The following is a 59,555-nucleotide window of genomic DNA, read 5'->3' as shown; positions in this document are numbered from 1 at the left end:
AGCCTTAAATGGGGCAAAATTCACACAACTTTAGTGAAGAAAAGGAACATTTCGACACTTTTAGACTGTAACTTCTGGCTGGTTCAGTTTTAAAAATCAATTTTTAAATTTTTAATTTGTTCATATGGCTACTATCCTGCCATTTAGATCTAGAAACATCTTGTTTTTTGGTCCGTGGATTTTGGAACCCTGGAACATTTTGGGGTGGCACAGTGATTAGCGCTGCTGTCTCACAGCACCAGGGACCCAGGTTCGAATCCTGACTTGTGTCACCGTGCGCAGTCTACACCTTCTCTCCGTCTGGGTTTCCCTCTGGGTGCTCTGGTTTCCTTCAACAGTCCGAAAGAAATGCTGGTTGGGTGCATTGGCCATGATAAATTCTCCCCCCGTGTACCCGGACAGGAGCCGGAGTGTAGCGACTGGGGGATTTTCACAGTAACTTCGTTGCAGTGTTAATGTAAGCCTACTTCTGACACTAATAAGTAAACTTGGAACTTTCTGTTAAGCTTGACATTTATGTCTTGCACCTAAATGAGGGTTTTTGCATGTAGCAGACGGCAGCAATTTGCGGTTAAATTGTTTTAAACGAGAAGGAGGGCGGCTTGAACGGGCGGCGTCAATTCAAATATTCAAACGGTAACGGTCGGCCCAATTTTGTTTGTTGCAAGCCGAGAGAAACGGTCTTCCACAACAGCTAAAAATGACTGAAAGAAGAACTGCAGCACGAAAGGAAAACAATTCGGCCGCCAAAATTAAAGCGTTTCGGCTCCGTTTTAAACTGGAGGGCCAAACAACATGAAGGGAACGGAGACGCGGTCCACCGGAAACTCGGCTCGCCCCGCAGCGGCGAGCAAAGCGGAAGTCATGTCTGCCCCGCAACCGGTCCGTTCCGAGTCGGGTCCCTGAGCGGGGCAGCTTGTGCGTCGCAGGATGTCCGGAAGGAAACGGGCACCGCTGGGAGAGGCGTGGTTCTTTCAGGGGAAAGAGCGGCAGTGAAGAAGAGGGCAAGATGAACCGGAGATCCACGAGAAGTATCAATACTCGGTCCAGGGAAGCGAACGGTGAGTTACAGTGCAGGAGAGATTGAGAGGGAGAAAAAGCGCATCTGTATTTTTGGGAGGGAGATTGAGTGATGTTAATTGTAAGGGAATCAGATTGAGAATGAAAACCGAACATGATTCCGATTCTAGTGTTATTGCGAATATCAGGTTATGAACTCCAGAGGTGCTGTCCTCTGGTCCAGTTTATCTGGTTTGGGATTTTATTTTGGGTGGAGAGTAAATGGTCTGCTGCGTGCGACCTGAGGTTGTTGTAACATTGAAGACATGCGTTTGAAACATGGTACTTCCTGTCAGTGGGCTGACCGTGATCATCATCCGGCAGTTGTCTTGGGGACTCGGGGTGAAGCAGATTATCAGCAGTAACAGAGGGAGATTACTGTGACAAGGGCATTAGTGACATCTTTCCTAAAGATTTCCTGCGTAAACCTTCGATAAAAGCACTGTCTTGCGTTGAGAATTTGTTTGTTTTCATGGTGGCTGATTTTGGCCTGTTTATATAAATTGTGTTGCTTGCTCGCAATCCTGGACAGATAACAATTCTCGTCTCGCTTTTATCCTCCAGCTCCCTTTCCCCATCGTAACTTTTCTTACTGCCGTTGATTTTTTTTTTACACCTCCTAAACTCCAATTGAGTAATTCCCTGATTTTTCATAAAAGCATAATACTGCGAAACTGAAAGTCTGAAATGAAAACCGAAATTGCAGGATTAGCTCAGCAGTTCTGGCAGCATCTGTGGAGAGAGAAACACAATTAATGTTTCAAATCCATTGACCCTTTTACAGAACTGTAGACTGGTCAATGAACTTGAAACAGCTGTGTTTCTTTCTCCACAGATGCTGCCAGACTTGCTAAGTTAATCCAATTTTTTTTTGTTTTTATCTCTGATTTTTTAAAATGTTAGAATCAACACATTGCAGATCCAGATCTTTTCTCCTCATGTACACAAAATTAATTGTCTTATTGCTCAGATGCTGCCTGACTGCCTGTGTTTATGCAGTTTCATTTTTGTTTGATTTCCAGTATCTCTTATTATGCTTTTTTTCATATTGAACTGTCACCTGCTGTGATTGATCATTTCACAGGACTGTAAAGTTATGGAAATTCTTTCTAATGGTTCCTACAATCCAGAGGTTCTTAACATTTAAACTTAAAACCTAACCTAATGATTAATTCTTTTTCTAAGTTGGTGATGTTTTCCATTACAAATCTTGATCCTTCATCTAGGTTGGGGCAGTAAAAAATTCATTTGTAGTCATTCATATGATCAGTCTGAGTCCCTTAGATATCCAGGTGTGTCATTTTAAGGAAGTATTATTATCCACAAGTGAATCATCTGAACACTTTGTATGAGTTTTTCATAAATTAGGCTAGGAGATGAATGTCAACAGGTTGTTTGACAGTCAAATCTAATTCTGTACTCAGCTCTCAGTCACATATATAGTCTTTCCAGTGATCCAGTTTTCATTTCGAGACCAACTCTGATCCCATTTCGATCCATATTTTTGTTCCTACGAGAGATGTGCTTGGAGGGCCTGAGATTTGTGAACCATGTGCAACGTATTTGAAGTGCAGGGCTGGAGCGAGCACTGAAGTGGGCTGGTTAGAAGATTCACCTTCTTTCTCAGTGACAGCAGCCCAGCTACCAATATTCTTATGCCCAATAAACATCACTCCTCACCCCTTCACCAACCCGTATAACCTCTGTGCCTCCTCATATTTTCCCCCACCATGCCTCTTATATTGCTGTGCTCTGTGCCCCCCCATACTCCCCATTTATCTCCGATAGCCATTTACTCAGTATCTGCTATGGGACTATCTCAGGATGTCTTTGAAATGGATAGTGAAAAATACATTTTTAATAATCAAACAGAAAACACACATCATCCTGAAAAAGATCATTCATATCAGCCATGATCTTATTGAGTGGTGGAGCAGGCTCAAATGGCCTTTTTGTGCTCCTATTGCATACGTTCATATACTCCTAAGTCTTTGAAAGATGTAAATCCACTCAAGTGGTTAATCTGTTGTAAAAAAAAATACTTATTCACCTGGACACGTTAAAGCAGATGATCTTTTGATAACTTCTTAAAACTGTCGATCAAAATGTAACACAGCCCCCTGCTGAATTAAGCAGTTGTGTAGTTTTTGAAACTCAAATGAAGCATTCAGAATCGATACAGCTATCGAAACAACCCATTGCAACTCAAAGACAATGGAACTGAAAGACCAAAATGTGTTCCATTTCTATTTCAAGTGGAGCTGGTGCGTAGATTTACTTTCAATGACAAGGCGATTTTTTTTTCAAGTTAAAAAATGTCCTGATATTTGAATCACAATCCAAAACAGGACAGGATTTGCCTCAGGACATTGTATTTACAGTTTTGAAGGCATTTTGCCCCCCCTCCCCTCTTTTCAATGGGGACACTCTAATGCATCTCAACACTTAAACAATACCATTTCAATGCTATGGTTAACTACCTTTGCAGGACAGAATCCTGTGACAAATCACTATGGAAAATAGATCTACATTTCAATATAGCATCTGAAAATGAAATCTGAAGTCGCTAAAAGAATTCAACATTTGCCTGTCAGAATGTTCCCAACTGTTCAGTAGTGGTCACAACTCTCCAACAATACAGGGTGTATTTTGTTTTTAGGACTTCAAATCCTGCACCACTACACAAAAATAACCAGGTAAGATGGGAGAGAGGACCTCAAATTTGCTGTATGGTTCTATAGAGTTTATTATGGTGACTGTAACCTCAGATGGTCTGTGTTTGAGATTACTGATCAAAGCCTTCCCAACGTATGAAAAGGTCACACCAAAATAGCGCAGGTTTGCTGATGCAAAATAAAATCCAGAGTAATCCAAAATATGGAAATGTTGTGCAAGCTATGGAATATCACAGATGTTTTGTACCTGTCCTTTCAGAGGTGTTGGAAGACACCACAAGGTTTGTCCCCCAGCCCCTTTCTTCCTCCCCATCCATTTTCCTCGACCTTGCCTCACAACTTCTTTGCTTCTTCCCCCTCCCCCTCCTCGAGCCATCATTCCTGCCATAGTAGATGTAATGTTTTTACAGTAATGGAATACCAAAATTGTGGAAATCCATACATCTTTCTTCCTGCCTTTAATCTTCAAGTCCAAGTTTTATATACTTTAACCATGGCTTCCATGTTGACCATAGTGATGACCTGCACTATGGGCCTTGGGTCTCAGCTTGGGTTTCCCATTTTAAAAATTTAATTTGCGCTGCTTCTTAGAAATCAAAGGTAAACATGGTGCTGCATCTGGGAAAAGTATAGGAAGTTACTGTGATTATCCTGACCATATAGAATCACAGAATCCTCACAGTGCAGAAGGAGGCCACCAGGCCCATCAAATCTGCACCGACAACAGTTCCCACCCAGCCTCTATCTCCATAACCCCACATATTTACTCCATTAACCCCCCTTGGGGTACTAAGAGTCAACTTAGCATGGCCAATCTACCTAACTTGCACATCTTTGGACTATGGGAGGAAACCAGAGCACCTGGTTTATATGCAGACACGGGGAGAACATGCACATTCCACACAGACAGTCATGCAAGGCTGGAATTGAACCCAGGTCCCTGGCACTGTGAGGCAGCAGTGCTAACCACTATACCACTGGGCCGTCCCACTCAGATTCAGCTACTGTTAATATACAATAGGCGCTGTTAGCTATAGTACAAACTAGAGTATGGATTGATCCTTACAGCCTGTACCGATCCTGGACAGATCTAAGTGGAGAAAGTTCTGTCATCAAGCAATCCCAACATTGTAGACAACAGAGTCAGGTTCCTACAGGACAAGTGAGCAAAGCTATTTCTTTCACTCACCCCTTCTACAGTGACTTCATATGTCATATTTGCACTTGGATCTGCACATATTTACCATTATGTTAGATGGGCTTTAGATTGGTTTCATGGGTCAGCGTCACATTGAGGGCCAAAGGGCTTGTACTGCGCTGTAATGTTCTATGTTCTAAATGGATGAGACTTAGATGCAGTTGATCTCTTAGTTAAACACTATCTGTCTGAACAACATTAATCTATCAACACCAGTCTGCAAACAGCAACAAAAATCTACAAAGTAGTGAATAGTAGCTGGTTCTGTAAAGGAACAGGGCCATTTGCAAATGCATTGCCATTTATGGACTCTCCTGTTACACACAGAATCCTCCACAGTAAAGGTTGGAATCGAAGTGACACCTCGAGCTCCAATAAAGAACCAGAGAAAAAGAAAAATTGGTGAGAAACTTGAATTATGTGTGATCCATTCACTTGTTGACACAGTTTATTGACCTGGCGACTTAGAATAAACTTTTGTTTTACGAAGTCAACAGTTTTGATATACTTTCTGCTCTTGATTATTTCATGTTAAATGCAGACTTCCTCTGTAGAGTGGCCAGCTGAGAATGTTACTCCTGTTGTGTAAGTCAAAGAAAGTGGAAAATGAATGGGAGCCTTTTTTTTATAGATTCCAATCACTATCCTGGAATAAATGAAGAAAATTACAAGTTTATTACTGATGGACCACAATATACTTGCCACACTTCAAAGGCCAGTAAAATGAGAAAGCTGCCTTTATAATTGAAGCTATTAAGATTAACATTTCAATTATTTGTGAGCTTTGAATATTTGTGGTCAGTAAATGCTTTTCTTTACACGTATAAAATAATTAAAGTCTTACATGATCAGAGATAGCCCTGTGTGTAATAGATTAATTTTGTTCCAATACTTGTGTCTCGTGCTAGATTATAGTTTCTGTAGGGAGATACTTGAAGTAATTTTAACCAAAATCACCAGTTGGATAAGTATGGTATTTCCACCCCACATAGTATTGCTCTACATTAAGAAGCATTGCACTTGATCTTCTAAGTTTCTCGACTGACAGTTCGCATTAAAATTAACCCCAAAAGTCTCTATGTGTCTTTTTTGCAATTATGTATACATTAGTGATTAATTGTGAATGAGGATTCATTGTGTCAGGAAACTAAATGAGAAGTCTACCATTGTAACATTTTGGGACAAGTAATTTAGAATGTTTATTAGATGAGACCACAGAAAGAACTGTCATTAAATTGACTTTTCCACGTTGTGTAAGATTTGAGAAAATGGTAAGAGGTTCAGGCGTATACCTGAGCAGTTTGCATATTGACAATAGAAATTGTCAACTGATGAATAGAAATTGTGAATTGACGGACTGGGAAACATGACTGAAAGGCAGGACAGTGGACAGGTGCACTTCAAAAGTTGTTTTTCCCTATTTGGCACAAGAGCAGAAAGGGAACTCTGGCTAAACTATGGTTTTAAAAGGGAAATTAGGGATAGTATTAGATCCAGAGAAGCATACAAATTGTAGAGAAAAAGGAGGATTGGACACAGTTTAAGATTCAGCAAAGGTGAACCAAGGGATTACTTAAGAAAGGGGAATAGAGTATGAAAGTAAGCTAGCAGGGAACATAAAAACTGACTAAATGTTTATATAGATATGTAAAAGGGAAAACAATTAACAAAAATAAATAGAGGCCCCTTACAGTCAGAAACAGAGGAATTCATAACAGAGAACAAAGAAAAGGCTGAGAAACTAAATTCATTCTTTGTTTCTGTCTTCATGAAGGAAGATATGAATGATACCAAAAGTTCTGAGGAACACAAGTTTTAGTGAGGAGCTGAAGGAAATCAGTATTAGTCAAAAAATAGTTTTGGAGAAATTAATGGGATTGAAGGCAGATAAATCTCAAGTCCCTGATGATCTTCATCCCAGAATACTTAAGGAAGTGGCCTTAGAAATACTAGAGCCATTGGTGGTCATTTCCCAAAATTCTTTGGACTCTGGAATGGTTCTCACAGATGTGAGATTAATTAATGTAATCCTGTCACTCAAAAAAGGAAGTGGAGAGAAAACATGCAACTATAGACCTGTGAGCCTAATGTTGGTAATAGGGAAGTTGCTAGAGTTCGTTATCAAGGATTTCGTAGCACAGAATTTGGAAAGCAGTAGTATAATCAGATAAAGTCAGCATTGATTTATGAAAAGAAAATCATGTTTGACAAATATGCTGGAGTTCTTTGAAGATATAACTAGTAGAATTGACCAGAGAGAACCAGTGGATGTGGGTTATTTAGACTTTCAGAAGGCTTTCAACAAGGTCTCACATAGCAGATTATTATGTAAAGTTAAATCGTGTGGGATTGCAGGTATTATCTTGACATGGATGGAAAGCTTGTTCGAGGACAGGAAGCAAAGTGTTGGAATACATATGTCTTTTTCTGATTGACAGACAGTGATTAGTGGGGTACTGCTGGGATTTTGCTAGGACCCCAACTTTCACATTATATGTTAATAACTTGGGTGAGGGAACCGAATGTATTATCTTGAAATTTGCATATGATGCAAAGTTAGGTGGGAGGTTGAAGAGATGCTTCAGTGTGATTTGGACAGGCTGTGTGAGTGGGCATATGCAGTATAATGTAGATAAATGTGAGGTTATCCACGTTGGTAGCAAAAGTAAACCTGCAGGTACCACAGGCAGTAAAGAAGATAAATGGTATATTGGCCTTTATAGTGAGAGGATTTGATTATGGGGATAGGGGGTTTTACTGCAATTGTATGGGATGTTGGTGAGTCCTCACCTGGAGTATTGCGTGCAGTTTTGATGTCCTTATGTACAGCAAAGGTATACCAGGCTGATTCCTGGGATAGCAGGTCTGTCATATGAGGAGAGACTAAGTTGGTTAGGATTACATTGACTAGAGCTTGGAAGTGTGAGAGGGGATCTCATAGAAACCTACAAAATTCTGATAGGATTAGATAGGGTAGATTCAGAAAGAATGTTCCTGACAGTGGAGGAGTCCAGAACTTGAAGGGGTAAGCCTCTTAGGACTGAGGTGAGGAGAAATTTCTTCACCTAGAGTTTGTCACAAGCATAAGCAAGATATGGAGAATAAAATGAAGAAGTTTTGAACAGAGTCAGTTTTATTCTAATTGTAATGCTCCTGATTCAGTTTCAGATTCTGTGTCAGATAGTGGACCGGAATCAGAACCTCCGAAGAAATCTCCTAAAGGTATATTCGTTCTGACTGCTGAAGTAATTCATTTCTAATTTCTCCACATCTGTTATTACCACATTAACAATCAGCTTCCAGGCTAAAAGGTTACATATCCACACGTAACATCATCTGCAATGACCAAACCCATTCTTGTAGAATGAAATGTGCTTCAATTAATCAACCTCACAGCTCAAATTCTGTGGAATTATCCATTGCTGTGGATTTCCAAGTTCAGACAAACGATTCCAATACTTGGCATGAGCTTCACTACCTTTTTTTGTTTCAAAAATATACTTTAACCATAAAATATCTAAAAGAACATTACAAACATTCCAAAATACATCGTGAATTACAAAAAAACTGTAATATTTATGCTTTCTGCATAGATCATGTTGCACTCCTTCATACAATCAAACGAATATTACAGACATTTCAAAATGGTCATTACAAAAGGTGCAGTGGTATTTACGTTGGCTACATAGATCATGTTGCACTCTTGAGATGCTTCATACAATTGTGAAACACGTAGTATTCACTGCATACATTTAATGTAAGTCATATGACCTGAGAGGTTGCAGACAATGCCCAGCCCTTTGGTGCACTATGGTTGAAAGGCCTTAGACAACGATCTTTCCCCATCGCACCTCTGTGGTGGCTGCCCAAGCTTTAGTGCATCCTTCAGCACATAGTCCTGGGTTTTGGAATGTGCCCGTCTGCAACACTCACTCAGGGCCAACTCCTTGCCCTGGACGACCAACAAGTTTCAGGCAGACTGAAGAATATCTTTTACTGAGTTGAGCTTCCACTTTTTTTAAAAAAAATTGTTCCCTTTTTCAAAGCCAACGCACAGAGTGGATATGGAAAGCCCCTACTCCATCTCCTTGGTTGTTCCATAGAAATAATTCAAATTGAATCCAATTCATAGTCCTCATAAAAGGGACATTCTAGATCCAAACTGACAGGAGCAGGCTGTTCTGATCTCAGGCTTGACCCCATGCTTGAGAGGCTGAGAGCTCCCACTATCTGTTTTTTTTTAAAAAAAATTGCATTCTTAAAGTTCCAAAGCCAATGCCCAAAGTGGACCAGGCAAACCCAAATTCATTCTTTGCTTGTTCCAAAATCAAATTCAAATTGAATCCAATTCAAGATCCCCAAAAAGAGACAAACAAGTTTCAAGCTGACAAGATAAGGCATTGCCCCCCATCTTGAGCTTGATCTTAGCCAAAAGGCCAAGAAGCTTCCACTACCTGTTCATCAGGTCACACATTTAAAGGTCCCAGAAATCAGCTGCTGGGTTGACTTGGAGTGGTGGGAGGCCATCAATGTGAAAGCCTTCTTAATACAGCTGACTGGAAAGTTTTGCTTGGACTTTTCTTTATAGACTCGGCTTTGGGCTTTGGCTTACCAGAGTGACCAATCTTCATTGCTACTCCATTTTTCTAACTCAGAAGTAGCTACTTATGCTGCTCCTCTGCCTGGCCGCAGAACTAGCTTAGTGCATCCTCACTGTGTTCTCTTAGAATCTTGGGACAAGACATTTCAATGATTAATACTGACCTCAAGGGGATCATAGCTTAGATTAAAAGCCTTTACAATGGTATTGTTCTGCTTCTAAAGCATGTTGTTCCTTTTCAGGTACTGTGGCAGCGCAGGGATTGGGTTCAAAATCGCCAGAGCCTCTGAAGAAATCTTCTAAAGGTGTACTCTTGTTAACTTCTGCAGGGTTTTTTGTGCCACAGAAGCTATGTGGTTGGCTCCCTTGTCCTGTGCTGGCCCCTAGCAGTTAGAAAGATGTGCATTGGCTATCCTGAGGGACTATTTCCCACTCTATCTTCATTCCCTTTCTCAATCTACAAGAGACGTTCCTAGCCTCTGCTCAGCAGCTCATTACATTCTAGATCAGAAACCCAGCATCAGCTGAGCACAGCATTAAACCCATGTCCTACCACACTGTGGGACCAGAGTATTACATCTGCTTCACATCCCTATTACCTACATGTGCTTTAAAAAGCAATATGTGATATTACAGTCAAAAGCCTCACTGAGTTTTAATATCTTTGTACAAGACATTTCAATGATTCATATCTACCTTAAAGCAAGAAAGGGCTTTTGTTCTCTGGGGATCAAAATAACCCCTTTACAGTGGTATTGCTGTAGAGTAAAGCTGGCTGTTCCCTTTCAGGTACTGTGCCAGCACATGACTTGCGTTCAGAATCACCAGAATCTCTGAAGGAATCTTCTAAAGGTAAGCTCTTGTTAATTTTTTCATTTCTACCTCCAGCTGAAAGCCCTGTAAACAATAAATGCTGCTGAGAACGTGGAAGCTGTTAGATAAGAAATAGTAATTGGATTGTTAAGTCAAAATCTACAAAAAGTCTGACTCCTTCATCGAGACATTTGGCTGTTGGGAACAACAAGAGCTTCATTCAAGCCCTGCAGCCCCTTTTGCCATTTACTTAGACCATGGCTGATCTGCATCTTAATTCCATTGAACCACCATGGTTCTATTGCCTTTAATATCCCTGCCCCACAAAATATCTTATCGGTACTTCTTTGAACACATACTGGCCCTATTATTGGAATGGGTATTGTTAGCAGGAAAGAGCTTTTTGATTGGGAAATCTGAATGTTTTTCCATTCAATGTTAAGTCTTTCTATCATTCTGCCTGCTGTTTGTTCACAATTCTTATTGTTCCTTTTCTTGCTTCTCATTGAGACGTATAAGATAATGAATGGGATGGATAGGATAGAGGTGGAGAGACTCTTCCCACTCAGAAAGGATAGTAGGACTAGGGGGCACAGCCTCAAGATAAAGGGGGGGTGGTTTAGAACGGAGTTGAGGAGGAACTTCTTCACTCAAAGGGTGGTGAATCTCTGGAATTCTCTGCCCGTTGAAGTGGTGGAGGCTGCCTCGCTAAATATTTTTAAGACGCGGGTTGATGGGTTTTTGATAAGAGAGGGGATTAAGGGTTATGGGGAGAGGGCGGGAATGTGGAACTGAGCCAAGACAGATCAGCCATGATCTTATTGAATGGCGGGGCAGGCTCGAAGGGCTAGTTGGCCTACTCCTGCTCCTATTTCTTATGTTCTTATGTTCTTATATATTTTACCCTTTTTAAAGATGGAACCTCAGTTGAGAGTTATCTCCAGAAAAAGCCAGATGGTCCTCGAGTTGCTGCGAAGGGGAATCTGGAGCTACAGACCCACCCAGGTATTGGCCAACTGTATTTAAAACTTTAACTCTGCAAAATTCCTGGTGGCGGGTGAGATAACTAGCTCGAAGATCTTTAAAGTGTTTTGTGTGCTCTGGCTATCTTTAACAGAGATTGTGAAAGTATTCGAAAGAATTGATCTATATCTTGAATGGTGACTGGGAATGTACCAGGGCTGCTTTGTGTCATGACGATGGATGGAGAGAGAGAGAGAGACAGCAGGCGCTTAGGAAAAAATAGTGGGCTGCAAGAGAAGCAGCAAGATTTGGGCAAAGAAGGGATTGAATGAAAAGGATAACGAACAATCTGCTCTTATAGTTAGGACTTGGGGATTGAGTTGGAAAATTCTTCTCCCTTAGATATTTTAGATTTTGTTTTGTTGGAATGTGAAAGGTGCTGTTTGGAAATCCATTTTCATTCCAGTTCTTTGGAACTATTAAACTCGGCTCATGACATTACAAACCATATTGCATACTCGGAAGCAGGATAGAGTTTAAGTGAATGAATACAAATTTTGAGTACATGATCATATTTTCTGAACACTACCTCGGAGATGGGAGAGCTTTTAGAAATGATCATGCATAAAAATTACAGTCGCTTGAATAAATGTGGAATTATTAAGGAAAGTCAGTCCAGGTAAGTTGAGGCAAAATTTCAATGAAGTAATAGAGAGGGAATATTAGGTTAATACATTTGATGTGATGTACATGGACTTATAAAATCATTTCATAAAGTGTTGCATTAACAGGCTTGTCAGCAAAATTGAAACCCACAGAATAAAATGGTCAGTGGCAACAGGAATACAAAGTTGTCTGAGTGACAGGAAACAGAATAATGGTGAAAGGTTGTTTTTTGAATTGGAGGTAGGTTTACAGTTGAGTTCCCTAAGGGCTGGTAAGAAGACCACTGCATTTCTTGATCTAGACTAATGACCTAAGGCATAATTTTACATCCCCTCAAAAGCGGGTTTCTGAGGTGGAGGAGAGTGTAAACATGAATGGATGGGACTTCCGCCGGGAACCCACTTGCCCAGATACAAATGCAATATCATGCTTGGGTGGCCTGGGCCTCGGGCAGGAAACCCACCCATTCACTTAAGGGCTTTATCCCGCCTAGCCGGGTAGGGTAGAAAAGTGACATTTCAGGCGGGGGTTTGAACACTCAGGGTTGAAGCTCCAGAACCCCCTACCCCCTGGCCGCTGCAGGACTGTGCCTGATCAGGTTGAAGAGCTGTTGGCCAATCTGTCTGCCAAACTCCCTCAGATAGGACCTTTTTCTAAGGACAGATGGAAGTCCAGCTCACTGCCAATCAACATTCGAATTGGCATTAAATGGTATTGGGAATTCGAGAATCAGCAGTTACGCGTTAGATACCAACCCCTGGGGTGGCACGCAGTAATCATGCATTATCCTTAAAATTCTTTTTGGATGTGCGTTGTACATTTTCAAAATTTGTAGATGATGCAAAACTTGGAAGTATTGTGAATTGTGAGGAGGATATAATCTTCATCTCATTGTGCCAATAGTGCCTGTTGAGGTGAGGATAAGATTAACTTTATTGGGACATTGCTTATTGTGAGTTACATCCTATCGAGAGTTTATACAAGAGAGCAAGCTCATTTGACATTGCATCACTTCCTGTGAGGCAGTAAGCTTTATCTCATTAATATATCACACAGTTAGAATTAACTCCTTATACTGCAGAGGAAAATGATAGACTTCATAAGGACATAGGCAGGAAGTGAAATAGGCAGGCAAGTGGCAGAAGGAAATGAATGCAGAGAGGTGTGAAGTGGTATGTTTTGGTAGTAAGAACAAGGAGAGGTAATGTGAAATAATGTACACAAGTTCCAAAAATGTACATGAACAGAGGTACTTGGGGGAATGTGTACATAAATTTGAAAATGATAGGGTGTTTTGAGAAAATAGTTCATAAGGTATTTTGGATTTTGGGGCATAAGGGACAAGGAAACTCTGGTGAACTTTTTAATAATCAGTGGTTCAGCCTCAGTGAGGGGCTTCAGTCACATAGATTGGAGAAGCTGAGACTGTTATCCTCAGAGAACAGAAGGTAAGGGGCGATTTGATGAAAGTGTTCAAAATTATGAGGGATTTGGAAAGAGTATACAGGAAGAAACTGTTCTCATTGATGGAATGGACAAGAGCTAGAGGTCACCAATTTATGGTGATTGGCACAAGAATCAATGGTGACGTGGGGAAAAAAATTATGCAGCAAGTGATCTGGAACATACTGCTTGACAATGTAGTGGAGGCAGATTCAATTGTTGTTTTCAAAAGGCTATTGGCTCATTATCTGAAGAGAAACAAATTGCAGGGTTATGGGGAAAAGGCAGGAGAGTGGGACCAGCTGAACTGATTTTGGAAAGAGATGACACAGATCTGATGGACTCTATGACTTGCCCTGTGGTGCAACCATTCTATCATTCTTTGATTCTATGTGATGTTTGAGGTGTGTTTCTTTTATACTCCTAAGGAACGCTGATGTCTGCGTCATGCCACCTAGGATGTATGTCAAATTACAGTATTTTTTCTCTCTGAGATACTTCTGTTCTGTTTGCTTAAACAAATGCCCCACATCAAGGGTTGTGTCTGTTAATATAGCAAATGCATTCACTCCTTGATACAAACTGACTGGAATGAGGCAATTGTCTTTAATGTATGAATAATTGTTAATTGAAAAGTAGTTTGGGTTGCTCTCATCCTTCTATATCTAACTGCAGCCTCTTTGTATATTCCTCGCTTTCCTCTTATTTTCTTTATTTTGTCAGCAAACTTTGAATATGGTACATTCGGTTTCCTTACTGAATTCATTAATATAGATACTAAATCACTGAGGCCCAGGTACTGATCTTTGCTTATAGCCTGCCAACCTGAATATATCCCATTTATTCCTACCTGTCTTCTTTGCATAAACCAATCCTCAATCTGTTTGTACCCTCAATCACATGGATCCTAATTTTATGTAATCTCTCATATGGCATTTTATCAAATGCTTTTTGAAAATCCAAGTTCACAGCAACTGGAGGACCATCTGGCTTTTTCTGGAGATAACTCCCAACTGAGGTTCCATCTTTAAAAAGGGCAAAATATGTAAACTGAGTAAATCATTAGAGAAGCAAGTATAAGACATTGGGACATGTGACCAAATGCTTGATCAAAGACATATACTTCAAATATATACTGCTTAAAGTCTGAGAGAGCTGAAGACATTTGATGAGGGAATCCAGAGATCAGCCCCGGCCCACTGAAAGCACAGCTGCCAATGGTGGAGGGTTGGAGGAGATTAAAAAAATAGGGAAGTCAAGACCACTGATGGAAGTGAACATCAAAATAGGAGTTTTAAATTTGAAGTATCCATTGTTTTCCTTTGTGTTCAAACACCAATGGCTGCTAAGCCAGCCCTTGGGCACTCCATAAGAACAGCTTGTATAAATGTGCTGATTTGCGCTGCATTGGTTCAAGTGGGGCAGCACGGTGCACAGTGGTACCTCACAGCTTCAGGGACCCAGGTTCGATTCCCAGCTTGGGTCACTGTCTGTGCGAAGTCTGCATGTTCTCCCCATGTTTGCATTTGGGTGCTCCAGTTTCCTCCCATAATCCGAAAGACATGCTGTTTATGTGCAGTGAGCACGCTAAATTCTCCCGCAGAGTACCTGGCCAGGTGCTGGCGTGTGAAGACTAGGGGATTTTCACAGTAACTTCATTGCAGTGTAAGCCTACTTGTAAGTACTACTTGTAAGTAAGCTTACTTGTGACACTAATAAATACACTTAAGCAAAGGGGACGTGCCAAAATGCCCATTATGGCACTTAGCAGCAGGAACACTCTCTATAGTTGTGTTTAATTTTTGAGATTTTACTGTTAGTAGGTGTCAAAAGTTTCCATTTTGTCTTTCCATACAGAACCAGAGAAGATGGACTGTTCAGATGATTTCGACAGTGTGTCTCCAGGTGTGTCATTTCTGAATTGCTCATGTTTCTGTGAAATGTCTTGGGAAATTTTTAAAGACACTATATAAATACCAGCTGTTATTATTGTCAATAGTCTGTAGCTTGCTCAGTAACGTCATTGCTGACAAAAGGACTTGAGCAAAATTTTTATGGCGCAGCTTGGATTTGAAGGGAGACCAGACTGATGGTGTCTAGTAATCGGGATCTATTGTACAAACTGCTTATAATTTGGAACGGCTTCCAACCAACTCAGAGGCAACAAGAATGTTTGGGAGGGGGAAATCTTGTAACCTCAGCCTCCTTTGTAGAGTCTCCTTTTGTTCCATTCAAGTGTGGTCAGAAATAATAATTCCTTTGATTATCTTGAACTCCTGTTAAGTGTGGACAGATGTTCTGCCTACTGCCAATCAGCTCAGTTGAATGTGAAATGGTGGCTGGTCTGACAGAGTTGGCAGACATGTGCTCCCCACCGACTCTCACGATAACTGACGTCAAGCGCTTACCATCGTGAAAATCAGGCACGAGGTCGCTCTGCTTCTCTGCCTGATTTAGAATTTCATTATCAAAGAGTATGTTAGTGACCCTGCTTATTTTTCCTGTCAAAATCCAACACTTTACACTTACCATTATTGCGATTTATTTGTCAAACATTAACCCAATCTTCAAGTTTATTAATATTTTCTTGTATTTTGTTGCTGTCTTCCTTAGTTTAATTGTAGATCTCTGTCCCACCAGTTTGGTGTAGTCCCCAATTCTTGAAATTGTATTTTTGTCTCCTCAGCTTAAATTGTTTATGTTAATTGTGAATGATAGTGAAATGCCAACACCAGTGCTTGTTGAACATCATTCTATCTTTTAGCTACCCTTAAGCACTTCTTCTCATTGTTTGAACGCCTTCCTATTTGTTGTTCTGCAGTGAGCTTGTCATCCATTCTACTATTTGTACCCTCACTCCACTTTTTCTGACCTTGTTTATTATGAGTTTATTAAGTGGTATCTTATCAAAGGAATTTGAAAATCTAAATATATTCCATCTTCTCCGTTGCTCTTGTCTACCTTCTCTATTACTCCTTTAAAATGTTCAATAAGGATGATCAAGCAAGTCTTCCCATTTCAGAATCTATGCATACTATTCTTTATTCTGTTTTCAGTTTCCATCTTTCACTCAAGATTCAATTTTTTTAGCATTAATGATGTAAACTGATCAATTGTTCCTTTAGACTGCTGAACACATCCAGAATTTTAAGTCACTCCTCAGTCTTTTATAGATGAATAGAAAGATCTAATAATGAAATATAATATTAGTAAGATGTGTTCAGTTGTTAGTTGACTAATTGATCCACAAAATCTATCACATGGCATGTGCGTATTTCTATTTTATTGGTCTTAATTGTTTGTAGTCAAAATAGCTTGTTGCAGTAGCATGAAATGAACAATTTTGTGGTGTTTGTCAACTACCAGGTATGATGAACAAGCAGTATGACCAGCACTTGGTTGGTATGTGTGTGCCAGAGTTCTCTTTAAAATTTTGTTCTGTGTGAGCAGTTTCTTCAATGCACGGTACCTTTATGTTTTATTGTGCAAGCTTGCATGTGCAGTATTTAACATGGAACCCCTGTCACTATGGTGCACACACATGCAGTTTAGTGGGAATGTTGGTACGAACCTCTTCCCCAAGCCTTCCATCAAACAACCTATGGACACTTCGGCATGGCTCACAATTGGAAGAGTAGACATCTTGGATGAATTGTTGAATGGCAGGTAGCATCTGAGGTGCAATTGATCTTCAGGGGCAAAGGGAGGGCAATAAAATATTTTGACTTGCATTTGTTTCTCCTGTGTACCAAGGTGGAAACATGCCCCTCTTATCATTGATTTTTAGTTGTTTATGCTTGCAATTTTCTTTTAGATGGGAACCAGTCTAACAATGACAATGACCTGACAGCATCACTTCAGAATTCCCCAGATGAAGGTAATGTTTTCACACTCCTCTTAAATAGCACCTTGGGCAGGATTCTCCAATCTCATCCATGCCCACTCCTCTGCGGTGAGAATGGAGAATATGGCGTTCCAGCCAAAACTCCATTCACTTTCAGCAGCGCCAGAAAATCTCAGCTGTGAACGAGGTTGCAGGTTTTTTGGCTTACACCCAGCAAAAGAATTTCTGTATGATTGGGATTCTGTCCATTTCGTTCAATGCAAAATTGCTGAAAACAGTGTAACCAGCTCTGAAAAGAGAACTCCCTCAGAGCTATTTTTAGTTACAAATAATTTATAGAAATAACCAAAAGTTTGTTAAGTGTAAACACCATTCGTGTTTTGTACAACTATTAGCTTGAATTAATGAACTCTTACTAATCCAGTTGCCAGAAGATGCTGAAAGGGGTATTGTGAAGGATGGTAAATTCTAGTACTGAAACGATCACTGAAATCCTTCTTTATTGTTCTGCCTCTGCTGGTGTTAGTTCACTCCCTTAACTGCATAGCCTAGTTTCTCGCAATAAAGTCTGAACACTTTGCATATGTATCATTTCTCTGGTGCAAATCAAATCCTCAAACTTGAGATGTTTGCAATTAACAAAACATGCTCCTCACACATCCTTCAATTCCTTTGTCTGGCTATTTTAACTGTGCCTAGTTAAAGTAGAATTGACCTGCATCAGAACAACTATTTCTTTCTGGTTAAGGAATATCTTTTCATGTGATATAATCTGTAATAAACATTTTTAACTTTTCAGATATGGATTCAGAAAGTGAGATGGAAACTGACAGGTTGCAAGTTCCCACAGAACCATCAACTCATCAAACATCAGGTACTGATTGCCTTGGGTTTAGTGCGTAAAATGCCAATATGCTCTAAGCAGTGATCTGTCATTGAGATAAATCTGAGTAGATTTGGACAACTAGGAATGGACATGAAATTCTGACACTGAGAATTAATTTTTAAAAATGGATTAGATATTGACATGTTGCCACACTGATGATCCACATGTACTAGAGGTCACTCTTTGTCTGACAAATAAGCCCCTGCAAGTATCCTGAGTTAAAGCTAACCCTTGGCAAGTGCAAATCCATCAGTGATGCACCCCTCTGTTATATCCTTTTGCAGGTAGTTTTGTAACATTTAGCCCAGGTATATGCACCTAGAATAACACTACTAATGACTTCTAATCCAATCTTTGCAAACCTTGATCAATAAGAAGAGTGCTCCTAGTGACGCCACAACAATGTTATCTTAATTTGTACATCTGTCTGTAGATCCTGGGAACATTCTAAACCCAAGACCATTCCTCTAGCAAGTCAGCTTTGTAGCCTTTGCATTCCTTCTAAATGCTAATCTATAACTAGTATCTTTGATCAGAGACTCTGGAACATCTCATCCTTGGGCCATCTTCCTGGCCCATCAGCATTGTAGCTGTTCTTTATTGCTTAGCTAAACTTGTTTTGACTCCAAATGGTCAACTGGACCACAACTTCATTTCACTTCTAAGTTCTTTATTAAAGTGACGTCACAATATTTGGCAATTACTGCCAACCCAACCTCCCACACTATTTCCATTATCCCTTAATTCTCTTATTTACCAGAAATGTAAGGACTACAAACTGGACCATACTCAATAAATGAACATCCACAGCCCTCTGGAGAGTTCCAAAGATTTGCAATCCTATGAGAAATTTCTCCTTATCTCAGATCTAAATGGTTGACTCATTATTTTGAGTCTGTGACCTAGTGTTCTAGATTCCTCAGCCAAGGAAACATGTTTTCAGCATCTTTTGTTTTCCTGTTAATTCATGACTGAGCCAGCATTTATTGCCCTTGAACTGAGTGGCTTGCTTGGCCGCTTCCATAGGCATTTTTAAAAGTCAACCACATTGACTCACAGTAGGCAGAAATCAAACTGTGCTATCATATGTATTAGCATACAGTGAAAAGTATTGTTTCTTGCAAACAAAGCATACCGTTCATAGACAAGGAAGCAAAAGAATGCAGAATGTAGTGTTACAGACATAGCTAGGCTGTAGAGAAAGATCAAATTAATGCAAGGTAGGTCTATTCAAAAGTCTAATGGCAGCAGAAAAGAAGCTGCTCTTCAGTCGGTTGGTATGTGACCTCAGCTTTTGTATCTTTTTCCCGACGGAAGAAGGTGGGAGAACATAAGAACATAAGAAATAGGAGCAGGAGTAGGCCATCTAGCCCTTCGAGCCTGCCCCGCAATTCAACAAGATCATGGCTGATCTGAAGTGGCTCAGTTCCACTTTCCCGCTTTCTCCCCATAACCCTTAATCCCCTTGCCTACCAAAAACCTATCTACCCGCGTCTTAAATATATTTAGCGAGGTAGCCTCAACCACTTCAACGGGCAGAGAATTCCAGAGATTCACCACCCTTTGAGTGAAGAAGTTCCTCCTCAACTCCGTTCTAAACTGCCCCCCCCCCTTATCTTGAGGCTGTGCCCTGTAGTCCTGCTGTCCTTTCTGAGCGGGAAGAACCTCTCCACCTCTACCCTATCCATCCCTTTCATCATCTTATACGTCTTAATGAGATCTCCCCTCATTCTTCTAAACTCTAATGAGTACAAGCCCAGTCTATTCAGCCTCTCCTCATAGCTCAACCCCCTCAACTCCGGTATCAGCCTAATGAACCTCCTCTGCACTCCCTCCAAGGCCAAAATATCCTTGCGCAGGTGCGGCGACCAAAACTGCACACGGTACTGCAGCTGCAGCCTCACCAGTGCCCTGTACAGTTGCAGCAAGACCTCCCTACTTTTATATTCAATCCCCCGCGCTATGAAGGCCAGCATCCCATTTGCCTTCCTGACCACCTGCTGCACCTGTAGGCTGGGTTTTTGCGACTCATGCACAAGGACCCCCAGGTCCTTCTGCACCGTAGCATGCTGCAGCTTTTCGCCCTGTAAGTAGTAGTCCTTCCTACCATTATTCCTGCCAAAGTGGATAACCTCACACTTGCCAACATTGTATTCCATCTGCCAGGTCCTCGCCCACTCGCTCAGCCTATATAGATCCCTCTGCAGACTTTCCACACCCTCCGCACAATTTGCTGTTCCACTTATTTTTGTGTCATCAGCAAATTTCGACACCTTACTTTCAGTTCCCTCCTCCAGATCATCTATATAAATGGTAAATAGCTGAGGCCCCAGCACCGATCCCTGGGGCACTCCACTAGTCACCAACTGCCAATCCGAATAGCACCCATTGACACCCACTCTCTGCCTCCTATTTGACAGCCAATCCCCTATCCATGCTAACACCCTACCCCCAACTCCATGTCCCCTAACCTTCTGTAACAACCTTTTGTGCAGAACCTTATCAAACGCCTTCTGAAAATCGAGAAACACCACATCCACCGGTTCCCCTCTATCCACCGCACTAGACACATCCTCGTAGAATTCCAATAAATTCGTCAGACATGACTTCCCCTTAGAGCAGACGCAGCACGGTTTCATTATCAAACAATTCTTCTCAAGATGCCTCGCTATTTTCTCCTTGATTACGGATTCAAGCATTTTTCCTACAACAGACGTTAAACTAACCGGCCTATAATTCCCTGCCTTTTGCCTGCTACCCTTTTTAAACAGCGGCGTAACATTAGCTGTTTTCCAATCTTCCAGCACTTCCCCGGAATCCAGCGAGGTTTGGAAAATAATCACCAAGGCATCCACTATCACCTCCGCCATTTCCTTCAGAACCCTTGGATGCACTCCATCCGGTCCTGGGGACTTGTCCACCATCAGCCCCTCTAGTCTGTCGAGCACTGTCTCTCTAGTAACAATGATCTCATTCAGGCCCTCCACTCCTACCCTCTTTCCATCGTTAACACCCGGCAAACTATTCGCGTCCTCCTCCGTGAAGACCGAAGCAAAAAACTTATTCAAGGCCTCAGCCATTTCCTCATCTCCCACCACTAAATCCCCCCTCTCATCCTCTAAGGGTCCAACATTCACCCTAGCCAGCCTTTTTATATATTTATAAAAACTCTTACTATCCTTTCTTATATTTAGCGCTAGCCTAGATTCATAGTTTATTCTTCCTTTCTATATCAACTTCTTCATCATTCTTTGTTGATATTTAAACCTCTCCCAATCCTCTTCTCGCCCACTACTCTTAGCCACTCTAAATGCATCAGCTTTCAATTTAATACACTCCTTTATCGCCTTCGTTATCCACAGCTGATTATCTCTCCTCCTACGATCCTTTTTTACCATCGGAATAAATTTCTGCTGAGCACCAAGAAAGATCTCCTTAAAGATCCTCCACTGTTCCTCAGCAGACCTACCTCCCAATCTGCTCCCCCAATCTACATTCGCCAATTCCTCTCTCATCTTATCGTACTCCCCTCTGTTCAAACAAAGGACACAGGTCCGGGATCCTACTTTCTCCTCCTCCATCTGCATCAGAAACTCCACCATACAATGATCACTCTTCCCAAGAGGATCCTTCACCACAAGGTCCCTAATTCTACCTGCCTCATTACATAACACCAGATCTAAGATAGCTTGCTCCCTCGTCGGCTCCAACACACACTGTTCAAGGAAACTATCCCGGCAGCATTCCAAGAACTCATCCTCAAGCCCACTGCGTCCAACATGGGTCGACCAATCAGTATGTAGATTGAAATCCCCCATAATTATCGCCGTACCATTCCTGCACGCAGCATTTATTTGCGTGTTTATAGCCCACCCCACCTCCAGGTCATTATTTGGGGGCCTATAGACAACACCCACCAGCGTCTTCCTCCCCTTGCAGTTCCTAATCTCCACACACAACGATTCCACATTCTGCTCTTTGGCGCCTATATCTTCCCTCACTACCACCCTGATACGATCCTTAATCAGCAGAGCTACCCCCCCCCCGCCTTTTTCCTCCCGTCTATCCTTCCTAAACACTTGATACCCCTGGACATTCAGCTCCCAGTCCCTGTCACCCTGCAACCACGTCTCTGTAATGGCCACCAGATCATATCCATTTGTGCTGATCTGCGCCACCAGCTCATTCACTTTGTTCCGAATGCTTCGTGAGAATATCAGTAGTGCATGGGGTCCTTAATTAAGTTGGCTGCTCTGCCGAGGCAGCGGGAAGTGTAGACAGAGTCCATGGATGGGAGGCTGGTTTGCGTGCTACTTTCACGACCTTTTAGAAACCATAGGGACCTAGGGGGAGCCCATTTGGCCCATCGAGTCCGCACAAACAACAATCCCACTTCGGCCCTATCCCATAACCCCACATATTTACCATGCTACTCTCTCTGACCTAAGCATTTCAGGATGCTAAGGAGCAATTTAGCATGGCCAATCAACCTAACCTGCACACCTTTGGACTGTGGGAGGAAACTGGAGTACCCAGAGGAAACCCACACAGACAGTATTCTTTTGTAGTTTCTTGCGGTCTTAGGCAGAGCAGGAGCCATATCAAGCTGTGATACAACTAGAAAGATTGCTTTCTATGGTTTATCTTCAAAGTTGGTGAGAGTCATAGCTGACTTGCCAGATTTCCTTTGTCTTTTGAGAAGGTAGAGGTGTGGGTGGGCTTTCTTAGCTATAGTGTCAGCATGAGGGGACCAGGACAGGTTGTTTACATTGAGGGAGAGATTATTGTCATTGCATCAGTTCACCAGATTCTCTATCTCATTCCTGTACTCTATCTTGTCATTGTTGGAGATCCAACCCACTACAGTGGTATAAAGGTAAAAAATGGGGTGAGTAGGGCTTCAAAAGTAGCAATGTCATGATGTGCCACGAGAAGTAGGAATGTCAGGATAGCTAAGATGAATACGTGGCTTGAGGGATGGTGCAAGAGGGAGGTATTCAAATTCCTGGGGTATTAGAATTGGTTCTGGGGGAGGTGGGACCAGTACAGATTGGACTGTCTGCACCTGGGAAGGACTGGAACCAATACTGTAGGGGCAGCGTTTGCTAGTGCCGTTCAGGAAGGCTTAAACTAATGTGGCAGGGGGATGGGAACCGATGCAGGAAATCAGAGGGAAGTAAAGTGGGGACAGAAACAAAAAAACAATAAGGGAAAAAGTGCAAGGCAGAGAAGCCAATGACGAAAATCAAAAAGGGCCACATTACATCATAATTCTAAGAGGGCAATAAATGCCAGAAAAAAGCCTGAAGGCTCTGTGTCTCAATGCGAGGAGCTTTGGAATACGGTGGATGAATTAACTGTGCAGACAGTCATTAAAGGATATGATGTAATTGGGATCATGGATACCTGGCTCCAGGGTGGGAACTCAACATCCAAGGGTATTCAGAAATAGAGACAGAAAGGAAAAGGAGGTAGGATAGCGTTGCTGGCGAAAGAGATTAATGCAATAGGAAGGAAGGACATTAGCCTGGACGATGTGGAATCTGTATGGGTGGAGCTGCAGAACACCAAAGGACAGAAAAAGGTAGTGGGAGATGTATACAGACCACCGAACAGTAGTAGAGGTTGGGGATGGCATCAGTCAGGAAATTAGAGATCATGCAGTAAGAGTACAGCAAATATCATGGGTGACTTCAATCTGCATATTGATTGGGCTCACCAAACTGGTTGCAATGCGATGGAGGAGGATTTCTTGCAATGTATAAGGGATGGTTTTCTCGGACAATATGTTGAAGAACAAACTAAAGAATAGGCGATCTTAGACTGGGCGTTGTGTAATGAGAGAGAATTAATTAGCAGTTTTGTGGTGTGAGATCTTTTGAGGAAGAGTGATCATAATATGGTAGAATTCTTCATTCACTTGGAAAGTGACACAACTAAGTCTGAGATGAGAGTCCTGAACTTGAGGAAAGCTAACTTTGATGGTATGAGATGTGCATTGGCTAAGATAAGCTAGCAAAGGATACTTGAGGGGTTCACAGTAGATAGGCAATGCAGACATATAAAGAATGGGGATGAACTTCAACAACTGTATATCTCTGTCTGGCATAAAAGGAAAATGGAGAAAGAGGCTCATCCATGGCTAACAAGGGGAATCAGGGATAGTGTTAAAGCCAAAGAGGAGGTATACAAATTGACCCGAAAAAGCAGCAAACCTGAGAACTGGAAGAAATTTAAAATCTAACAGAGGACAAAAGGTTTAATTCAGAAGGGGGAAATAGGATACGAGAGTAGACTTGCAGAAAACATAAAATCTGACTGCAAAAGCTTTTATAGATATGTGAAGAGATAAAGACTGGTGAAGACAAATGTAGGTCCCTCACAGTTAGAATCAGATGAATTCATAATGGGCAACAAAGAGATGGCAAACAAGCTGAATAAATACTTTGGATCTGTCTTCACTAAGGAGGACTTAGAGAACCTTCTTGAAGTACTAATGGACAGAGGGTCTAGCATGAAGGAGGAATTAAATCCTTATCAGTCAGGAAATTGTATTCGGGAAATTGTTAGGATTGAAAGCCACTAAGTCCCAGGGCCTAATGCTCTGCACCCCAGGGTAGTCAAAAAAATGGCCCTTGAAATAGTGGACATATTGGTGATAATTTTCCAACATACTATAGCCTCTGGAAGAATTCCAGTGGATTGGAGAGTAGCTAATGCAACCCCACTTTTTTAAGACAGAAGGGAGAGATAAAATGGGGAATTATAGAACATAGAACACTACAGCACAAACAGGCCCTTCGGCCCACAAGTTGCGCCGATCACATCTATACCTACCAAGCCATAGAACTATCTGTAACTCCCAGTCCCATTAGATCCCATTTACTCAATCCAGAAGTCTTTTAAAAGACCCCAGCGAGTTCGTCTGTACTACCACCACCAACGGCAGCTGCTTCCACTCACTCACCACCCTCTGAGTGAAATACTTACCCCTAACGTCTCCTCTGTACTTGCTCACCGGCACCTTAAACCTGTGTCCTCTCGTAGCGACCATTTCAGCCCTGGGAAATAGCCTCCGAGAATCCACCCTATGTATCCCTCTCAACATTTTATAAACCTCTATCAGGTCGCCTCTCAACATTCGTCTCTCCAGGGAGAAGAGCCCTAGCTCCCTCAACCTATCTTCATAAGGCATGTCTCCCAATCCAGGCAACATTCTTGTAAATCTTCTCTGCACCCTCTCAATAGCTTCCACATCCTTCCTGTAGTGAGGCGACCAGAACTGTACACAGTACTCCAAGTGGGGTCTGATAAGGGTCTTATAAAGTTGCAGCGTTACCTCCTGACTCCTAAACTCAATCCCTCGATTAATGAAGGCCAGTACACCACACGCCTTGTTGACCACATCCTCCACCTGCGAGGCCGATTTAAGAGTCCTGTGGACCCGGACCCCAAGATCCTTCTGCTCCTCTACACTGCTAAGACTCCTACCCTTGATATTGTACTCCTGCATCCCATTGGTCCTGCCAGAATGGACCACTACACATTTATCCACGTTGAAGTCCATCTGCCACTTCTCCACCCAGTTTTGCATCCTATCTATGTCAAGCTGCAACTTCTGACATCCCTCCAGACTATCCACAACATGACCAACCTTCGTATCGTCGGCGAACTTACTAATCCAGGTCATTTATGAAAATGACAAACAGCAAGGGTCCTAGAACAGATCCCTGGGGCACTCCACTGGTGAGGGACCTCCATGCAGAAAAAGACCCATCCACAACCACTCTCTGCCTTCTGCAGGCAAGCCAGTTCTGGATCCACAAGGCCAAAGCCCCTTGGATACCATGCCCTCTCACCTTCTCAAGAAGTCTTGCATGGGGGACCTTATCAAACGCCTTGCTGAAGTCCATGTAAACCATGTCCACCGCCCTTCCTTTGTCAATGTGTTCAGTCACATTTTCAAAGAACTCAACTAGGCCCGTAAGGCACGACCTGCCCTTGACAAAGCCGTGCTGACTATTTCTGATCATTCTAAACTTCTCTAAATGCTTATAAATCTTGTCCCTCAGAATCCTCTCCATCAACTTACCAACCACTGAGGTCAGACTCACCGGTCGGTAATTTCCTGGGCTATCCCTGTTCCCTTCCTTGAAAATAGGAACCACATCCGCAATCCTCCATCCTCCGGAACCTCTCCCGTCTTCATCAACGATGCAAAGATCATCGCCAGGGGCTCTGCAATCACTTCCCTCACCTCCCACAGTAACCTGGGGTACATCCCATCTGGTCCCAGTGACTTACCTATCTTGATAGAATTTAAAAGTTCCAACACATCCTCTTTCTTAACATCCACATACTCAATCTTCTCAGTCTGCCGCAAACCTGTAGTACAACCTCCCAGATCACTTTCCACCATGAATACCGAGGCAAAGTACTCATTAAGCACCTCTGCCATTTCTTCCGGTTCCACACAGACTTTTCCCCCTTCACCTTTTATAGGTCCTATCCCTTCTCATCTCATCCTTTTACTCTTCACATATTTGTAGAATGCCTTGGGATTCTCCTTAATCTTACCCGCCAAGGCCTTCTCATGACCCCTTCTGGCTCTCCTAATTTCCTTTTTAAGCTCCTTTCTACAAGCCTTATACTCCTCTAGATCCTTAACATCTCTTAGCTCTCTGAACCTTTTGTACGCCTTCCTTTTCTTCCTGACTAGGTTCACCAAAACCTTCGTGCACCACAGTGCCCGCGACCTACCAAAACCTCCTTGTCTCATCGGAACGTTGTCGTGCAGAGCTCCAGTCAAACATTCCTTGAAAATCCGCCACCTTCCTTCAGTACTCTTCCCCAAGAATACCTCCTTCCAGTTCACTCATTCAATTATCTGCCTGATATCTTCATATTTCCCTTTCCTCCAGACAAACACCTTCCTAGCCTGCTTGATCCTATCTCTTTCCAATGCTTTCGTGAAGGAGGTAGAATTATGATCTCCATCCCCGAGATGCTCTCCCACCGAGAGATCCGTCACCTGTCCTGGTTCATTAGCCAGCACCAGGTCAAGTACAGCCTCTCCTTTCGTAGGCTTATCCACATACTGTGTCAGGAAACCCTCCTGAACACACCTAACAAACTCCTCCCCATCCAAACCCCTTACCCTAGGGATATTCCAGTCGATGTTTGGGAAATTAAAGTCTCCCATCATGACAACTCTGCTATTACTACATCTCTCTAGGATCTGTTTCCCTATCTGCACCTCAACTTCCCTGTCGCTATTGGGCGACCTGTAGAAAACACCCAGCAAAGTTATCGACCTTTTGCTGTTCCTAACTTCCACCCACAGAGACTCTGTAGACAGTCCCTTCACAGCATCCACCTTCTCTGCAGCCATGACACTGTCCCTGATTAACAGTGCCACTCCGCCACCTCTTTTGCCCCCCTCCCTGTCCTCCGTGAAGCATCTGAATCCTGGCACCTGAAGTACCCAGTCAAAGAACAAAGAACAAAATCAGCCCGGGAAGCAGGCCCTTTGGCCCAACGAGCCCATGCCGCCATCTCACCACCAGTCCACCTCTCCACCCACGACCCCTGTCTCTGAGACATCCAAGTCTCTGTAATGGCCACCACATCATATTCCCAAGCAGCAATCCACGCCCTAAGCTCATCTACTTTGTTCACTACACTCCTGGCGTTAAAATAGACACACCTCAGACCCTTGGTCTGGGCGCTTCCTTTCTCCATCACCCATCTAATCTCCCTCTCATACTGTCTACAGTCCTTCTCTACCTGGGAGCTAACCTCCTCGCTCTCAGTCTCCTCATCTCTATTCCCTCCCCCCAACCTTTCTAGTTTAAAGCCCCCCGGTTTATAGACCGGTTAGCCTGACATCGGTGGTGGGGAAAATGCTGGAGTCAATTATTAAGGATGTAATAATAACTGAGCATTTGGAAAGTGGTAACGGATCATTCCAAGTCAGCACGGATTCACAGAAGGGAAATCATGCTTGAGAAATCTTCTGGAATTTTTTGAAGATGTGACCAGTAGAGTAGACAAGGGATGTTGTGTATCTGGACTTTCAAAAGACTTTTGACAAGGTCCCACACAAGAGATTAGTGAGCAAAATTAAAGCTCATGATATTGGGGGTAATGTGTTGACATGGATAGAGAACAGGTTAGCAGACAGGAAGCAGAGAGTGGGAATAAAGGAGTCCTTTTCAGAGTGATTAGTAGGGTACTGCAAGGTTCAGTGCTGGGACCCCAGCTATTCACAATATATATTAATGATTTGGATGAAGGAATTGAATGCAATATCTCCAAATTTGCTAACAAGACTAAGCTGGTGACAGTGTGTGCTGTGAGGAGGATGCTGAGAGCCTGCAGGTGTCTTGGACAGGTTGGCTGAGTGTGCAAATACTTGGCAAATGCAATATAATGTTGGTAAATGTGAGGTTATCCACTTTGGTGGCAAAATCTGGAAGGAAAATTATTATTTGAATGGTGGCAGTTTATTAAAAGGGAAAGTGCAACATGATCTGGGTATCATGGTGGAACAGTTGCTGAAGTTCATTAAGCAGGTACAGCAGGCTGTGAGGAAAGCTAATGGCATGTTGGCCTTCATGGCAAGAAGATTTGAGTATAGGAGTAAGAATGTCTTGCTATAGTTATATAGGGCCTTGGTGAGGTCACACCTTGAGTATTGTGTGCAGTTTTGGTCTCCTAGTCTGAGGAAGGACATTCTTGTTATTGATGGAGTCTAGCAAAGGTTCACCAGACTGATTCCTGAAATGGCAGGACTGATATAGAAGAAAGACTGGATCAATTGGGCATGTACTCACTGGAATTTAGAAGCATGAGAGGGAATCTCATAAGAACGTATAAAATCCTGATGGGACTGGACAGGCTAGATGAAGAAAGAATGTTCCTGATGTTGGGGAAGTGTAGAACGAATGGTCACAGTCTAAGAATAAGGGGGTAAGCCATTCAGGACTGAGATGAGGAAGAATTTTTTCACTCAGAGTTGTGAATCTGTGGAATTCTCTACCACAGAAACCGGGGCCAGTTTGTTAGATAATTTTAAGGGGGAGCTGGACGTGGCCCTTATGGTTAAAGGGATCAAAGGATATGGAAAGAAGGTAGGAGTGGGATACTGCAAGTGCATGATCAACCATAATCATATTGAATGGTGGTGCAGGCTCAAAGGGCCGAATGACCTACTCCTGCACCTATTTTCTATGTTTCTGTTGCTGTGGGACTCGTGTCAGATGTAGGCCAGACCAGGATTATATTACCTGAAGTTTAGAAGAATGGGAAATTATCTACTTGAAACACATAAAACTGTTTAGGACTTGATAGGGTAGCGGGGAAGAGGTAGTATAGTGGCATTGTCACTGGACTAGTAATCCAGAGACCCAGGGCAGCACTCCGGGGAAATGGGTTCAAATCCCACCACGGCAGATTTCCCAGATAGGAGTTGACATTGGTTTCATGGTCATCATTAAATATTTAATTCAGATCTTTATGGAATTCAAATCTGACCATCTGCCATGGTGGGATTTGAACCCATTTCCCCGGAGTGCTACGCTGGGTCTCTGGATTACTAGTCCAGTGACAATGCCACAATACTACCACTTCCCCGCTACCCTGTCAAGTCCCTTAACAGTTTTATGTGTTTCAAACAGACAATTTCCCATTCTTCTAAACTTCAGGGAATATAATCCTAGCTTACTCAATCTCTCTTCTTTGCCCAACTCCCTCGTATCCAGAACCTTTACTGTGCTCGCTTTAGGACAATTATGTCCTCCCTCATCCAGAACATGGGAGATTCTCTGGCCTCCCTGCAGCGTGTTTCTCGCACCAGGAGGCAGCGTGCCATTTGCTGATGGCAGGACCTTCTGCCCCCATTGACTGCACCCCTCTCCATCAGAAACTTGCGATGGGGGTGCACCATGGTAGGAATAGAAAATCTTGCCAGTGTGAACTGCTAGAAAATTCTGGCCATGAGGTGTCCAATAATAAACGTGCCAAATGTATTTTCTTTTATTGAACATATTAGAGGAGGTACTTTAAATGTCCATATTTTACCCTAACATTATCTACTGTTTATTCTTTCCTTCCTGTAGCTGACATTTACCAATCCATGAGTTACAGGGAGTCCCTGAACTACACTAAACCATCATGTATGAAGTTTTCCAGGCCGAGCGTGGCAGGTAAGCTGTACCAAGCTCTTCAGGAGTGGCAATCTGTGCATTGTAACGTCCGATTGAATTTCTAATTCATTGGAGAATTGGGTCGTATAATGTACCACTAGGCACAAGTATCTGGTGATGGCTATTTTCATGTTATTGGAGTGCAGCCAATGGCAGAATGTGTTTTTTCTCAGTATAGTTCATAAAGGACCAGTAAATGAGATTTCAAGGAGCACCCTTAATGCCAACAAGAAGAAAGAATTTGCCATGGCTATGCCCTTTACTCACTGTTAGGATTCCAGATTTGACCCGGAAGCAGTTTGTACTTGAACTTCCAACCGTCTAACCTTTAAGCATCTGGAATGAGCAGTAGCTGCATGATGATGAGTGGGCAATCTGTTGGAAATTGAAGTTGCCTTGTATTGTAAGTTCCTATGTAATCATAATAAATAGGAGCACAAGTAAGCCTTTCAGTCTATCGAGCTTACTTTGCAATTCAGTAAGATCAATGCATCTTGTTGATGGTACATGTTGCTGCCACTGTTCATTGGAGGTGGAGGGAGAGAATGTTTGTGGACAAGTGCCAGTAAAGTAGACTGCTTTGTCCTGGATGTGGTCGAGCTTCTTGTTGGTGCTGCACTCATCCAGGCAAGTGGAGAGTTTTCTTTCCATCACACTCCTGACTTGAGATTTGTAGATACTGAACAGGTCAGGAGGCAAGTTACTCGCCATAGGTGTTCCAGGCTCGGGCCTGCTCTTGTAACTACAGTATTTATATGACTGGTCCAGTTATGTTTCTATACAGTGGTAATCTCTTGGATGTTAATTATGGAAGATTCATAGATGATAATGCTGTTGATTCTCAAAGGGAGATGGTTAGTTTCTATCTTATTGGAGATGGTCATTATCTGACACTTATGTAGTCCTAATATTACTTGCCATTTATCAGCTCAAGCCTGAATGTTGTCCAGGTCTTGTTGCGCCTGGGAACAGATGTGTCAGTATTTCAGGGATCATGAATGGAACTGAACACTTACGCAATCATCATTTAACATTTTTACTTCTTATCAACTTCTGATCCTATAATAGAAGGAAGGTCACTGATGAAATAGCTTCATCGATGTTGTGCCTAGGTCACTGCTCTGAGGAATTTGTGCAAAAATGTCCTGAAGCTGATATGGTTTGTCTTCAAATATTACAACCATCTTCCTTTTAGCTCGGTATGACCCCAGTGAGTTTTCCCCCTAGTTTTCATTGATTTAAATTTCTCTGAGACTTCTAAATGCCACATTCAACCAAACAATGCCTTGGCTATGTGATGCTAAATGATCCTCAGGTTAAACCACCACCAGTCAGCTTTCCCCCCTCAAAGGGGTGAGCAACCTACGGTCAGCTGGAACCATTGGGGCTTTACCTTGCCTTAACATCAAATACAGTCACTCTTACCTCACTTCCTGGGACTTGGCTCCTCTGTTCATGTTTGGACCAAGGCTGTGATGAGTTCTGGAGCTGACTGATTCTGCCAGAACCCAAACTGAACATTGGTGATCTGGATATTGGTGAGTGCTGCTTAATAACATTGTTGGTGACATCTTCCATCACATTGCCAATGATTGAGTATAGACTGATGGCAGGAATTGGCCAAATTAAATTTGCTTTTTTTTTGTGGATAGAACAATTTTGTTGTACAGTACACTGTTGAAGTCAGCTCAAGGAGGCCACGCATGTTATTTTTGCAAATATACTTTTGTTTATAATTTTTTGTTATTCGTGCTCAAATTGTCATCCTTTTTCTCTTGCAGAAGAAGGAACCAAACAAACAGCACTTAAAGGTAAAGTAAGTCAGATACTCACTGGAGAACAAAATACTAACTCTAAAATACAAGGTGGTACATTTTGGTGGAGCTGTAAAATATAAACACAAATATAAATACATGCAAGTCAGCTTCTTTCCATTGCACAAAATGTATGATTCAGGGATACTACATGGAAGATTTTTCATTGGCATAAGTGGAATTTATTTGTTATGGTAAATGAGAAGCTTATTTTAGACTTTAAAAAAAGACTTTTCCTGTTGCTATTAAGGACTCTTACCCAGAAAAAATCCACCTTTGTTCATCACTAATTGATCATCTTACACACAGAGGCTGCAGATGATTTGTGCAGAAGGCAGGAATTTGTGCAGTGATGCTGTCAGGAGCGCTCACCTGAGGTTGGAATGGCAGAGGCACATTGTAAGAGCAGAGCAGAGGAAGCTACAATTTGCGTATAACTGGCAATTTTTACTGAGCTGGAGTGCTTGTTGTTGATGCTGGGTGACCAAAATGGGAAGCACTCTATTTTCTAGCAATAAATTTGCACAAAAATGAAAGTAGTTCCAGTTGCATTATTTAAATTATAGCAAGAGTCACTTAGAGAAATGTTAATAAAGATTAAATCAGAAACAACCTATTGGCTTGATCAATAGGTTAGGAGGTAGGAGGCAGACTGCCAAGATTATGGATATGTACTCAAATCGAAGCAGGTTATGACTTATGGTGTCAGCATTTACTTTGACAATTTATTGTCAACTTTAAGGTTGTACATGGAAATGACCAAGAATATTTGCAGTCACAATTGAAGTCAGACTTGTTGGATACTGTGTATAGGGCCTCTACATGACCCACATTAGGAATAATCTTTGAAAATCTGCATGAGGGAGATGTATGCGGCTGCAGTGATTCTGCCCATTTGTCACATTGCATCCTGGCATGTTGACTGCACTTCCAGTCTGTCTGAAAGCAATGAGTGCTAAGCAATCATGGTGGCACAGTGGTTAGCACTGCTGTCTCACAGAGCCAGGGAGCCAGGTTCGATTCCTAGCTTGGGTCACTATCTGTACGGAGTCTGTACATTCTCCCCATGTCTGTGTGGGTTTCCTCTGGGTGCTCTGGTTTCCTCCCATGGTCCAAAAGATTGTGGTTAGGTGCATTGGCCATGCTAAATTCTCTCTGTGTACCTGAGCACGCACCGGAGGCTAGGAGATTTTCACAGTAATTTCACTGCAGTGTTAATGCAAACCCACTTGTGATACTAATAAATAAACTTTAAAACTCGATGGGCCAGATGGCCTCATTCAAAGGCAGCCTGATGGCTCAGTGGTTAGCATTGTTGCCTGACAGCTCCAGGGACCCGTGTTCAACAGGTGCTGGAGTGTGGCAGCTAGGGGATTTTCACAGTAACTTCATTGCAGTGTTAATGTAAGCCTACTTGTGACACTAGTAAATAAACTTCAAACAGTTGTCAAAATTACCTAGTTTTAAAACATTTCTTAAATTAACTGTGCATGTGTCCATGTTATATTAGGTTCACAACCTGCATTCCTGTCAATTTTAATCCAGAGGTCAAAAAGTGAATAGATTTTACTCTGTGGACTATGGAATTTTTTTTCTTTTGCAGATCCATTGCCTTCAGCTGGCAATAAGCCAACCGTTTTACAGCGAAAATCTCAGCTTTCATCTTCAAGCGCAGCTCCAGGTATGTTTGAGTCACGTATGTGTGTCATGCAAGTGCACATCTATCGAACATATAAATTTTTCTCCATATGTAATAAGATATGTAAATGATATGTAGATGGTGTTTCAACTTTCTGGACCACCTCAGTCACCTTTGGAGGTCCCAGCATCACAGATGTCAATTTTTAGCCAATAAGATTCACTGTGTGATATCAAAAAACAGCTCAAGACGCTGGATACTGCATAGACGATGGACCCTGGTAATATTCTGATAATAAAAGATTTGTGCTCCAGAACTTGACGTACCCCGAGCTAAGTTGTTCCAGTACAGATGCAACGCTGGCATCTACCCAGGCATCTACTAACTGATGGCAATTCCCATCCCATCAGTTTACTCTCAATTATCAGCAAAGTGGTGGAAGGGGTCATCAACAAAGCTATCAAGTGACTCTTACTCAGCTATAATCTGCTCACAAATGTTCAACTTGAATTCTGCCAGGGTCACTCAGCTCTTAACTTAGTTACAATCTTGGTTTAAACTTGAACAAAAGACCTGAATGCCATGGAGATGAAGAAAGAGTGACTGCCCTTGACATCAAGCCAGCATTTGACCGAATAAGGCAGCCCTAGCAAAATTGGAGTCAGTGGTAATCAGGGGAATATCCTCCACTGGTTAGAGTCATACCTGGCACAAAGAAAGATGGTTGTAATGGTTGGAGATCAATCATCTTCAGCTGTTTTATCAGTGACCTCCATTCCATCAGAAGGTCAGAGTTGGGGATGTTTGTGGGCAATGTTCAGCACCATTTGTGGCTTTTCAGATACTGAAGCAGTTCATGTCCAAATGCAGTAAGAGCTGGACAATATCCAGGCTGGGCATTGGGACAAGTGGCACTTAACATTTGTGCCACACGGGTGCCAAACAATGACCATTTCCAACACGAGAGGATCTAACCAATGCCCTTGATGTTCAGTGGCATTACCATCAATATCCTGGGGGTTACCATTGACCAGTAACTGAACTGGATCAGCCATATAAATACTGTGGCTACCAGAGCAAGTCAAAGGCTAGGAATCCTATGATGAGTAACTGACCTCTTGACCATCCTCACCAAAGCCTGTTCAAGATCTACAAGGCACAAGTCAGGAGTGTTATTCATCTGGATGATTGCAGCTCCTACAACACACAAGAAGCTCAATGCCATGCAGGACGGAGCAGCCCACTTGATTGCTACCCCCTTCACAAACATCAATCCCTCCCCACCACTGACAAACAGTGGCAGCCATGTGTACCATTTATAAGATGCGCTGCAAGAACTCATTAAGGTTCCTTAGGCAGCACCTTCCACTAACATCTAGAAGGACAAGAACAGCAGATCCTAGAAACCCCACCACCTGAATGTTTCCCTCCAAGTCACTCAGCATCCTGGCCCAGAAATACATTGTCATTTCTTCACTGTCGCTGAGTCAAAATACAGGAATTCTCTACCAAACAGCACTTTGGGTCTACTTGCACCTCAGGGGCTGCAACGGTTCACCACCAAAGAGTTTTTATAAATATATAAAAAGGAAGAGGCTGGCTAGGGTGAACGTTGGTCCTTTAGAGGATGAGAAAGGGGACCTAGTGGTAGGGGATGGGGAAATGGCTAAGGTATTGAATAACTTTTTTGTTTCTGTCTTCACGGAGGAGGACGTGAATAATTTGCCGGGTGTTAGCGATGGAAAGGTGGTAGGACTGGAGGGTCTTAATGACATTACTGTTACTAGAGAGGTGGTGCTCGACAGACTGGAGGGGCTGATTGTGGACAAGTCGCCAGGACCGGATGGAATGCATCCGAGGGTTCTGAAAGAAATGGCGGAGGTTATAGTGGATGCCTTGGTGGTTATTTTCCAGACGTCGCTGGATTCCGGGGAAGTGCCGGAAGATTGGAAAACGGCTAATGTTACGCCGTTGTTTAAGAAGGGTGCCAGGCAAAAGGCGGGGAATTATAGGCTGGTTAGTTTAACGTCTGTGGTAGGTAAAATGTTAGAATCCGTCATTAAGGAGGAAATTGCGAGGCATCTTGAAGGGAATTGCTTGATAGGGCAGACGCAACACGGTTTCATTAAAGGGAAGTCATGTCTGACAAATTTACTGGAGTTCTATGAGGATGTGTCTAGGGCAGTGGATAGAGGAGAGCCGGTGGATGTGGTCTTTCTGGATTTTCAGAAGGCGTTTGACAAGGTACCTCACAAGAGGTTATTGCAGAAGGTCAGGGGACATGGAGTTGGGGGTAGGGTGTTAGCGTGGATAGAGGATTGGTTGTCAAATAGGAGGCAGAGAGTGGGGGTCAACGGGTGCTATTCGGATTGGCGGATGGTGACTAGTGGGGTGCCCCAGGGGTCGGTGCTGGGGCCTCAGCTATTTACCATTTATATAGATGATCTGGAGGAGGGAACCGAGTGCAGGGTGTCGAAATTTGCTGATGACACCAAGATTGGGGGAAAGGCAAATTGTGCGGAGGGTGTGGAGAGTCTGCAGAAGGATCTAGATAGGCTGGGCGAATGGGCCAGGAAATGGCAAATGGAATTTAATGTTGGCAAGTGTGAGGTGGTCCACTTTGGTAGGAAGAATGGTAGGAAGGACTATTACTTACGTGGCGAAAAACTGCAGCAGGCGACGGTGCAGAGGGACCTCGGGGTCCTTGTGCATGAGTCGCAAAAACCCAGCTTGCAGGTGCAGCAGGTGGTCAGGAAGGCGAATGGGATGCTGGCCTTCATAGCGAGGGGGATTGAATATAAAAGTAGGGAGGTCTTGCTGCAGCTGTATAGGGCATTGGTGAGGCCGCAGCTGGAGTACTGTGTGCAGTTTTGGGCGCCGCACCTGCGCAAGGATATTTTGGCCCTGGAGGGAGTGCAGAGGAGGTTTACTAGGCTGATACCGGAGTTGAGGGGATTGAGCTATGAGGAGAGGCTGAATAAACTAGGCTTGTACTCGTTAGAGTTTAGAAGAATGAGGGGAGATCTCATTGAGACGTATAAGATGATGAATGGGATGGATAGGATAGTGGAGAGACTCTTCCCGCTCAAAAAAGACAGTAGGACTAGGGGGCACAGCCTCAAGATAAGGGGGAGGCGGTTTAGAATGGAGTTGAGGAGGAACTTCTTCACTCAAAGGGTGGTGAATCTCTGGAATTCTCTGCCCGTTGAAGTGGTGGAGGCTGCCTCGCTAAATATTTTTAAGAAGCGGGTTGATGGGTTCTTGATAAGAGAGGGGATTAAGGGTTATGGGGAGAGGGCGGGAAAGTGGAACTGAGCCACGACAGATCAGCCATGATCTTATTGAATGGCGGGGCAGGCTCGAAGGGCTAGATGGCCTACTCCTGCTCCTATTTCTTATGTTCTTATGTTCTTAAGAGTAAATTGGAGAGTTTTCAAAAAAAACCTTCAGAAGTTGACTTTAAGGCAATTCCACCTTTGGTTAGAACTAATCATCTGATGTGAGGTGTTGTGGTACTAAAAGGTGGCAACAGTTATCGCCTGGACTTTTGAGACATGGGTGGTGAGATATTGGTATTATACAGGGCATTGTTTTATGTCATTCCATATGTCTGCATTTCAGACATTCCTACTTTTCACTGACCAATAATAGAGTCCCTCCGTCAAGAGAGCTTTTCTTAGGAAGACTGAATTGGTTCAAGAACATCCCTGCACTCCAGGGATTTCTGTAAAAGCTCAATCCAAGCCATAACAGCATTAGATGGCCACTTTGGTGGCTTTGTGGCAACTTGCATCGGTGGAAGTTGATTATGACGCACAATAAAAAAAATCTGTGCTACATTTAGCCCCCCCCCCCCAATGAGCCTGGTACAATAATATTTGCAAGAAAACTATTCAACTGGTTATCCATTTTCTTCAAAATGAATGTTTGTCAATCTCATCAGAAGCAGTGAGTGACCATGGAGGAGGCATCTGTCTCCCACTTCGAAGACCCACCTACCAGGTTCAGACTTTTTTGGATCACCTCAGGGTTTGAAGATGTCTAGATTAAATGATGCTGAACTTGTTGCTCACTTTAGCATGACATTAATTCCACTGGAATGGTTGTGACAATCGATTGAAGTTTTGGTCCATAATTTTTGATTTTCAAATGATCTATATTAGTTATGTTCAGCAACCTGAGCATATCCACAGAATTGTGCATTGACTTTTCTCCTTTGAGTTAGTCTGAGAATTGGGTAGGTTGTAATCTGCTGATAGGACCTGTACATTTAGGATTTGGTGTCAAGCTGCTTGTACGTCATAAATGAGTATGTTTGGGAAGATTTATATTCTTCTACTGTCAGTGTCTTTTTATTGTCAATGGGAGTAGTGCTGAAAGTAAAGTCACATGGATCAGTTAAAGAAATGTGGCTGTTCCCAGCTGCAGTCTCCTCCTTTGTTGATAGATAGCCATATAGAAAAGATATAATGTGTGGACATCTGCGACTTGGTTCAAAAGAAGGCGGGATTGGAGGATGTGAAGGATGATATGTTTATTGCTAGGGAGGAGATCTTTGGATCAGTGATGCAGATTCTGAAGTCTAAAACAATGGAGGAGGTGATTGAGTGAGCAAATGATACCATGTATGGACTTGCAGCAGCTGTGTTCACCAGTGACATCAACGAGGCTAACTACATGTCTCAGAGGCTGCATGAAGGAACTGTCAGGATAAAATGTTATGATGTGTTTGGTGCTCATGCTCAATTTGGTGGATACAAAGTGTCAGGCACTGGGTGGGAGCTTGAAGAATACAGATTAGTAGCAGGATTAGGTTCAAATATTCCTGGATAGGATGTTCAGAAAAGGTGAAGAAAAAGAGCGAAGGGTGACAGTATTGGTTACAGAGAATATTGCAGTGCTAGAAGGAGAGGATGTCCTGGAGGTGCCAAGGACAGAATCTTTTCAGATTAGAGTTCAGAAACAACAACATCACTGTTTTATGTGATGTATATTGATGACCTGGACTTGAGTGTACCAGACACAATTCCAAAATTTGCAGATTACATTAAAGTAGGAGGATATTGACAGACTTCAAAAAGACGTAGGCTGGTGGAATGATCTGCAGATCAAATTTAACGTAGAGAAGTGTGAACTGATATGTTTTGGTAGGAATAATGAGGAGAGGCAGTTAGGAAGGTGTGAAAGCTTTAGATGCGATGAAGTTAAGATTTAAGAGAAAGCTTCCAGGAATGAGGAACTTCAAATTTGTAGATAGATTGGAGAAACTGGGTTGTCTTCCTTAAAGAAGTTGATCAGAAATTCGATGGTCTGCTCATAATTTGAACACTTTTATTCAGACAGAATAGATAGAGAAAACAGTTCCCATTGGTGAAGGGTTGAGAACCAGAAGATAGCAACTTAAAGTTATCAGCAAAAGGACAAAGGGTGATGAACTTGTGTATGCAGGATGTGGAATGCACTGCTTGTATTTGTTGAGGAGACAAAATTGAATTGTGGCTTCCAAAAGGGAATTGAATAAGAACCTGAAGAGAGAGATTTTCTAGGCTACAGGTAAAGGGCATGAGCTTGTGATTAGCTGAGTTGCTCTTGTAAAGATCCAACATGGACACAACAAGCTGAATGGTCTCTTCCTGCGCTGTAACCATCCTATGATTCTCTTGATGACTCAACAAGTGGCACAGTGAACAGTTAAGCCGCATAGACCAGATCTCAGTGAAAAGATTACTATAGACACCAAATTGACAGCTGTTCCCCAGGTTTAGTGAAGGGCAAAATCATCCTGGTTGCTGAACACAATGTTGTCCTCTCTACAGTGTATGCATTTGCGTGTATCTCCAGTTAGGACTGTGGTGCCATTTGTATTTTTGTATCTACTATCAAGACTCAATTGTAAAATGACCCAATTTGATTGAGGTCATGAAACGTCAAAATATACTCCGGGGAAAAGCTAACATCTTAAGGAAGAATTGGAAGAAGTTTTATATTCTGTTTTAATAACCTGGAATACTATAAAAAGTAAGTGTTGGGCCTTTTACTCAAAACAAATATGTGGAGATAACGTGCATTGCTGGAGAATAATGAAGATCAATTACTGACAGTGTGTGAGAAGCGAAGCATTGAGATGGGGACCTTTCCTCTTGATGGATGTGTTTTTTTTCTCCATGGAAATGTTTGAGTTAATCTCAGCATGTACGGGGTATTGGAAATATCGCAGGAGCACTGTACATTTTCCTAACATTAAAATGTTACTCCACTGTGGAATCCATGTTTGCAACAATGTAAATTAACAATTAAACTATATTGAAACAACATTGCTTCATTCACTGAAGATATATTTGGTGTCATCTGGATGGAGTGGCTCTTCTGTACATCAGCTACTCAGAAACTAGGGGAGCTCCATATTATAACACTACCCTGTATTGTAATGATTGCAAGTCTTCCCTGCAGTCCCCCAATAGGAACAGAGAGAGATTTCAGATTACAAACATGCCAAATGAAGAGATCGTTCTTGAAATTAAATATATTAGGGAAGATACTTTTAAATATCCATGATTTGCTGTGCCCTAATAATTTCCCATTTATTTTTTTCCTTCCCATTAGTTGGCTTTCGCCAAACCAAGAACTGCAGGGAGACACAGAACTACATTGATTCAAAACAAAGAAGACAGTTCATCAGGCCGACTGTAGCAGGTAAGTTATAACGAGCTGTTTTGGGAGTGATAAGTTTGACTTTGTTAGGTGTGATTGGGTTTCTCATTCTTTCAAGCATTGGGTTGAAAAATGTACCATTGTACACAAGTGTCTGATAATACTGGAGTGTAGCCAGAACACATGCCTTCCTCAGTTCACTGATCATTGACATTTCGCAGGAAGGGGAGATATGCAATGGTTGTTCTCACTCATCAGATCCCAGAACTGAGAATTGATTCCCCACACCATCCAACCCTCAGTATTGTTCTCTAAAATGAGCAGAAGCTGTTGATGAGTGAGCAATCTGCTGGAAGACCTGGTAAACTTAAATGTCATGTCACCAAGTGACATCATTCAATGTTTAAAGACCACATTGCCATAAATTTGGTGAGTGGGATCTTTCTAAAATCAGTAATCGGGTTCTAAGAAACTTCAAAGATGGTTGCTAAGAAAATAGAGATGTTATCCTGGGAAGGGTATATAGTACACTGCTAGAGTAGGCTTGACAGGGCTGTGTATCATGTTATTTTTCAGATAAACCTTTGTGTTTCATTTCTTTATTCTAAAATTGTTGTTACTTCTGCAGATTATGGAATCAAAGAACCAACACACAAAGGTAAACTGAGTTTGATACTCATTGGAGAACAAAATATTAACTTAAATGCAAGAGTGGTGGAGCTGTAAAAATATAAATGTATTTGTTTTGGGCTTAAAAGAAAGCCTGCTGCCTGTAAGGATTCTCAAATTTAATGTCATCCCAGATTCCAGTAGGCAGAAGTACATAGGGCAGATCTTCATTCAGTCGACATTAACTGTCAGTCTTAGAGAGCTAGCAGGATGACTGGTGTGGAAAGTAGTAAGTGGTGTCTTTAGGAAGACTTCCCCAAGATTGAAGTGATTGGATATATTGTAGGAACAGATTGGGGAGCATTTGTTTTTAATGGGGTTTTTTGTTCATTCTTGGGACATGGGTGTTGCTGGCTGGCTAGCATTTATTGCCCATCTCTAGTTGCCCTTGAGAAGGTGGTAGTGAGCTGTCTCCTTGAATCGCTGCACTCCATTTGCTGTGGGTTGACCCGCACTGCCATTAGGGAGGGAATTCCAGGATTTTGACCCGGTGACAGTGAAGGAATGGCGATATATTTCCAAGTCAGGATGGTTAGTGGCTTGGAAGGGAACTTGCAGATGGTGGTGTTCCCAAGTATCTGCTGCCCTTGCCCTTCTAAATGGATGTGGTCTTGGATTTGGAAAGTGCTGTCTAAGGATCTTCGGTGAATTGCTGCAGTGCAACTTGTAGATAATACACATTGCTGTTACTGAGTGTCAGTGGTGGAGGTAGTGGATGTTTGTGGTGTGGTGCCACTCTAGCAGGTCGCTTTGTCCTGGATGGTGTCAAACTTCTTGAGTGTTGTCAGAGCTGCACTCACCTAGGCAAGTGGGGAATATTCCATCACGCTCTTGACTTATGCCTTGTAGATGGTGGATAGGCTTTGGGGAATCAGGAGGTGAGTTACTCACCATAGTATCCCTAATCTCTGACCTGCTCTTGTAGCCAATGTGTTTATGTGGTGAGTCCAGTTGAGTTTCTGACCAATGGTAACCCCAAGGATGTTGACAGCGGGGGATTCAGTGATGGTAACACCATTGAATATAAAGGGGCAGTGGTTAGAGTATCTCTTATTGATAACTGGTAACTGATGGTTATTGCTGACCTGGGTGCCCAAAATTGGGAAAAGTTCTACTTTCTTGCGTGAAATTTCCACAAAAATAGAGTAAGCTCCAGCTGCATTGACAAATAAATAATGGGAGCCACTTAAGAGACTGTTAATGAAAGTAAGGATGCATGAAATTAGAGGAAACCTGTTGGTTTGGATAGGAAATGGGTTTTAGAGGTAGGAGATAAACCCTGTGTGTACCCAAATTGGCAGGGTTTGAATAGTTGTGTCCCCACAACCTCCACTCCCAAGAAACTGTACTGGGGCCTTAACCTTTCACTATATTAATAAATAACTTGGTTGTAACAATAAAGAATCATACGTTTAAGTTGCTGACTACATTAATTTAGGTTGGTCAGTGAAGTATAGATGGGAGCGCAAATTTGCAAACCGTAGGTCATCTCTGACTAATCATGTGGGCAGACAAAACTGTGGCAGATGGAGTTCAATGTGTGGAAGTGTGAGACCATCTATATTGGATTTGAAAGAAACAGATCTCTCTCTTTCTGAATAATGAGAAATCAATCATTTAGTCAACGGGTAAAATAGCTAATGGAATGTTAGCATTCTGAAGGGCTGGAATACAAAGGGATGGATGTTATCTTACAGTCATACAGCACTCTGGGCCAGACCCTATCTGGGACATGGCATTCAGTTCTAGGTATCACACCTTAGGAAATATATTTTGGTCTTGGAGTGCGATGCAGATTAATGGGAATCATACCAGGGTTAAAAGTGTTAAATTATGGAGACAGGTTGAATAGACCTGGCTTATATTGCCTTGAGTATAGAATATTATAATGTCTTGAATATAGAAGATTAAGGGGACGATCCATTTGCAGTGTATAATATGATTCATGGATTTGGTAACATAGACCAGCTTGAATCCTGATTAACATCTGGGGACTTGTGCCAAAACTGGGAGAGTTGTCCCACAGAACCATCAAGCAACAGCCTGACATAATCCTACTCATGGAATGATACGTTACAGATAATGTGCCAGACATCAATGTATCTGGTTATATACTGTGTTACCAGCTGGATAGACCCAACAGAGAAGACGGCATAGTAGTGTACAGTCAGTGTTGTAGCTGCATTGGAACAGCTTGGCTAGGGGCGTTGCAATTCTGGCGTACAAGTCTTCAGTACTATTGCTGGAATATTTGGAAATTGTCCACCCCAGAGGCTTGTGCGAGCTCCGTCATTGAATATATTTATGCCTGAGCTTGAAAGATTTTTGTTTGGTCTCTCAGGGATTTAAGGGGTAAAGGGAACAGGTGGGAAATTGGAAGTTTTAAGTTGAATATCAGCCATGACCATATTGAGTGGTGGAAAAGGCACAATGGGATATTTGGTCTACCTTTGCTCCTAGTTTTAATGTTCTTAAGGCAGAGTTACCAATGGTGGAGCAATTAAAATCAGGGATGTTCAGGAGTCCAGAATTAGAGGAATACAGATATTTTAGAAGATTCCAGGACTGAAGGAGGTTGCAGAGATAGAAAGGGATGAGTCCAGGGGAGTATTTGGAAACAAATTATGGGAATTTTTAAATCAGCATGTTGCATGTGTGTGTGTGCATGTATGTGTGTGTGTATGTGAAGGAAGAGAAATTTCTTCACTGGTGGGTTGTGGATTTTTGGAATTCTCTCTCACAGAGGGTTGTGGATGCTCATCATTGAATATATTCAAGGCTGGGCTAGAGACATTTTTGATCTGGCAGGGAATCATAAAATATGGGAAATATGCAAGTTCATGATCATATTAACTGTTGGAGCAGTTCTTGCTGTTTGGTTCCTGTGGTTGTTGTAGCCATGAGGAGAGAACAGGTGACCAATATAGGAAGTTACAACTTTGTATGAGTTATTCTTTTATGTTAATACCATTTTGTAATCAGTGGAGATTACAGAATCTCCACTGCAACAATTACAACTTTTATAGACAGGTTTTAACAGAACAATTATCAAATAAAATTTGACACTGAGTCTAATTAGAGGGTACTAAGACAGGTGACTGGGTTTTAAGCGGTGTTTTAAAAGGAGCAAGATGTGGAAATGTTTTAAGATGGAATTCCAGAGCCTAGGCCTCAGCAACTGGAGGCATAGGTGCCAATGATGGAACAACAGAAATTGCAGGGGACCAGAATATTGTAAATACTGTAAGTATGATGAATCCCAAACCTAAAAACCTATATTATTGAGCAGCCATTTAGGTAGAATTGGTTCTGATTATTTGCTTCAAGCTAAGTTATTTTATTTTGCCTAATGTGCCTGAGATTGGGAATTTCAATCACCGAAGTGATTGCTTGAATAGGCCTTCGCAACTACCTTGATACTATCAACTACCCCTGGAACAAAAATAAGTAACTGATCGTGTACATTTCATCTTTCCTTAGGAACCAAATTCTTCTGGAGGTTTGTGATTCCAGTTATGGGACTGACTATAGTTTTGGGTGCCTGTGTATTTTGCCTTTGGATATCCAAGGTGACTGATCATGCAATGCTGAAGGAGAGAGAGGAGCTCTTCCTGCGCAAGTGGAAAGAGATGAAGACCATATTCCCTAATCAGCAGGATGAACTGTGGATACGAGGCGGTATCCTGTTGAAGAAACACATAGGCACAGCAGTGCATACTGAGCCTGTTATCCTCATGTTTGCTGCTGCTCAGGATGCTATTAGAACCATGCAGTGCCTCACATGCAGGATAGGTGAAGCTTATGCTTCTGTTTTTAATTCAAGTACCCTTGAAATCAGTGGATCTGACAAGAAATCGCTGAGCAGTGATATGGTGAAGCTCGAGCTAGACAACCAGCTGTCATTGGCATTCCAGGAGGGGAGTAAGGCTGTCATTATTCATCACTTCCAGGATCTCCCACCCGCTTCTACCCTTTTGTTCTACAAGTACTGTGACCATGAAAATGCTGCCTTCAAGGACGTCTCCCTGTTGATCACGGTCTTGCTGGACGAGCCAACATTGAACCCGGACTTGCCTCTCAAAAACTTGGAGGAGACAGTCCAGAACTTTCTCAAGAAGAAGTTCTGCTCTGATAAACCGGGAGAGTTCAACGTGATGAATGCAGACAAACTGGGTGGCCTGTGGAGCCGCATTTCCCACGTGGTGCTGCCGGTCAGGCTGGAGAAGGAAATCGAAGGTGGCGACTGCCCAGTTTGAAATGATGAGTTTAGCATCTCGAATGTATCACAGTTTTGTGCTGATTGTGCTTTGTGTGTGAAAAGTCAGTTGTTACTTGAGTCAGAAAATGAGATTAATTTTTTTTTCCTCTACTGTCTTGCTTAAAAGAATCCTCCAAATCACTGGTGGAATATTTTTCTAAATGCCACATTGTTTGTATTATTATGAAGCTGGATCTAATGTTTTTGGGGTATGGTGAGAGCTCAAAACATTTTTTAAACAAAGTTTTTGGAATTTTGCTATTACAGGTTTGTATTATTTATATTAAAAATTTTTTCTTCACTGGAGATACTATATGTTTTGGTAATACTGTCTTAACTGCCAGGCTAATTTTCAGTAAGCACGAGTGGCGTGCATGGCAGCTGTTGTGCAGTGCACCACGCGTTGGTTTAGTTTCCAGCTTTGACTCAAGGTTTCATCGCGTGGTTTTCACCCTCCAACTGAGTTTTCGCTAGAGGATTCTTGACTGTCAGTTAAGCATCCTTTCTTTTTTAAGTCCCCTATTTTTATAATGAATAAATGCCCTAATGATTTTTCTTCTGGGTTGTTCCAAGCCATTAATCCTAGATATTAATGTTCAGTCCCTAGAAGGCTGGCAACCCTACATGTAAGGTGCTGCTGATCACCACAGGCTACTGCAGAGAGCTGCCAAGCAGAGTCCAAGAGTCCTTGCAGAGCAAGGCAATTACTAATTTGCTTGGTCATTGTTGCACACCTATCAGCTGGCTCAAGAGCATCATGGGTCAAAGCCAAGAACCAGCCCTGCGACTGCAAAGTCCTAACTGGGATTTGGAAGCAGCAAAAGTACAGGTTCATTCAAATTCTCATTCTGGATATTCTTGGTGATTTCCAATCTAAAAGGAGCCACAATCAAAATATAACATTTCTCAGTTGTACAAAGATTAGCTTCCACTCCAAAAATATTAGAATGCTTTACATTGGGATTGTATATATTTCTTATAATATGTTTTATATATTTGTCCATTACCCTTGAGGAGTTACTTAAATAAATCTGAATTAAAAATTTGTAGGAAAACTTTGTTGTTCATTTGTATTTCTTGACTTTCGAAGGCGTTAAAAGAGGTTGGGTGAAGATTCTGCCTGCTTTGTTAGGTAGTGTTGGTAAACAGCACTATGGGGGAGAGATCAGACAGCTTTCCTGGTATCCAAGTCAACATTCTTCCCTCAGCCATCACATCAATGAAATGAGTAGTCTGTTGTTATCAGTTACAGGATAGTTGCTGCATTAGCTGCTTGTGTGCAATGGGCTCAATATAAATGCAAATGTTTATGTTTAATTCACTTCCCACTTAATAAGTGTCATTCCTGTACTCCATTCAACAACAACAAAAAGATTAACTTGTTAATGGGAGTGAACATATGCAACATATCTTACAAGTGAGCACATCCAAATAATTTGCATCTTCATTACAAATGGAACTGACATTAATAGGAGCATAAGACTTAGGAGCAGGAGTAGGCCATTCGGCCCTTTAAGCCTGATCTGCCATTTGACAAGATCATGTCTGATCTGTCTCTGTTTAGTTCTAGTCTCCCCCACAAGAGGAAACATCCTCCTGATATCCACCCCATCAAGTACTCTCAGAATCTTGCATGTCTCAATAAGATCACCTCTCATTCTTCTAAATATCAATGTGTGGTCTGATGGGTATTCATAAAGACGAGCAAAGTGAAGATACCAGGAAAGCCTGATGGTTAAAAGGGCTAATTCTGTAACAGGTTAAGGACTAGGAGCAGCAAAGAACAGGATGTGCAGTTGTGGAACATAGAAATTGATTAGACAGTGCCTGTTGCTATGCCTTGAACAAAAAGTGATTGAACAGACCCTGTGTGTTGTGTTCCTGAGAGAACTATAACCTCCCGATAGAGGCACAACTTTCAGTGCACATGAACAAAAAGACAGTGATTGACTGTTTCCTGTCCTTGGAGTATGTGACTGAAAGCATGATCAGTGCCAGCAGGATCTCTATAAAGAGGAGACACAGACATCGGCAGCAGTAACCCAAAATCAACCACTGTAGAAGCAAGACCCCAAGTTTGGGACTCTGAGATATTGGAACAAAACCCATCAGCAGGGAATCTCTTCAGTTCACCTCTCTACCAATAGTATCTCTAAGTTTAACTCATGAGCTTGGATATTTTGTGAAGTTTTGATACCTTTTGAATACTTGCGTGTATAACAGACAAGGTCAAAATCTAGTTATTTTGTGTGTAACAAAATAAGTCAGGGATTTGTTTCTTCGTGAATAACAAAGTTTGATGCCTAGTGTAATTTTGTGGTGACTTGGTACAATACAATAAAGAAGATTTGTACAATAATTTCAGAGTTTGAGTGTCTTCAATGAATGTAGTTGTGTTTTGAATTAGGTTAACTGAAGAGGAGGATAAAACGATAGAAGAGTTGTTGAAGCAATTGCTTTGTCCAAGTTGACCCAAGTTCAATGGCATCCTTCGGTGGTTAAGTTGGCTGATTGCCAGTCACACCGCATTGAATCAAATGACGTGGGCGGACAAAGGCAGATTAAAACATGGCTAGTGAACTACAAGGCTGGCAGAAGGTTCTCCAGGAGTATCTAAATGGCAAGTAGCCAAAGTGGGTAGAATATGCTGACAAAGTTTTTGCGATTCAAGGACCCACTGGTCAGCAGCACTGGAAAGAAGCTGGAAGGGGCTAAGGGAATCGTGCCTCCAAGTTAACTAAGGCCACAGCAATTGAGTTGTGTCAGAAAAAGGCTGAGATCAGTAAACTGAAGCAGCAGTTAAGTGCTGCAAAACAGGAAATTGATACATGGTGTGTTAGAGGCTTAAAAGCTGAATAATGAAAGTAAATTCAAGTGTTACATATGAGTCAGTTGCAGATGTAGTTTGAGAAAGCAGATTGAGGGAGAGTGTGAACTGTGCGAGAAAGAGACACAGCTAACTGAAGGATTCTGGAGATAGAGCAGAAGTGTAATAATTTACAGGCTGCTGTGAAAGTCTTACATAAGTCAAACACAGAACAGAGACAGAAATCGACTGACCAAGCAAAGTATCAGAGGGAAATAAACAAGTTAAAGTTGCAACTCTCATTCAAAGGGGTAAGATGTGTGCTTTTGAAAATCAAGGTGTAGATGGAGACAGTGACAGATTGACGTCTCTATGATAGGTTCAGAGGGACTTGTTAGACTGTGATACAGATTGGGAAAGCATAACAAATGAGGCCCGTAAGCATGGAGACAGGGACGGCCCTGAGATAATCCCCCATGTGACAAGTATGTGTTAGAATTGGCCCACTTCCACACTCCCATGAACCCCATCAAAACAGACGGTACAGGGCATGAAGAGTCATCTCAAGTCCTCACACCACAAAGAACCTCAAGGGGTCCTTTGTGCTAAAACAAAAAGGGGAAGCAAGTGGAAAGAACTTTATCCCTTCACCTCATCCAGAAACATCACAACTAATTAGCAAAATGCAAAATCTTCTTACAGATCCATTTCTAAGCATGGTGGGAAATTCAGTTATGAAACAGCCAATATATGTTTGGAAAAAGCTAATAAACAGTGTGGAAAGAAGTTTGAATTACTGTATTCTGAGTGCATATTTAAAACACAAGTGCAATTCGAGGAAAGCTGAAAGCCAAGTTGATGAGGAAAACTTGAGTTGCTGTCTGTGTTAGCATCTGTGTGATTTTTTTTCTGAGTCTTAGTTAACTCTGCTCTGTTTCTGTTAGTTGTTTTGAAGTTGCATATTCAATGAATGTAGTTGTGTTTTGAATTAAAGTGACGAGGAGGATAAAAAATGATAAAATGATAGAAGAGTTACTGAAGCAATTGCTTTGTTCTGCTGCAAGAATGGTGATGCTGAGTCTGTAAAATGGGATGTTTTACACTTTAATTTAATTTCAAAAGCTGTTTGTGGCTGTAGAATTTCTTGAGAATTTACCTTTTCCTTTGAGTTTTAATAATAGTTTTGAAAGAAAGAAGAACTGACATTACTGCCTTAATCTATTTTGTTTTCTTTGTTTTATTTTCATTTCAGCTTTAAATAATTAAGATTGAATGAAAGCAAAATGTTGTGGAGATGTGTGAATTTGGGAGCTTCTAGATTGAATGAGTGTGTCTAATGAAGAATTTGTGTGAATTCTTCTTTGTTTTGTTGCTAGTTTTAATGTTTTTTCCCCTTAAATTGTGATTTTTCCAAAGTAGTTTTGATATTGAATTTAAAATCTAATGGGAGCTGTAAGCTGTATTATAAGTGTAATTTGAAACCAGGCGAATGTTTGAATCCCTAATCTTGGATATAATTGCAGGCTACAATTACTGCTCAAGAAATGTTGGATATACATAATATACATTTTGAAAGTTACTTTGAACACATTTTTAGTAAATGGGAACTTTGAAAATCAGAGTATATAAATTGGAATTTGAAAATAACCAATTTGAGCATGGAAATAATCCTTAAACAAAAGAATCTAAAGCTTAGCAGGAGACCATGTGCTCTTTCCTTTGTTTTTAGTTTTTGAAGAAGAAGTAATGATGTCATTACATTTGAAAACTTTTGTCCTGTTTGCCAACTGGCAGAAATATTACTATTTTCTTTTTAACTCATCACACATCTAATTTGCTAATCAAGAAATTGACAGAAATATCGAGACCAAATTAATTCATTTGGTTGCAAGCCAAATGTACTTTGTTTTATTTTAAAAATATTGATCATTAATTACAGACAACATTCAAGTCTAGCAGCTTCAAGATTGTTTATCACAACATAGAAAAGTTTAATTCATTCCGATTTATCTGTTACCTTTTGAATTAAAGTGAATAGTTACACTTAATTGTAGGCATTAATATTTCTGATATTTAATTGATTGAATAAATTGAGTGCATAGAATAGCAACTCATAAATGGGAAAGTGATCTAAAGTTTAGGGAAAGAAATAATTTTTAAATTTTGGCAAATAAAAAATAATGGAAAGATAGTTTGTATGGTTTTTAGTTTCAACAAAAACATTTTGTTTAAATTATTCTCAACTTGAGGTCAACATGGGATCATTTTATGGAAGTAATGTTTGTTCTGTTTTGTCGGTGCTATCCATATTGAATAAGTGTTAAGTCAGGTAATGCATATGTGAACATGTCAAATCTGTTGCTTTAATTCTCCGCACTTAAATACTAACAAATTTGGAATTAATTATTTTCTGTAAAAGGATAAGAGCTGTTAGGTATTCATGAATAAATTGATCTGTAGGTGGGAAAATATTGTTAAACCTGGGGAATGTCAGTGAAGTTGCATCAAAAGATAGCATTTTCCATCATTTAGTTATCTGGGGTTATGGAATGGAAGTCAAAACCTTAGAAGAGGAATGAAATACACCATTTGTGCAAATCACGCTATTCAAGACCGAGGAAAAAATGGTCAAGAACAATAATGAGATAATGGAGATGTTTCCTCTACAATCTGTTAAGCAGGCATAAAATCATTGAAGCTATTATTTAGCTACATTATGTTAATTGAGCCTTAAAGAAACATAGCATGTGTATGCTAATAGGAGATAAGTCTGATCTGTGACTATTGGAAATTTGGACTTACAGTGATAGCTATGACAAAGGGATTAAATGAACAAACAAAACATGTTAAAGACTATGGTCATATGGAATGTTTGATTTCTGAAAGAAAAGAACAAATATTGTGTTGGAATAGTAATTAGATTAAGGTCCAGAGAAAGGGGTGAGGCAAGAACCGTGTGGGCATAGGAAACCCTATTAATATTACCAAGCTGTGCCCAAAGTCCCAAATCCCAGCTAAATCGAGTTGGTAGACATACACTGATAGGAGGAAATCATCATTAATGTTACTGAGGATCTCAAACAAGACCTGGAGAAAGATTTTGAGCGGTATGAAAACAACACCAGATTTCTCCCAGAAAACCTGCAATAATTAAAAAAACAATTTATTAAGACCTATTGTACATATGTAGATTCTATTCAATGAGCTATGGACACTAGAAAGGAAATTGAGGCCACAAAAGAAACTAGCTGGTGGAATGATACTTGGAACTGATGTACAAACATTCAGACACACCCTTGGATAAGAATTATCTCTCGTATCATAATCAATGTAAGAAATCTCACACACCAGGTTAAAGTCCAACAGGTTTATTTGGTAGCACAAGATTTCAGAGCGCTGCTTCTTCATCAGGCGAATGGGAGTTGGGTTCAGAAATAGGGCATATATAGACACAAACTCAATTACAAGATAATGGTTGGAATGTGAGTCTTAACAGGTAATCAAGTCTTTTCAGGTACCAACAATGCAAGTGGAAAGAGGGTTAAGCACTAGTTAAAGAGATGTGAATGTCTGCAAGCCCAGGTAAGTCATCGGGGTTACAGATAACGTGACATGAACCCAAGATCCTGGTTGGGGCCGTCCTCATGTGTGACAACTTGGCTATCAATCTCTGCTAGGTGATTCTGTGTTGTTGTGTGTCTTGAAGGCTGCCTTGGAGGACGCTTACCCAAAGATCAGAGGCTGAATGCCTTGACTGCTGAAGTGTTCCCTGGCCGGAAGGGAAGACTCCTACCTGCTGATAGTTAAGAACAGATGAATGGACACTGCTTGTAACACCTGCATGGTCTCTCCAATGTACCATGCCTCGGGACATCCTTTCCTGCAGCGTATCAAGTAGACAATGTTGGCCGAGTCGCAAGAGTATGTACTGTGTACCTGGTGCTCTCATGTGAGGTGATGGCATCTGTATCGATGATCCGGCACATCCTGCAGAGGTTGCTGTGGCAGGGTTGTGTGGTGTCGTGGTCACTGTTCTCCTGAAGGCTGGGTAGTTTGCAGCATAGAATGGTCTGTTTGAGGTTGTGTGGTTGTTTGAAGGCAAGTAATGGGGTTGTGAGAAGGCCTTGGCAAGATGTTTGTCTTCATCGATGATATATTGAAGGCTCCAGATAAGATGTCATAGCTTCTCTGTACTGGGGAAGTACTGGACGATGAAGGGTACTCTGTCCTCTGTGTCTTGTGTTTGTTTTCTGAGGAGGTCAGTGCAGTTTTTTGCTGAGGCGCATTGGAACTGTCGATTGATGAGTTGAGTTCCAAATCCTGTACTTATGAAGGCATCTTTCAGCGTCTTAGGTGTCAGTTGTGATCCTCCTCATCTGAACAGATCTTGTATATGTGGAGGGCTTGTCCGTAGGGGATGGCTTCTTTAATGTGTTTTGGGTGGAAGCTGGAGAATTGGAGTATCGTGAGCTTATCAGTGGGCTTGCAGTACAGTGAAGTGCTGAGGTGACCTTGATGGAGATGTGTGTCCAAGAATGCAACCGATTCTGGACAGTAGTCCATGGTGAGTCTGATGGTGGGATGGATCTTGTTGATGTCATCATATAGTTGTCTCAGTGATTGTTTGCCATGAGTCCAAAGGAAGAAAATGTCATTGATGTATCTAGTGTTGAAGGTCCTATGCGGTGAAGAGGTCTTGTTCGAATCTGTGCATGAAGATGTTGGCATATTGACTGTTCATGACTGTTCCATATGTCTGGCTGAAGAACTGCTTGTTGAAGGTGAAGACATTGTGTTCCAGGATGAAGCAGATGAGTTGCAGAATTGTGGCTGGAGATTGGCAGTTGTTGGCATTGACTACTGAGACTGTTGCAGCAATGCCGTCATCGTGGGGGATGCTGGTATAGAACGCCGAGATATCCATTGTGACAAGGAGTGTTCCTGGTTCAGCTGCTCCATGGGTGCTGAGTTTCTGTAAGAAGACCGTAGTGTGCGACAGAAGCTGGGGGTTCTTTGTATGATAGGTTTCAGGGTGCCCTCGACATAGCCGGAGAGGTTCTCACACAGGGTTCCATTGCCTGATATGATGGGATGGCTGGGTGTGTTGGCCTTGTGTATTTTTGGGAGGCAATAGAGATCTCCAATGCAGGGAGTACGTGAGATGAAAGCATGGAGAGTGCTCTGAAGGTCTGGATCAAAGTCTTGATCAGTCTATTGTGTTGATGGGTGTGTTTTTTGGTCGGATCTGTGGGTTATTGTCTGTAGTGTTCCTCATTGTTCAGTTGTCTGTACACTTCTTTGCAGTAATCCATTCTGTTCAGTATGACAGTGGCCCCTACTTTGTCATCAAACCAGGAGACGATATTGTGGTTGGTCTTGAGAGCGTAGATAGATTGTTCCCTTTCTGTCGGTGGACACTTCAGCAGTCAAGAGCTTTCAGCCTCTGATCTTCAGGTAAGCGTTCTCCAAGGTGGCCTTCAAGACACATGACAACTGATAGCCAAGTTCAGCACACATGAAGAAGGCATCAACCAGGATCCTGGGTTTATGTCACACTATCTGTAACCCCCATGATTTGCCTAGGCTTGCAAAATCTCACTAACTGTCCTGGTTTGAGACAATTTACACCTCTTTAACCTGTACTTAACACTTTCTCCACTCACATTGTCTACACCTGTAAAGACTTGATTAGCTGTTAAAACTTGCATTTCAACCATTGTAATTGAGTTTGTATCTATATATGTTTTGTTTGTGAACCCAACTCCCACTCACCTGATGAAGGAGCAGCGCTCCGAAAACTCCAAAGCTACCAAATAAACCTTTGGACTTCAACCTGGTGTTGTGAGACTAATTACTGTGCCCATCCCAGTCCAACGCCGGCATCGCCACATCATCATTTAATGATTCTAATCCTGATTTATAAAAAGAATGCTTTAATCATGTTTAAGTGTTAGATTAGAGAAATCGAGAGTAAGCTAAAGAGAGAACTGTTCGTGAGGAAAAGAGCAAATGTTAAAATGAGACACAGGATAGTAACACAGCCTGGATAAACAGCCACGTGAGGCAGGTATATTATGATCCAATTTGCTAACACTTAGGGGAACTGTAGCCTTTATGCATTCATAAAGTCACCAGCAAAATGAAGACACTAGCAAAGCCTAGTGGTTAAAAGGGCTAACTCTGGATCAGGCTAAGGACTGTGGGAGCAGCAAAGAACAGGATATGCAGTTATGGGACCAACATGGGATCTGATTGGACAGTGGCTGTTGCTATGCCTTGAGCAGACAGTAATTGAACACAGATTCATGTTCGTTGTGTTCCTGAGAGAATTATGACCACCTGACAGAGGCATGACCGAAAAAACAGTGATTGATTAGTACGTGTCCAAGGAATATGTGACTGGAAGCATGATCAGTGCCAGCAGGATCTCTATAAGAAGGAGACACAGACATCAGTGGCAGCATCCCGGGATCAATGACTGTAGAAGCAAAACTCTGAGTCTAGGACTCGGAGATACTGGAACAAAACCCATCAGCAGGATCAGTTTGCCACTCCACGGGTAGTATCTCTACGTTTAAGTCGTGAGTTTGGACATTTTGTAAAGTTTTGATACCTTTTGAATACGTGTGTGTATAACAGAGTTGGTCAAACGTTAGTTTGTGTGTAATAAAGTAAGTCAGATGTTAATTACTCTGTGGGTAACAAAGTTTGATGCCTAGTGTAATTTTGTGGTATCTTGGTGCAGTACAATACAAGTGAGTTGTTGTGCAATAATTTGAGAATTTGATTGTCTTTATCCACAGTGTCAGTTGACCTGAGTTCAAAGGCAACAAATGTGTTTTGACCCAATCTGTTCAAATCTTTTTTCATAAGATAAGCCCTTCCAGCAATAAGTCGAGTGAACCTCCTTTGAACTTAATTTTATTGTTATCATTATTGTTTCTAATTCTTTAACCTTTTATTGTTCTCCATTGAATACTGTTTGCCTGCCAAGTAAAATAGTTCATTATTAAAGGAGTTTTACACACCCACTCCTACATATCTGTTGTCTTGGGGAAACACATGACAGATTCCACCCAGCCAACAACAATGGTAGGCTCTTGATCAAAGCATAGTATTGTTAGGAAACGATCCTAGCCGATGCTTGCAGCTCTCCTGTACAAAGGATGACCATCCTTCAATCCTCTCTGTTGGCTTGCTAACACCATACTCGCCTCATTAGAATAGTGCAGAGTTCAGGAGGCAAAGTTCCTGAATAGTATGGAAGTAATCAGGAAGATGTGTGTACCAGTCCCTGTGGACCCCCTCGCTGAAGGTTTGTTTCCTTTCTTGAAAACAACGATGAAATGCAAGCCGAACTTTATTCCAAGATTTCCCATTTCCTTGTTCTGGAACTGACAACTGAAATCTGCCTCATCAAAAACCAGATTTAGTTGAATAATTATCAAAATAACCATTGCTTGTTGAATAGTTTTAACTACAAAACTTTTTAACAGCTTTGCATTTCTAATAATCTTTTCAAGTGAATCTCAATACAGTCAGTGGAATGTTAATGAAAATATTATCAAACAAAAATAGTATTGATTTAAAGAGACATGAAAACTTATTAGTGATTTATACTTCTGTACTGAAATTTAAAATAAAGTTTTGATAGCACTAATAAACTAAAAATCTACAAATTGTGGGAGATGGGGAAGTTGGGAGAAGAAAATGGGTTTGGCAGAATGCAGATACTAGCACAACTCTATTGAATCCTGTTGGCTAATGCAGAATACAGAATTTCTAAATATAGGAAATGCAAGATGAAAAATGACCAGGGCCCACTAGTTTTATTTTATATCTGGCAGTCATATGATACAGCAACAATGGAGTTGTTCATAAGAATATCAAAGTTTTTACACTGTTACATCTTGTTTAGAAATAAAACATACATTGGTTTAACAAAAACAGAAAATGTTGGAAAGTCTCAGCAGGTCTGTTAGCATCTGTGGGGAGAGAATGGAGCCAACATTTCGAGTCTCGATGATCCTTCGTCAGCCTGTGTTCTAGTAAAGCTTGTCTTTTCTGCTCAGTGATACTGATAACAGAAGGATAAATGTCAGAGCCAAAGATATTGTACTGTAAAAATAGGCATATAGAAGCTAAATGGAGAAATATTGAGGTTAAATTATGACTTGGATTGAAACATGGAGTTTTTAAATAGGCTTTTCATCATAGCATAGGAAATGGTGACAGCAGAAGATTACTGCAAAATACATGAGAACTTGCAACAAAGCTATATTTTAGAGACAAATAACAATAGGGAGTAATTGTATGCTGGGAAAAGGCCTTTGCATCTCTGTTCAGCAATCAGTTCCAACTGGGTCATGCTACATTGCCCCTTAGTGTCCAAAGATATATAGATTAAGTAGATTAGCCATGGTAAATGCATGATGTTATGAGGAAGACCAAGGACCTGGGTACATTGCTCTTCTAGAGAATTGGTGCAGATTTGATGGGCTGCCTTGCCTCATTTTGTACTCTAGGTATTCTATGATTGTATTTAAAAATGTAGCAATGAATTTTGATCAATTAAGTCAATCCAGACCCAGGTATAACATGAGTGGAGAAGTTTGGAAAATATAGCTCCTCCTAAACATGTCATGTCTGAAATGATGCACAATCTTACATGGGATAAAAGGTGCTTTGGGCAGTAGTGCAAATGGCCTAGTAGGAAAGAAAACAGCTCAGATCAATATTCTTATTTCCCAGTTTTGTTAGTATTTCATTTTAAAGTATACAAGAGCCAGAATTCCTGATCATTCATGCCTTTGGAGTTTTCTGGTCCAGACAGCGGCCCACCTCTTCCTATAGGTTTCCCAGTGTGGGATGGTTTCGAAGGGAATTTCCATTGAGGACCCTACTGCCTGCAAATGGTGTGCTGCCTCCTGCTGTTGAGAAAAACACTGAGGGGAGGCCAGAGAATCTTGCCCAGGGCTAGCTCTGACAGTATTCTTATTTCCCCATTTTCATTTTTTTTTCTGCATCGTCTGTCCATTTTGCACATTCTCTGCAATATTCATTCCTGCCTGTTCCCACACAGTGATAAAAATGATCTAGAATGTGAATAAAAGTCATTGGATACTACATTGGTTGAATATTCCACTCTGCCAATGTACCACCAGTCGGAGAATGCGGAAATGTTACCACGTACATATTTCAAAGATAGTCACTCCCTAACCTAATGAATAAGAAGTCTGCTTGCAATTAACTTTTCGTACTGATGTTACTGATGGTACTGGAACTCACCAGAAAAGTGTGAAGTGAGTTTTATCACTGGATGTCCAGCATATTTCAGATTATAGCAGATATGAGGTAATTTGTAAGAAAATTAACATATATCCATACTGCCTGAGGAAACAAACTTGTGCCTTAATAAATGGCAGGGTCTGATCAACGCAATAAGATCTTCTTTCAGATTAATTAGAATTGTGGTATGCAGAAAGAAGGAACTATTTGATTACAAAGAATAAGTTAGAACAATAACAGGCCGTTCAGGCCTTTGCTAATGTTTATGCACCATACAAACCTACTCTGCTTCATTTCATCCTAAGAGTAAAATTTATTTATCAGTCACAAGTAAGGCTTACATTAACACTGCAATGAAGTTACTGTGAAATTTCCCCTAGTTGCCACACTCCGGCACTTGTTCAGGTCATAACACCTAACCAGCATGTCTTTCAGACTGTGGGAGGAAACTGGAGCACCCAGAGGAAACCCACAGACACAGATGGGTGCTACTCTGATTGGCGGTTGGTGACTGGTGGAGTGCCGCAAGGATCGGTGCTGGGACCTCAGCTATTTACCATTTATATAGATGATCTGGAGGAGGGGGCTGAGTGTAGGGTGATGAAATTTGCTGATGACATGAAGATGAGTGGAAAAGCAAATTGTGCGGAGGGTGTGGAAAGTCTGCAGAGAGATCTGGATAGGCTGAGTGAGTGGGCGAGGACCTGGCAGATGGAGTATAATGTCAGCAAGTGTGAGGTTATCCACTTTGGCAGAAATAACAGTAGGCGGGATTACTATTTAAAGGGCGAAAAGCTGCAGCATTCTACGGTGCAGAGGGACCTGGGGGTCCTTATGCACGAGTCGCAAAAACCCAGTCTGCAGGTGCAGCAGGTGATCAAGAAGGCGAATGGAATGCTGGCCTTTATAGTGAGGGGGATAGAATATGAAAGTAGGGAGGTCTTGCTGCAACTGTACAGGGTACTGGTGAGGCCGCAGCTGGAGTACTGTGTGCAGTTTTGGTCGCCGCACTTGCGCTTGCACTTGGAGGGAGTGCAGAGGAGGCTGATACCAGAGATGAGGAGGTTAGCCTATGAAGAGAGACTACATAGACTGGGTCTGTACTCGTTGGAGTTTAGAAGGATGAGGGGGGATCTTATAGAGACGTATAAGATAATGAAAGGGATGGATAGGGTAGAGGTAGAGAGATTCTTCCTGCTTAGAAAGGATAGCAGGACTAGAGGGCACAGCCTCAAGATAAGGAGGGGGCATTTTTGATCAGAGTTGAGGAGGAACTTCTTCACTCAAAGGGTGGTGAATCTCTGGAATTCTCTGCCCGTTGAAGTGGTGGAGGCTACCTCGCTAAATATATTTAAGTCACGGGTAGATAGGTTTTTGATAGACAAGGGAATTAAGGATTATGGGGAGAAAGCGGGAAAGTGGAACTGATCCACTTCAGATCAGCCATGATCTTATTGAATGGCGGGGCAGGCTTGAAGGGCTAGATGGCCTACTCCTGCTCCTATTTCTTATGTTCTTATGTTCTTATGACACAGGGAGAACATGCAAACTCCACACAGACAGCGACCCAAGCCGGGAATCAAACCCGAGTCCTTGGTGGTGAGACAGCAGTGCTAAGCACTGTGCTGCCCATATATATCCTTCCATTTCTCTCTTTGTGTATTTGAAGGGCAACAGATTGATTGTGCTGAGTGGATAGGAACTATTACACAAATTTATAATTTGAGACAATAAAAGCAAACTACTGTGGATGCTGGAAGTCTGAAATATAAAAAGAAAATGTTGGAAAATCTCAGCAGGTCAGGCAGCATCTGTGGAGAGTAAGACAGCATTAATGTTTCGAGTACAAGCTTTGGAATTATCAGCTGCTGCCAGTTGAGTTATTTGGCATTTTCTGTGTTTGTTTATAATCTGAGACCATTCAATTGGCCATGTTTCTCAGAGAGACAATATGTTTGCTTGGTGTGGAAACGTGTCTTGGGGATTCAAGCAATGGAGTCAGGGAAGCTGTGCTATTCTTGACCTGCTAGTATGGACAGCCCTGGGCACAATTTGCATCACTGATCTTTATCGTCTG

General features: G+C 41.7%; 1 protein-coding gene across 1 annotated transcript; it reads left to right on the top strand.

Moving 5' to 3' along the window:
- Positions 1-969: 969 nt before the first annotated feature.
- LOC145347950 (uncharacterized) lies at positions 970-47,730 on the top strand. The gene is made up of 15 exons (XM_080195943.1): positions 970-1,061; positions 5,260-5,334; positions 8,095-8,154; positions 9,775-9,837; positions 10,322-10,384; positions 11,261-11,350; positions 15,275-15,322; positions 17,232-17,294; positions 18,061-18,135; positions 30,267-30,353; positions 32,135-32,164; positions 33,771-33,848; positions 40,410-40,499; positions 41,086-41,115; positions 44,607-47,730. Exons 1-15 carry the CDS (start codon positions 1,010-1,012, stop codon positions 45,380-45,382), a joined length of 1,680 nt encoding a protein of 559 aa, XP_080052069.1. The 5' UTR covers positions 970-1,009; the 3' UTR covers positions 45,383-47,730.
- The last annotated feature ends 11,825 nt before the right edge of the window (positions 47,731-59,555 follow it).

This window comes from Carcharhinus amblyrhynchos, chromosome 9 (genome assembly GCF_965287045.1).
Source record: "Carcharhinus amblyrhynchos chromosome 9, sCarAmb.v2.hapA, whole genome shotgun sequence".
NCBI lineage: Eukaryota > Metazoa > Chordata > Chondrichthyes > Carcharhiniformes > Carcharhinidae > Carcharhinus > Carcharhinus amblyrhynchos.
This window is presented reverse-complemented; position numbering and strand designations above follow the sequence as displayed.

Coding starts and splice junctions, on each gene's coding strand:
- LOC145347950 (XM_080195943.1), top strand. CDS start 1,010: ATGAACCGGAGATCCACGAGAAGTATCAATACTCGGTCCAGGGAAGCG. Junction 8,155..9,774: donor TCCGAAGAAATCTCCTAAAG/GTATATTCGTTC, acceptor GTTCCTTTTCAG/GTACTGTGGCAGCGCAGGGA. Junction 9,838..10,321: donor TCTGAAGAAATCTTCTAAAG/GTGTACTCTTGT, acceptor GTTCCCTTTCAG/GTACTGTGCCAGCACATGAC.